Below are 51,533 nucleotides of genomic sequence, written 5' to 3' on the forward strand. Positions count from 1 at the left end.
TCCCACATCTTCTGAGAGGCCCCATATTCCAGATATACAATCAACCTAGAAACAAATATACTTTCCACAACATCAATCAGGGTACTCAAAACTATCAAGTTTGAGAAATCTTTTTTGAGAACCTGGTGTGAAAATCTAATTTTGGGTAGGGAGATGGATTGTACAGAATTTTTCAAATAAATTCCTGAAAATGCCCCCCAAAAAAACTTTGCATCTTCATTTTAGACATATTTTTGAAAAAGGTGGCTTGAGCCTGATTGTTTTTAGAACCCTAGATGGACATGACTACAAGCCACAGTTGAAACATCACCCTCACCACACAATTGTAAATAAGCCCCTCACAAGTGTGTTTGCTGTGCCCTCAAAGGGGCTGATGGCGGACTTGCATTTTTTGGCGAGGGACTTGCAAGGGTTAAGTACCCTTATGTACTTTTTTCAACATCCCCTCTAAACCTCACCACAAAAATCTCCAGAATTCTCATATAGTTTTCCAAATAGTTTCACATATCTTGGAACCATGCAAAGATACCACTCTGCATGGCTAAAGAGCTGTGTAAAAATTGGCCTCAATCCTGTCTAAATGACCTTAGACTGTGTAAGCCTTATGTGTATGCCTCCAACGTGATTTGGAAGCATAGAGATACCAAGGTTACATTACAAAACCAGAGCACTTCCTTCCAATTCAAACCAACATATAAGGTACCAAAATATGTAGACAGATTTGGAGAAGAACATACATACATCATTCTTGAACTTCTTGTGGTGAAATGCAGAGGGGAAGTTGAAAAAAGGATGTAAGGATACTTAACTCTTGGAAATCCTCCGCCAAAAATGTGAGTTGACCATAAACCCCACTTCAAGGGCATAGGAAACACATGCATGAGGGGGTGGGGCTTAGTTAAGCTTGACAAATAGAATTCAAAATGTAAATCAAACCACAACACCTGGCATAAGTGGAGTTGGTATTGCTTCATCCCAAAACTATCAAAGACTTCCAGCGGTAAAGTCATATTTTCACAAGAAGACTTGTATTTGCTTGTTTGCATACCTTTCACAAAGTTTACTTTTTGGTGCTTGCCCTGTTTGTCATAGGGCTTACACCAAAGAACCAGTGCACATTCTACTAGGTACTGCTGTCACTTCAAGTACTACATGCCAGCGCCAGAGTGACCCAAAAATTTTGAGCCACCAACAATGTCAATTATGAGACACTGCATGCAGCCATTCTATACCAAATTTGGTCCATGACTGAAATTGTATCAGAAACAAGGTTATCTTTTTGAAATGCCAGAGAAGACCATCATGAGGAATGCATGAATTCAACTTCTATCATCTTTTCACTCTTAAGCCATCCAAAATTGAGAGGAGGAGACTTGCTCTGAAGAGGGAAAGGATATCATGCAGATTTTACGTTTGTCTGTTGAAGTGAAAGGAGGCAAGCTTGAAGCTTCATGATACATGCTAGGACTCAATTCCAGAGGGTGTTCCAAAGGCTCCAATACTTCACTTCCTATCCACAATTTAATGGTACAGACTAAGACCCTGGCATAGCCCTGGGTCATCTAACATCACTGATTATAGCATTTTTCATACCAGCAAAAAGACTGGATTTTGCAGTAATTTCCAGTTTCATGTGTATTTCACTCCCAGGTTTCAGGAGTATAGTCAACTCAAATTTGGGTCTCATACCTTCCACACCAACATGTTTGAGAAAATATCTTGGGTATCCTGAGCATAAGAAACTTTCCTTCATTTGAGCCAAAATATCAAAATTAACAAAGTCCCTTGCAGGTGGTAAAAACTGATCCCTGTGTAGGGACTTATGCCAAATGTGGCCTTCCTGCTGTCAGAGGTTGTGAGATTTGGAAAGGGGAGAATAGACTCAAAGAAAAACTTTTGCTAAGTAAAATATTTCTTTGGTTCCCTCTTGAGAGATTGAGGTACTGCTTCTTCCAGGTGTGACCCTTGACTCAGATCTTCCATATCTTGAGCCATTCTCAAGTTTTCATTGCCATCCAAATTGTGTCTTTTGAATTTTTACATACAATTGTGTTGTTTGTGTAACATCCCTTTGAATTTTTGAAAATCAATGATTTGCTTTTGAGGCATCAATGGAAACTCAGGAACAGATCAAGATATGGTACATCTGAGTCAAAGGTCCTACTTGAAAGAAGCAGGACTTCAAATTCCTCCAGGCATATTTTGGAAATGTCTCCTGTGCAAAAGCCTTTCTTTGGGACCATTTTCCCCCTACCAAAACCCATGACCTCTCATGCCAGGAAGACTACATTAATTGGTGTGAGTCCCTAGACAGGCTTTGGGTTTTACAGCCTGCAAGGGACTTTGTTAAGTTTGCCAAGATATGTGCAAATCAGGATTTTGAGCCAATAATTTGGCATCAAAAAGCATGATGACTTGATGCATGTACTTATAGATGATCTATGCTCTGAAATCCCAACTTCAACTCCTCATAAAAGTGTATGAGGAACATTCTTTAACAAACTCCAACAACAATTATACACTCCTGACATCTAGGTCAAATTACACGTCCTTTGGAAATCTTGAGATTCATACACTCAGACAACCACTCTTTTTTTGAAAAATTAAATTCACAAATATTTGTCCAAAAATTCATACCTCCCACTTTAATGGGCTTTGGCGGGGTTTGCCTAGGTCACAAAAACCTTAATTAACAGAAGAGCCGCTACATTTGCCAGACACGGGCGCGCACTTGTCAACATGGCTGCCCAAGGCTGCCGGCACCTGGGCAGCCCGACCCGAGGAAGCCGGTCCAGGCCAGTCAGCTCGGGGCAAACACGGCTTCAAGCTTCCGGAATCCGCAGGTGGGTTTCCAAAAATTTTCCTTCAGGCACACTTTCTTCGTATACAACATCCAATGCAGTCGGAAACTTCTCAACAACAGGACGAAGTTGAAGATCCAGCTTCAATTCGTCCTCTTAATAGGACCTCTTCAATAAACTCACTTCAATCAAGTTCCGTTGGATCTCGAACACCTTTTATACCGTTCAGCACTTCGTTCAGTCTTGATGGAATCCCTATTCCATCACCTATTCCTTCCTTAGACGAACACGGATTGGGTTGGCCGGGAAAGGGAACACTCGCCAGATTAGCTGAAAAGCGTTCCAACCAATCTCGATCTCTTGCACCCGAAGCTCTGGTTCAATCTCATCAAGTTCCCAGCGACATCCTCGAGACTTCGGAACAGGCGCGGTCGTCAGATCGCGTCACATCATTGACCAACCCATCTGGGTTAGGATCTTCCTCTGAAGCGCAATCTGCCGGTGATGCAACTGAGTTGAGCCGTGTCACTCGGTTAGCCTCAGCTGTCAGGGAGATTCTGGATTGTATTGGAGAAGATCCTGAGCGTGAAGGCCTTCTCAAGACACCCGAACGATATGCAAAAGCTTTGTTATGGATGACGAAGGGATATGAAGACAAACTTCCAGACGTGATTGGTTCAGCTGTGTTTAATGAAGATCACGAAGAGATGGTCATAGTAAAGGATATCGAAGTTTTTAGTTTATGTGAACATCACCTAGTACCTTTCACCGGAAAAGTTTCAATCGGATACATTCCTAATCAGAAAGTTTTAGGATTAAGCAAATTGGCTCGAATCGCGGAAACTTTCAGTCGACGGTTACAAGTTCAAGAACGACTTACTAAACAGATTGCTGTCACTGTTCAAGAAGCTATACAACCTTTAGGAGTTGCTGTCGTAATGGAATGTACCCATATGTGTATGACCATGAGAGGAGTACAGAAACCAGGTGCTTTGACTGTGACGAGTTCTATGCTTGGCTGCTTTCGCACAAAGGACAGGACTCGAGCCGAGTTTCTCAATCTGATCAAGGTGATTGATTTCATTTGTTTTAGGTAGGTTACATCCGTATGAAACGCTAACTCTTTAATCAATTGTTTTCGCATATAGAAGTAAATCGTTCAGTATAGTCTTGCGCCGGCTTATCACATCGCTTTCAATGCCTTCTTTTTCCTCTAAACTCAGTAAAAGAAGCTTTATCAAAGTGTGTTTTACCAGTCTCGCCTCCCTTTGTGTCAGCAAGCATCATTCTACCACCATTCAACAGTAATCTCATTCATTAAGCGTCACCCTCCGTCCTTGTAGATATTTAGCATGCTGTCAGATCATCATCACTCTTTGGAAAGCATTGTACACCTTGGCCCAGTGTGAATATCTAGTATGTCTTGATTCTACAAAAGTTTTATATTGTATTGTTTAACATTTGTTCATTATGTGTTTGGTGCAACTAACTAGAAATGTAACCTACATTTACAGACCATTGAATGTGTTTTCCTTATGTTCTTTCTTTGTTGTTCAGAAGAGCGTTTCTTCACATTCTTAACTATTTACTATTTTACACTCTTTTTTGGGAAATTTAGACATGTCAGGCTTAAGTTGTTTATGTGCGCCCGCATCAACAAAATAGTTGAGTCTTGAAATTTCAGAAGAAAATTTCGCAGTTCCAGAACGTCGGGTCCATCCTCAAAAGTCTCTTACAATCAGGAGATTCTCTTATGACTGTGTGTTCACCGTTCACAGTCCCCCTTGTTTGAGAAAGATCATGTCACGTTGGCCAAATATACACATGATCCCTGTACAGATGTTTTAGGTGAAGTGAATCACATATTGCCAGATACAATTCATCCCGAAATGAGAGTTCACATAAACAGAGAATCAAGTCCAGCTTTTAGTCGTCCAAGTCCTCAATTCTACCGGACTCTGCTGAAATTGAGCCTCAAATAGAGTTGGCTTTTATAACATTCACGTCCTTTGAAGACCTAGATGAAACACTATCCCACCATGCTCTTGGTTCAACCCAACCTTTTCCCCCAGCAGCTGCCAACTTGATGCTCTTAATCGCAAGAACATCACCTGATTCGTTCCATAGACGCATCCCAATCAAGTTTGTCTTCTTATCAAAAAGAATTGTACCTGGTTCACTATTTTGTAAGTTTAACTGAATGTGTTGGGATAGGTGAGCAAGGAAATCGGGTATCACAAAGTATAAGTTTGAATTTATTCGTATGTTGAGAGGATACTGCAAGAATAGTTCAAATCATCATCAATAGGTTTTTTGTTCAAAATGTTATCAATAAGTATTCTTGTGTTGATGTTCCAAATGTTTCTTGGATATCAAACTTTCCAAGAAAGTGTATTCTCTCACCTGGTGACCCATACCCAAATACCGAGACTTTACTTTTGACAAATCCCAGTCTGATCCAATTGCCAAATCTGTTTGTAAGATTTTACGAGCTTTTGTTGCGTTTCTTGAATCTTGTTTTTCGGAAGTTTTCTACCATCACGATGAGTGGAAAGATGAAGTGAGAGATGATTGACAAGTGCGAAATGGAGTAGAGTACTTACAATAAGGAAAGGCAAGTTTTGTAAAACTTTACACATCAAACTTCCTCCTATACGCCCTAAGAAGCTTTCCGCTAAAGCGTAAGCCGTGTTTGGTGGGAGTGGCTAGTGATTGGATTGTGATTAGATATCAGTGACCAAAAAGATCTTGAAAATCACTTACAGCAGATTGCTGAGCAAGGATATCTCCCAAGTCAAACCCATCCGGGCTCAAGTCTTGGATTGTAACGCCTACTGGGTTGATTTGATTCGCCAATTGCCACTGAATTGGAGCTGGACCACGATACAACGGAAGATGAGATGGATGTATATTCAAGCAATGTGAAGCTGGAAATTGCTTAATTAGGCTCTTGGGTATAAAGTACGGGAATGAGGCAGTGATCAAGATGCGATTGGTATGATCGGATTGTTCCGTAAATTTTTGAGGTAGCTATACTGTCGTTCGTAACATTCAGTGACATGCCACTCTGAATGATCGGCCAATTTGAAGGACGTACATCCCAATTCTGGAGAGGGTTTGAATTCTCTGGGCCGACGCGTGATAAGGCCTCAGAGCTAATGTTCAACTGCTGAGCCAAATCTAATAGGGGAGCTGGTATAACAAACTCATGTCAACGAACGGCTGAACGCCACTTGACGAGCTGATTTTGTCTACTTGCGCACCACGATAAACATTTTTTAAACCTCGTCCTTTCCGAGCGATAGGAGGGGTAACCACGTGAAGTTCATCCCACAGTTCTTTTTGACAAAGATATTCAAAAACAATACACAGGTATCTTAAGATTTAGGATGAAGTGATTATATTAGGCTTTCAGAACAGACCTCGTCGTGCGATGATTTCCTTCAGAACCACGCATGAGAATGAGTCTGAGCCGAAGAAGATGAGCTGTGGACGCGTGCTTTTGAATCGGCGTTGGGCACTGTGAGGCGGTAGTGGAGTGTGGAGATACCGCCCAGAGATAGCCTCACAGAGATGGGTTGAAGTCCTGAGAGTGAGACTTGAATAGAACATGGCAATCAACGATAATGGAATGTGAGGAATATTTTATGGATGCTGGGAGATTTGAAGCAGGAACTAAAAGTGATTACATACGTAGCAGTGCACATGTAACCATTTTGTTATGGTTTGCTCAACCCAATCGGATGTTTCATGATTCTTTCACTTTCACCATCACCATCACCACAATCTCAAGCTGAAGATGGTAAACAACCCATCTCATGAAGAACTGGCTACTATCTTAAGTCAAACACTATCAAATGATAATCAACTCAGGTCAAATGCTGAATCAAGACTCGGTGCCTTACCTCAAGAAGTCCCTAGTAAGTCTGATGAATTGTTCATCATTTGTTTCCTGTTTTCAAAGCATTTCGATCATTTAACTAACATCTTCTCATTGTTTGTGATACAAAGCATTTGGAATCATCTTAGCTGAACTCATCACCAACGAATCTTATGACATTGCGCTTCGTCAAGCGGCCAGTACAAATTTGCGAAGATATGTCCTACACCATTGGAGTCCGTTCTTTGCGTCGTTTGTTGGTTTTGCTCCGTCAGTTGAAGTCAGTTGAAGTGTCATTATTTCATCAAAGCTTGAAGCCTAAAATTGATGGTCTGCCTCATTACCAACCGATCTTGATTTTGATTAGATAAAATGTCGAATTCGCGAAATAATGTCACAAACTTTGGGATGTGCTACTAGAAAGTTACGCTCCACTTGCGTTAGTTTTACCTTTTATTCAGTCATCTTGATTACAGTTATGATGAGCTAGCCTGATTGAATACCAAATAGGCCCTTGTCATCTCCGAAATCGCGCATTGTGATTGGCCAGAAGAATGGCCAGAACTCGTTCCAATGCTCATCGCGACCATCAACAATCCCGATAAATCAGACGCCACGAGATACTTCAAGGATGGCGCTTTACGTGTCTTATGCGAGTTGGTTAGGAACGATTTAACCGAGCAACAACTCATTCCGATCGCAAAGGACCTCTTACCATGCCTGTTTTCGGTGATCTCAGCTCCACATGACGATTCAATCTCAGATGCTGCTATGAAAATCAGAAGTATATCAATTTTCCGACAATGTCTGATCACATTGACTTTGGTGAAATCGTCCTATCCAGACTTAACATCGTCTATCACTATGGAACTACTACCCAATTGGTTACACCTCTTCAAACTTCTCTTGACCACTGATGCTCAAGCGCTTCAAGCCATGGTCGATCGTAATGAACTTCATTTGGTCCAAAATCTAGTGGGAATCAAGTGCGAAGTGATGAGAACTTTGGATGTAATCCTAAATGGCTTCTATAACTCATTTCGACAAGCCGAATTACTCAGGAATGACTCTCTGAGTGTTTTTGTGGAATTAGGTTTCTCAACTCTCAACTTATTTTTTCCAATCTATCAGAAAGCTGTTCTTGCCCTTGAGGAATCACCAGCCTGGATGCTCGCTGATGGTGGTAGTACCGAACAACAAGAAGACCCAATCTTTCAATCTAATACCATTCTTCGTTTACCAGCAACAGTCATCAATTTTCTTAAAAACGTACTTTCCAAGCCGATTTCGAAAAAGCTATTTCTTAATTCAAACTCGCCTACCTCACCTGATAATTTGTCACCCACTCCTGCTCTTGAGATCCTTGTTGGATTCATCTTTCAATACGGTCAAATCACTCGAGATGAGGAGGAAGGTTGGAAGGCTGATGAGAATACATTTGTGATCGAGTATCTTGATGAGGACGAAGACAATGCTGTCCAGCTTGGTGGAACTAATAGACAGGCAGTTGTTGACTTATTGGAGGTAAGTTGAGTTTAAATCTTATTATCCCAAGCAAAGGACTAAAACTCAGTCAACTCTTTGTATATGATGAACTTGACCAGACCTTGATCGATGTTCTCGGCCAACCTACTGTTACGGCTGTCATGAAACATCTTCCTGAAATGACAAACCAAGCTTCACAAATGAAGTCACAAGGGATTTCGCATTGGTAAGTACTTCATAGCTCTGGAATGTTGGACCACGACTTGGATTAATTCGTAACCGACTTTGAACCAGGTGGAAGTTGATAGAGTCGGCTCTCACGGTCATTGGAAACCTGTCTGGGGAGTTTCAAGGCGAAGGGAGTGTTCATTATAACATCAACGAGTTTGTTGAACGAGAAGTTTTAAATCTTTTGACTGGGGGTAGTGAGTAAAGCCAAGGTTTTTTTCCAAAAGGACCGGCGATAGTGACCTTGCATATTGCTCCCTTGACTATCAGGCCAACCTTTGCTACAAGGTCGAGGCTTTGTCTTCATCAGTCAATTCACTAAACATCTTACCCAGGATAAGTTGCAACAAGTCATGTTATATTGCTCTAACCTGTTTGCCTCGGGTGATGCATCCAACAATGCCGATTCTGATTCCGGATGCACGATTACCACATTATGTTTGATCAAAGCTTTAAGAAAGTATGTGTATTGTGCACGATCAGAACTGTTCTCGGACGTGAACATACCTATAAATTAAGCTCATGCCTTGATTCATCTTTTCATTTTTGGGTGAACCTATTGGGTAGCTTTGCTCGTTACTCTCCATCCCTTCTCAAGCCCTACAGCTATGCAATCCTCGACAAACTTCTCCGAATTCTACCCGATGCTGTTGATGCAATCTCCATCACGGTCATTGAAACTATCCATCGGGTCTGTGAACCTGTGTTGGACGAGCTAGAAGCCGAAGCGCTTTATAAACTCGCAGATTGTGTCCTGCAGCATCTTTCCCGAAATGTTTCTGGTGAGTTGATTGTCCACTAAATTCATGCGGAATCTCCTGAGTCCATTGTTGATGAGTGCCTTCTTATGTGCGGATTCTATTTCAAGATCATCTTTTGGTCGATGCTGTGACGGATTTATTTACGATGTTATCCACGTCTTCCTCACCGCTTGTAATGCAAGCCTTAACACAGCGTGTTTTACCTCAACTAGGGAAAGCTCTCACCATCACTGAAGTTGAATCTCCAAAGGATCACTTTGTCATCAAAGCTTCATCTGTTGCTGTGATCGACGGGGTATTCAAAGGCAAACTGATGCCACTAAGCCCCGGGATGTTTGAAGCGGTAGCACCCGGGTTATTTGTAACACTGGCTTCCTCCGAAGATCCAGACCTGATTCAGGTTTGTCAAGGTTTTCCTCTCATGATCACATATCAAGTTTGTGTGCAGAAAGTTGCAAAAACATTATGACTCATTGAATGCGAACTTTTATAGGACTGTTTAAACATTCTCACCTCGGTCGTTCGAAAAGGAACTGATCAACTGATTAACTGGTGGGCCTAACACTTACTTCCAATGCGACTTAACACAGCCAGGCTTACATGATCTTTCGATACCACCTTGGCTTATAGGAAGAGTCATATTGATCAAAAAAGCGGTATAGATCATCTCGTCAGTTCTTTAGCTCACGTTCTAGACCCACAACGAGCAGAATCAGCAGGGCTCTTCGTGGGCGATTTGATCTTACATCTCCTGCGAAAGTCGATGGACTCGATTGTTGGTGTACTACCTGATCTGTTGAAAACACTGGCTAGCCGACTAGCCACTGCTCGTACAGCAACTTTTAGTCAGGTGAGCGTATAACCTGAAAGTGAAAACCAACGCAAGTACTGATTTTTTTCTAGAGCATGATTTTACCCTTTGCCTATCTTTTACATCAACATGCCGATACGGTACTCGACTTGTTAGAATCATTCCATGTCACTGGTATCAACGGCCAACAGCAATTGGCACTCCAACTTGTCTTATCGACCTGGTGTGAAAATGCAGACACATTCCAGGGATACTGGAATATTCGAGTCAGGTGTGTAATCAGTTCTGTCTGACTTTGCCTTTATTGAAGACGCAGCTAAATATTCATGACACGATTTGATAAATTGCGCGTGAAAAAAGTACGGTGGCTTTATCACAACTTTACGCATGTACACGACCCAGTTTGGAACAGATTACAGTCAAAGGTGATTTAATCATAACTGATAAAAATGTCCATACCATCATGACGCGGGCAAGAGCCAAGGCTAGTGAGTACCATGTGGTATAGAAAGGAGTGGAATGCCAACACATACCCATTTGATCTCGTGATAACAACTCAATCACCTGTTATGAATGAAATTTCTTGACGAGAGATGGCTCTTTAATATCATGTAGATCCCGATCAATTTCAAGCCATCCCACTTCGAGCCAAAATCTTGAAGATTCTTGTTGGTGAACTCCAAAGTCAGTTGAGCGAGCAAGCTAAGATTGGAATAGGAAACGACGAACTAGAAGGATTAGATGATGATGATGAAGTGAGTGTTCACGTTTCTTGTCGATCTATGACGATGAATCATATTGAGTTATTCTGCTGCAGGACGAGGATTGGGAAGACGATGTCGTTGATCTCTCGTCTAAAAGCAAACGAGAAATCTTACAACTCTCTGGTACGATTTTTTCTCTGAGATTTATTAAGTTTGAATATATAAAGCTGACCTCTATAACCTTATGTTCAATTCAGATATGCTGGGACCGTCCGCTAGTTATATCTTAACAGATGATGATGATAATGATAAGGATGTTGAAGACGAAGCTGACTTGAAAGAAGATCCATTTTATAATCTAGACTTACTCAAGCATCTTCAAGACTTCATTCAACATATTTGTCAACAAGATGTTGAAGGTTTTAAACAACTCTCAAGTCAATGGCTCAGTGCTCAAGAACTCTTGGTTGTTCAGACAATCTTATGATGAGAAGTGTGATGCAGCTTATTGTTTATATGAATCGGGATTGTCCCACTTATCTTTACTTGTCACTCACGATCAGCATTCTTTCGGAGCAATTCCCTTCTTAGTTCCTTTCAACTCTCCATTGTTGACCACTCGCATCTTTAATTCTTCTCAAAATTAGGGTACTTGCGTGCAGTCTAAACAGCACTCTGTGCAGGCTTTAGATTCTTCAAGATACTTGTTTTCTTCTTGTATCTATCTGAGTCTCACCCATCTCTTCAAGCATGGTAATAATGATAGAATTTATAAATTTCTTTCAAACTGGATAAACGTTTGATTTATCCTTCTCACATAGTCTTTACTATGTAAAAGAAAATAGAGCAAAGATTTACTTTGAAAGCTAGATAAAAGGGGACCCATTCTTACAGATTCTGGGTATGAATGGTATTCCTGATTTCACGCATCGATGTAGAGGTCCACGAACTTCTAGTACATGTGTTTATAAGAGCCTGGTAGTCCGTATCTACCTTGGGTAAAGAAATTAATGAGACAGGCTACGTGCAGGTCGTGGAAGCTCCGTGTGCGGGCTTCAGGACTGTTAGTCGAATGTCACAAACGAGATCTTCGAGAATCTGTCAACAGCGTTCTCGGAGTGGAAGCGTTTTAATAGAAATGTAATGAATATTATTGATGCTGATTGAGAGAGAAGGAAAAACAACAATCATTTGGATTATATACAAATGGAACGGTCTGAACATTGGATGAGTAAGAATACAAGAAGTGTTCGTAGAAAGGAAATGAGAACATGCTTAGAGTCTTCAGAGTGAAGCTCAGCATGATGGTCTGAATACTTATGGCCACTAAGTGTCGAGTACGATTCGAGATACAAGTGTTGTATCAACATCCCCCCTTGCTCGATACTTTCGTGGGTTTCGGAAGTAGATGTGTGGTAATGTTGTGAGTCTCGTTTGAGCTTATGTTTCCGATTAAAAACCGACACCTGTTCAACATATCTTTTGGAGCATTCTTTGTGAGAAAGTCGGCAGGCATCGTTTTGGTATCAATCATGTGCGTAGAAATTTGATGTGAGTTTATAAGATCTCGGATGAAATGATGCCTTATGTCGATGTGTTTTGAGCGTGAGTTAGTTGCAGATTCTTGTGAGAGGAAAACAGCTCCGTTATTGTCATTGAAAATACTGAGTGGAGGTAAAGAGATGGGAGATGTTGGTATAGGTGTCTGAGTGAGATGGGAAATCATTCGTCGGAACCATAGGCAGTGCTTTGCACAGTCACCGAGGGCCATATATTCGGCTTCAGTGGTGGATAAAGCTACTGTTGGTTGTCGCCGACTTTTCCATGATACAAGGGATCCTCCTAGGGTGAAAACATATCCGGTTGTGGATCTTCGAGTTTCTGTACATGCAGCATAGTCTGCATCAGCGTATGCACGTAACTCGGTGGAAGGAACTTCGTGGTTTTTGAAAAGTATCCCTCTGTCGAGGGTTCCTTGTACGTATCGTAGGAGGTGTTTGAGTACTTTCCAATGGCGGAGAGTGTATTTTGAAGAGTATCTTGCAAGAGTTGATACTGCATATTGAATGTCGGGACGAGTATGCACAGCTGCCCAGTTCAGACATCCGATGGCTTGTTGGTAGGGTAGGTGGGCAGCGTCAGTGATTTCTTCATCGGTTCCTGGAGTTAGTTCGACGGAGGTGGGAAAAGGTGTGGGAGCGGTGTTGCAGTGCGTCATGTCAAAGCGGTCGAGAACGTTCTTTAAGTAGTGTTCTTGTGATAAGTGGATTGTTCTGTTTTTGCAATCTCGAGTGATTTTGATTCCTAAATGTAGGGTGAATTCATCTGTCCATACAAGGTCGTATAATTGGTGCAGTTTTTCTTTTACCTCTTTCAGTAGGGGTTTGGAGTTTGAGAAGGTGAGTCCATCATCTACATGCATCGGGATGTGAACAAGTTCTTTTTCTCGTCGAAGAGTGAATAGGGAATTGTCATCCTTTGACGGTGTAAATCCTATGCTGCGTAGTTTTGATTCCAGGTCTGTGTTGAATTCCCTGTGGGCTTGTCGAGTTCCATAGATCGATTGTCGGAGTAGCCATACTTTCTTAGGGTCCTTGGGGTTGTAGAAACCTTGAACTTGTCGAGTGTATACTGGCATATGCATCTTTCCTTTTAGGAAAGCGGTGGCGATATCAAATTGTTCCATTTCCCAATCTTCAGATGCACATAGGGAGAAGAGCATATTCATAGTGTCGGATTGCACAACTGATGCGTAAGTTTTGTCGAAATCTACTCCCCAAATCTGATGGTTTCCTAAGGCGACCCATCTAGCTTTGTACTTGATGATATTTCCGTGTTCGTCTCGCTTTCTTTTGAAACGCCACATACCGCCGATGATATTGGCTTCTGGTGGTGCGTCGACTAGTTCACCTACGTTATGTGAAGTCAAAGAGTTAAATTCTTTTTCCATTGCTTGGAGCCAGTGTCTCGCTCTTTTCCGCGCATGGCTTCGGTGTAAGTGGGACAGTCGTCACTTTTCTTTGCAGCGTATAATGTGAGATTACCGTATCTTACAGGTGGTTTACGATCTCGAATTGGTCGTTGGGATATAGTGGTTGAGTTCTGTATTGGGATTGGTTGTCGATTCGGGATTGGAGGTTCAGGATGAGGTAAGGGTTCGTTTTTGTCTTTTGGATATTCGCTGTTGTTTTCCTTGGTGATTGAATCTGATGTGTTCTTTTGATGGTTGTCTTCTTCTCTCGATTTTTCTGTTGCTTTCAGACTTTCTAAGTCAGTTTTCATTTGTTTGGTGATTTTAATTTTAATTTTGAGATTATTTTCCTTTTCTTTTGTATTGTTTTCGTGATTTTCTTTCATTTGTTTTGATTCTTTATCTTTTAATTCTTTTAATTCTTTCTCTTGAAGTTGTTTTTCTTTTAGTTCTTTTTCTTTCAGGTCTTTCAGTTCTTTTAATTCCTTTTCTTTTAATTCTTTTTCTTTCAGTTCTTTTAGTTGTTTTTCTTTTGATTCTTTCCGTTGATTTTCTTTCAATTCTTTCAGTTCTTTTTCTTTTATCTCTTTTAATTCTTTTTCTTTTAGTTGTTTCAGTTCTTGTTCTTTCAATTCTTTTTCTTTCAGTTCTTTCAGTTGTTTTTCTTTTGATTCTTTTAGTTGATTTTCTTTCAATTCTTTCAATTCTTTTTCTTTTATCTCTTTTAATTCTTTTTCTTTTAGTTGTTTCAGTTCTTGTTCTTTCAATTCTTTTAGTTCTTTTTCTTTTAATTCTTTCATTTCTTTCTCTTTTAATTCTTTTTCTTGTGATTCTTTCTTTTTGTTAATGTTGTGTGGTGCGTGTATTGAATGATGGAGGGGTATAATTTCTTTGGGTGTAAATTCTATTGGAGATATGTTGTGTGAGATTAAATCTGAAGCTTTGTCAGAAAGCGAGAATTCAGAGAAATTAGGGGATATTGGCGATAGTTGTTGTGGAGTTAAAAATGGTGATGAAGACTGAGATAGGGATTCTTGTTGGCCACGTGGTTGTGATTGAAAATGGGAGAAGGGTCTTTGAGCTGATTGTGGGTTTGAAGTTGCCAAGTGTGTGGTGTTTTCTTGAGTTGTTGAGTTATTTGATGTAGTGTTAAATGGTATCTGAGCTGTTTCACTGTTAATTTTGTTTGCTTCAAGCATGGTTTCATTGAATGGGAAGAATTCATCATCAGTAATAAAAGATTGTTCATCGTTGTTTTTGTTTTTAAAAGGAAACAGTCTTTCGTTGAAAAACACATTACGAGAGATGATAATCTTTTTGGTTGTTAAGTCCCACAGACGATACGCCCTTGCACCTTTTTCATATCCTACATGAACACACAGACGTGATTTTGCAGAAAGTTTGTTGAGTTCGGTTGACTTCAGGAGTGGATATGCGGCACAGCCTAGAACACGAAGAAATTTTGTATTTGGTGGATGAGCTCCTGCGATATCAGCATTCCATAGTACAAGTGGAGTTTCCATATCAATTGAGGCATTAGGAGATATGTTAAGCAGGTAGGAAGTTGCCATCATGATTTCTCCCCACAGGAATTTTGGGATATTTCCTTCAATCATGGTGGAACGAGTTCGCTCAAGGATGGATCGGTTAAAACGTTCAGAGACTGAGTTTTGTTCGGGTGTTTCAGCTGGAGCACGCTCAAAGGTTATACCTTTTTGTGACAAGAATTCTGTGAATTGGTTGGAGGTGTATTCACCTCCTCGATCTGATTTGAATATCGCTATTTTCTTATTTTGATAACGTTCAACTTCAGTGATGTATTGCACAAAAAATGAGAAAACTTGAGATTTTGTTCGCATGATCCTAATACAATTGTATCTTGTAGCGTCATCTATGAAAGAAACAACATATTTTCCTCCTCCCAAGGATGCAGTGGGCATTGGTCCTAAAACGTCGCTATGTATACGGAATAAAGGGACATCAGATTTGGGAAAGTGGGAAGAAAAAGGTAATCGATAGGCTTTTGACAAAGTACATGGTTCACAGTCCAATTTGCTTGTGGATGTTGGTGATACTTTAGAAAGGGATCTGTAGTTAAGGTGACCAAATCGACGGTGCCAGATGTCAGCGGGAATAGATGCAGGAGCGGCAAAAAGAGCAGACGACAGACGTGCCTGTGTTAGAAACAGTCCGTCAGATCCTTTGCCAGTGATGATATAGTCTTGAAGTTCGTTTTCTAATATGATGTTGGTTTGATTGCTGGTAAGGTTTGCACCTTCACGAAGCATAGCCGAGACGGATATTATGTTGACTCCTGCTTCGGGGATTAAAAGTACATCCTCAAGAGCAATCAATCTATTTTCGCCGGTATGAGTTTTTCCGTGAATGTACGCAGTTCCAGAGAGTTTTGCAGTGATTCTTCCATTTTGTCCCCCTATTCCAGAAATGTTAACGGGTTGTATGGTATGAATGTTAGATAAAAGTTTTGCACTGCTGGCTATGTGGGTATTTGCACCACTGTCGATAAGAAACTGATCTTTTTGAGTGATGTGAGTTGTTGCGTTGAAAGCGGAGTACGTGATGAAATCGTTGCTTGAGTCATTCTCAACTGCTACATGTACAGATGCGGAATTGGTGTTGATTGATTTGGCCATCATAGCTTGGTACCGTTTTGCCATTTCTTCAACGGACAGTGAGCTAGAGTCTTTGTTTTCATTTTTCTTTTGAGTGTGACATTGTTCATTGGTGTGCTTTGAATTCGGGTGAATATGACATAGATCCTTCGGCGATTTTCCAACTTTTCTGTTATCAATTCTCGTAGGTCGTTTTGATTTGGTGTAATAGACTTCTTTGAATTTTTCTTCGCTGTTGGTGTTTGAACTGGCTTCGAGTCGGAGTCGAGCACATACGTCGCTTGTGGAGATTGTCTTGATGTTTGACAAGAAATGTTGGATTATGAGGCCGAATTCATTTCGAGGCAAGCTGTTGACTAAAAGTATAGCATAAATCCTGTCTGATAATTGAAGGTCCTTATCTCCAGCTGTCATATCACGAATCTTGCTGTGCAGATCTTGGACTTTTGCAATGTAGTTTGTGATACCGATCGAGTGGTCATATTTTAAGCTGAAAAGTTCGGTTAGAGTATTTGCAGTTGTTATGCCGTTGTCAGAGCCGTGTTGAGAAACAAGAGTTTCGAAAGCCTTTTTAGGATCTTCGATAGATTCGATGGATGCCAAGTTTGCTGAATCAATAGAGTTGCGTATTGCGTATAAAGCTGCTGCTTGTCGCATGTCGAATCGAGATTTTTCTTGAACTTCAGACGGTCGTTTGATTTCTTCTTTGATGAAGTCGTATAGTCCGTTCATTTTAAGATAGATCTTCACTTCAGTTTTCCATGCGTAGATATTTCCCGTGGTTAGTTTAGGGATAGAGGCAACTGCAGAGGTGCTGAAATGGGTATTTCCTGAACTTGGATTGGACATATTGTATTTGATTTGGGGTTCGGATGGTTTGGTGTCGTGATCTTTCGACATGGAGGAAGAAAAACGATTATAGAGAGATAGAATTAATTGATAGTACCTTTGATGGACAAAGGGTTTGTATTATGTAAATATATAGTACGCGTCTAGAGCGCTGGGCTCATAACCTAATGAGACAGGCTACGTGCAGGTCGTGGAAGCTCCGTGTGCGGGCTTCAGGACTGTTAGTCGAATGTCACAAACGAGATCTTCGAGAATCTGTCAACAGCGTTCTCGGAGTGGAAGCGTTTTAATAGAAATGTAATGAATATTATTGATGCTGATTGAGAGAGAAGGAAAAACAACAATCATTTGGATTATATACAAATGGAACGGTCTGAACATTGGATGAGTAAGAATACAAGAAGTGTTCGTAGAAAGGAAATGAGAACATGCTTAGAGTCTTCAGAGTGAAGCTCAGCATGATGGTCTGAATACTTATGGCCACTAAGTGTCGAGTACGATTCGAGATACAAGTGTTGTATCAACAGAAATGTACACTATCTTTTGGCAAACCTCAAGAGATCAAGAGTGTAGTGGTCCCTAGCGGTGAAATGGGTTTCATCATGTGTTTTTAGACAATAAATTTCAAAGTTCTTACCGTCTAAATTGAGGTTTCTACTTCTCAAGATTCGAGTCTCAATACTACAATTTTTCAGCATGGTTTAAGTTATGAAACTGGTTTTGCTACTACCCAGCGCTGCTGTTGTTCCCCCACTAGCAATTTTCAGCAAGTACAATGCTGAATTTCGTCTGAAGATCCAGTTCCTCTTCAATCCCAAAGAGCAAGAGACTTTGTTAAGTTTGTCTCATTCCAGAATGTCATTTGAAAGTTTTATCAGGGTGGTTTGTTTTTATTTTAAAGTCATCAATTGAACCATCACATCAAATATCAATCAATAGATGTGAATGATCCGTAACCAAAATTTTACTACCACAGGCCTCAAGACTCAGATGTCACCTGCTCGCAATACCATATATTCATTTTGATGTCACTTCATCTCGGTGAAATGATGTATTGTCTACGATCTCAATCACCTGTGCCTCAACAAACTCACGGGGTAGAATAAGATTCACAACCTCTGATCTGTCAGGCTCTGTCATATGCAAATTTGATAAAAGGTAAATTCAAGCTTCCTAGGTAGTACCCCCAAGCACAATATAGATCACATCATCGCACAAATTATTTGATGTCCATTTCTCTTCTTCATGTATTAGTCAATCTATAATCCCCAATTGTCAATCAAATTTCTTTAAAGGAGTACTTCATTCGCAGAAGACCTAGTGAGAGATTTATGAGGAAGCACAATACAGTTTCGTACATGTACTTCACTCTTCACTTGTACATCTTTAGCTGGATACGAGTCAAGAAGTCAGTTGGTGTGAAATAATAGAGAGTAAGTCAAATTTCTCTTACCTAATACCGAGATGTTCTTATTACCGATATAACCATCGGCTGGGAGTGGAGATCCTTCAACTCTAGACCAAGCACCAACTCTGTTGTCTTCACCGAGAATTGAATACAATACACAACAGTTTTGCTACAAGTACAAAAGCGTCGATATATGTAAGAGATAGCTCCGAATGCAATGACGCTTGAACATAAACTATATCAAAGGAGAGGAGTGACTTACTTCAAGAACGGTGTTGTCTAAGATGATAGAATCCTTAACTCGAGCACCAAAGCCAATCTTTACACCAGCACCAATAGACACATTAGGTCCGATCTTAGCGGATGGGTGAATCTCAGCTGTCTCATCTATGTAACAAGGCTCTACAATTTCCGGCCCAGCAGCCTTGCTTTGCTCTGGTGTAGCTTTGGCAGCTATGATGGTTGGAGATCGACGACGAAGGAGTACAGGATTATTAGATTTGTAGGATTCCAATACAAGCGCATTGGCTGGTAAGGCGGATCTGCGAACAGAAAAAAAAATCTTGTCAGCAATTAATCGATTTCCCAGATGATCTGTGCACATAAATCCTTACCCAGCTGTTTTAATCTGTTTCCATTGAGTCTTGGTCTCATAAACATAGAGCTTGCCTCGGTCAGAGAGTGGTGCAATGACGTCTTGCTCGAGACGGAGTTGATCGTCCTGTGGCCTGAGGGGATCTTCGCTAAAGGGTTATAAGATATTACATCAGATCTGCAATGTCGTCTGATGAAGCTTATCAGAAAAAAACTTACGCATTCTTTTTGACCTTCAAATCCATAGCAGCCTTAATCTCATCAAAGATCGACTTATCAAAAAGATAAACACCTGTATTGATAGTAGTAGATAAGAATGATTCCGGTTTTTCTACATAATGAAGTGCTTGAGAAGTTTCTGGGTCGGTAACGATACTTCCAAACTTCGTTGACATTTCCTTAGAGACCTTAATTCCCATTAAAGTACCGACCCCTCGATGACGATCATGAAAGCTTTTCAATTCTGAAAGTGGGAATGAGGAGACAATATCGGAATGTAATACATAGATTTGATCTGGAGAACCTTTGAGGATCGCATCTCTAAAGTGATAAAGTCCTCCAGCAGTTCCTAAAGCTTCATACTCTCTCATATATCTACAGTTTTCCGGAGAATGAATGGACTTTAGTTTTCACTCTATAGAGGTCTCATCGTTTTGAGGAGTATGAAAAATCATATTCACCTAATCTGAAGCGAAGGGAAATCCCTACTTGCTTGTTTTACAAAAGGAGCCAAGACAGAATCTTCATAAAATCCAATCAAAAGAACCTCTTGTAAATTTGAAAGTTTCGAAAGGGCTTGTATACCATGCCAAATCACAGCTCTTCCTGCCAATGGAAACAATGGCTTTGGAATATCAAGTGTTAAGGGTCGCATACGAGTTCCCTGATTCAGGCAAGAAGTTAAAAGTTAGGACTATCGTAAGATGTATATGTGTGAGTCCAGATGCTTACTTTACTTGGCCCGCCAAGCAGGTAGACAGCTTTGGAAGACATTTTGAAGTTGATGAGATTTGGTATAAGGTATGGATGGCAGATGCTTGAGGTCCTTTGATGTTCGATCAGCTGGAATGTCTTGGGGAAATCAAGATCCTAGAAACCTGTAACAACAACCTAGGGTAAATATCACACTATAAGACTTATCTTACTGCTTTATAAACATACTCTCTCTCTCAGCTTGCTCACGGTCGTGCACTGGGCTCAGATAATATCGGCTGGAGGGTTCCGTCACCGTGATGTCCACATCTAGCACGCACACATAACTTTGAAGCCACTTGGAGAAGGCTCTATGTATGGATTCTTTCAAGAAAGAATTATGAAATCATGAAATCTTACAATCTGAAGCGGTATATGGTACTATGCATCCTTCATCAGATGCCGCACGGATCTAGTATATTTACTTTTCATGAACTGTCAGACCTTTTTCAACTCATCTTTCTTTTATCATCTTTCACATTTTCAGATTTTCAGTTTATTCTGTTCTATCACTAAAACTTCAAGCCACGAGAAATAATTATTACATTTTCTTCTTTTAAATTTTCTAGATATACTAAGTAAATAAATCTTAAAAACAAATATGCAATCAAGAAGAATAAAAGAAAGAAAAAAGTTGAAATGTGAAAGTGAAACGATTAAAAATCAATGTTTTTCGTAAATTAGTTCAAAACTTTACACACACATAAAGATATCTTCTCATTATTTTCATTATTTAGGTCTTCTTAAAGTTTTCATTTCATCTGCTATTCTTTCTTTTGTAGTACGAGTATCTAATTCATCTCCTTCTCTAGGTGCTGAGATTCGAGTGGGTTTCTAATGAAAGGAAAAACTCCAACAATTAATTAACCATATCAAATCCGTCAATTGGTGTTTAATTAAAAGGAAGGACTTACTTTTTGTTTGATGAACAGGTTGACTGGATTTTTCTTTGCAGGCATTGGTGCACGTGGAGGATTCATTGGTTTGTTGTGAGAAGATGAGCCTACATTAGGATGAGGATTCCGATTTACCGTAGTCTGTGGTTGACGTATCTGGTTCATCATTGGGTTTACTTGATTCGATTCTATCTTTGTTCTTGACTGATCAGGCTTTTCTACATCACTGTTCTGATTATCTGAATTATCAATCTCAATTATACGTGTCTTCTTAGAGATTTCAGGTAGACTTGAATTAAGAGATTGTTTCCGCTTGAGTTCATTTTGAATTTGATTTGAATGAGTGTTTGATTTGGATTGTTGCGAGATTTGTTGAGGTGTCATCAATGGACCATGTCCAAACCTATCAGATTTCTTCTCGATGCTTTTCTGAACGATGGACTTTGAAGGTAGATGGTTTTTGCTTGTATTTCGGATTGTAGGAGTAGAATTGAAAGTATCGATAGATACCTACGAGTTCACCAGGTGAACAAAATTAAACAGATCAGTTATAGTATATTCTAAAAATCAAAATCGAGATGTAAGATTGAAAATGAACCTCAGAAAACGTTCCTCTCTCTCTTGCATCATCAATCAATGCTTTCCAATTTTTATCCTGTACCAACGCCGATTGATTCCCAATCACAAATAAAGATGATTTCGCTCTGGTTAAAGCTACATTCATTCGACGTGTATCCTTTAAAAAACCAATCCCATTATCATCATCTTTTCCACCACGAACACAAGATAAGATAATTATATCTTTCTCTTGTCCTTGAAATCCATCAACTGTATTGATATCTAAAGTAGAAACTACATCAGCAGGAAAGGATTGACGAAATTGTCTTCGGATTTCTCCTACTTGACCTGCATAGGCCGTAATGATCCCAACTCGATATGCAAAATCGATATCAGGAAATGTCCTGGTCAACCTGGAATAAATGGCTACTGTCATGCCTGCTTCGGTTCGATTGATAAAAGAGTGATGTCGACCTCTCTCTTCACGAGCTCCAATGGGATGATAAAATGTATATGGTGGAAAAAACGTATCCTCGGTATGCCATCGTTGGGTAGTTCTACTCGCCATATCGGGTCCATCCATTAATCGCGAATCATAGAAGGCTTTACTGGGAAAAGCACTGATGGCAGGGTGCATACGATACTGTATACTGTGTTACAATTCGTCAGTGCACTTGACCAAAATGCTACTAAGCTGACCGTTCCCAACCTTAACAAATGTACCGCAGTAGGAGCAAAGCGCTGCATACGCACGAATAGACTTTGGTCGTATCCTGCTTTCGAAGCCGCTTGTGATAGTACAGTCGGTGGTAATTGAAGTGGATCTGTAACGTACATCTTTCAACAAGTAAATTCTACGTCAAGATAAAATATATGGTAAACACTCACCTCCAACCAATATACACTGAGTGGCATTGTACCGAAGTGGGATCAGAGAAGCTGGTTCAGTACACTGACAAGCTTCATCAATCACTACTGTTTCAAAATCGAATGGTAATTGTGACATATAATCATGACCTGAACCCGATAATGTTGAACAAATTACATCAGCATCTTGTAAGATTTGCATCCTCAATTTACGAGTGGCTGCGTCTAAATAACGCTTTGAGGCGGCTTGTTGATCACGAGCTTCGTCTAATTGTTGTGATAATTCGTGCATCTTACGTCTTGCTTTCGTAACTTCTTGTTGTAATCCAGCGTACAATGGAGAAGCTACTGTGACTTGCTCTGCTTCGATTTGTTTAGCATTTCGAATTTCCCGTAAATGAGTGATTTCTTGTCTCAATTCATGAATTCGATCGGAATTTCCAGAAGGCTTGTCTCCCGTTTTATTTTCCAATTTGTTTTGAGCTTCTACAAGTTCGTCAATGAAGATATCTTTTACCGCCATATTGATCTTAGAATCGGCTCCAATCCGCACTAGTTTAGGAATAATAAGTTCTCCTTGGGCTCCACGAACGCCATCTTTTAATCGTTTGGCTACTTCATCAACAGCAGCATTACTTGGTGCGCAGAGTAAAATTTTCCTAGTTATTGATCGAGTATCTTGAGCCTTTGGTCGACCGGCGATGAATGCACCGACCAAACCCACGATAGTACTCGTCTTTCCCGTACCCGGCGGACTGTAAGAAATCGATGAGATTTAGTCTTCCGATCAAGTGGTGGATTCACGAAACTGACCCTTGAATGAGAGAGAAGCCTGGTGTGGCTAGAGAGCTAATGATCGCACGACCTTGTGGTTCATTGACTTTCTGGCACTGCATTACTTTTGCGAGCTGTTGTTCTGTTATAGGTGCAGGTTGAGTGATACGGGCTTCTAGAATATCACCACCCAATGTTAGATACGGCAAAGATCTTAGGGCAGCCCATTCCCGATGTGTTGTGCTCAGACTTACGAAATATCCGCGAAACAAGGTCATAAGAAAATATTTCAAAATCTTGTGAATCATTGTAAATGTCATTTAAAAAACTTACCTGCATAGATGAATCACTTCCCATTTCGTCTTCGGTACCAAGAAACCACTAACTTCAGATCTTACACTACCAAAATGCATGCGCAAGTTAAGTTCGAAACATTCGGGTTTACGAGACAAGCCGATCACCTTGGCCATAACAGAATGAGAGGAAGGCTTATTGACGGCTCGAAGTAAAACTAAATCAGCTTCTGTGAAAAACACTCGATCTGGTAACATGCCATGTTTGATCATAGTATAAATTTCTACAAAATCGTCAACTGAAGTGCGACCAACTACTTCACAGGGAACTGCTGTCTTTTCACCTGAAGCAACCGCTTCCTTTGCTTGACAGATCTGCTGCCAACACTCGCACATCAGAAGTGGTTCGAGGGCTCGTAAGTACTGACCAAAGTCGATAAAAGAAGGTGGAAGATGGTTATAGTGAACAGGAGCCATGGGTGGACACGGGCCTGTATGATGATAGTCCCATTGCAATATATGTCGATGAAGGGCAGTGAAATCCGGTGACATCCTTAGTTGCTCCAACTTCATCTGAGCTTGCTTCAGTAATTTCGCTTTGGCCACTTGTTGGTGCCTTTCCAAGGTAGGATCTTGGAATAATTTGATAGTCCGGCGGACCTCAGCTATCCTGCGAGGCTTATCGATCTTAGGCTTCTGTGCATTTGCTAAGCCGGCCAAACCGGTCACGGCAGGTCTATCTTCGTCTGAACTCTCAGAATCTTCTTCATCCAAGCAGATCGGTGCGATGGGTAGATTGCCGCCTGGCGGCTGTTGAGTCGAATCTGCCGTGTCCCTGGACGCAAGAATGGGTCGAGAAGAAGATGCAACAGGTGAATAATCTGTTGTTGGCGAAGAAACTCGAGCACGACCAGCTGGTATACCACGCTCTGTTGACACTTTCAAAGGTTGTTTTACCACAGTGTGATTCAAGACCTTCCTGCTCGCTTTGAATTCTTTGCGCATATTGCCAATCACACTAGAAGTTGATCCGCCAGCGGTCCTTGAGTGTGATTTACTTGATGTGGATTTGTTCGTCCGGGAGGTAAAGTCATGCTTTATGGGAGGAGGTGCCGATTTTGAAGCGGGTTTCTGTGGCAGAGCTGAAGACACTGGAGGGACAACTACAGACTTCGGAATGCTAGCTTTGATCGGTTGTCCATCTAATACACGACTCCACGCTGCTTTTTGATTCGCGACTTCTCCATCGTCCCGAACGTTTGAGTCTTTGGAGCTGGTTTGAGGAACGATCTCGATTTCTTCTTCTTCATCTTCTGATACATAAGCAAACCGTTCAGCTAAATCTGGATGACTGATCAAGGCCTTTTGTATATTACCACACTGTTGTTCTGTCAGAATCACTCCGATAGGCTTTTTGCTTTGAAGTTGAGGTTGCCGATTATGTTGTAAGTATGTCTCTAATCTTTTCACAATCGTATCCTTGAGTGGTCGCCTAAACTTGGCTAGTTTTTCGAGCATCGTCACCAACAGGCTAGCTGAGCGATCGAGAAGGTCAGGTTCAGTTAACCGAAGCCAGGAAAGAATGGCTTCCGTAGGACGCATAAAGGAGTCCACCATCTGTTGTCTAACCGGGTCATCTGATGATTTCGAAGAGGGCAGACCACCCAAAGCAAGATCTTGATCAGCACAGGCTGTTTCGAAGGCGTGGAATTGTTGCACAAGTTGTTCGGCAAAGATGAGGGCATCTCTCATCCAATCAGTCATTTTAGAAGTTTCCCAAAATTTTGACCAATATGGTGTTCTCTGAAATATGTTGGCAACCGCTGAGCACATTAGATTCCAAAGCTGAAAGACTTGCTTTCCATTTATACTTTGCATGAAATCTGGATCCGAAAACAGACCTTCGGAACGTGAAAATAGTACTTCTAATACATCAGTCATACATCTGACAAATCTCCCGGCAAGGATCATTGCATCAGGTAAATACTTTGTTTGAAACTCGGTAGTAACTAGAGAAATCAATAGACCCTCGAAAGCAGCGAGCCTGCCTTTGGATAGCAATACTCGGAAGCAATCAAGTCGAGAAGTGCAATCGGACCATTGTCGAACCAAAGCTAGCGCTGAGGCATGTATACCGTCATTAGGTGATAATGCAAGGACGATCAAGGCCTGGATCACGCGTTGATCATCCATCACGGGTGCCACTAGTTGATAGCCGGTAGTCGTTTCGGATAGATCCAATAATGCATCTACAAAAGGTGTGCATATCGTCAAGCAACCGTCCTTTAGGTTCTCTGATACAGGCTTGATGGGCAGTAGTTCGTTTCGGGCTTCTGGTAACCACGATTCGTACTTGAACTGATCAATATGAGCGCATCTTGAAACCGCTCGAATTAGAAGGCGATAAACTTTGATGGATGCTTCTGACGGTAAACTCATCTTGACACTTTGATAGAGTTGCTTCCATAGAGAGGCAGTGACCTCAACACGGATTGACAGGATATCATCACTAATTGCGGTCGGATTTCGAACTTCTAGTTTTGATCGTGCATGGCTTAGCTTTTGAACTGCAGCTTGCAACATATTGGTGTCCTTGAATGCGATACGTTCTATCAACAAATGAGCGTTCATCCGAATCGCATCCCATTCTGCTGAGCTGTACTGGGGATGGTATGCTACGTCAAATAGGATCGGAAGGTATAACTGTAGCACCCCTCGTTTTTGAATCACGGTAGCTATCTTCGAATGAACGTCAGAAATCGAAGGTGCGTTCTCGGTAAGTAGAGGACTTCCAGGATTAGACAGAATTGGCTCTGTAGGTTGCGCATCCTGGAGTGGTATTGTCGGAAAAATCAAGTTATACCAAGGAGTAAACGAAATTTCGATTGCATGAATTCGGATTTGTAACTCGCGGTCTTTCTGAAGTTCACATAAAAAGATTTGATGAATTTGTGTAAAGATGGTCGCCAAACTTTCTTCCATGTGATAAGCGGAACAGATCAATGGAAGTAGCCAAAAAAGACATCTCTCAGTACTTCCTGAATTAGATAAACTATCGATGAATGAATTGTTGATCAAGATTCGTGAGAAGGCCTGATGTGGCAGAAGTTGAAATGAAGTTCCCGAGGCTTGACTATCTGATACTTGTGGATTCTGCCAATAAGATGATTCCATCTGGCAAAGCAACACTCCAAAACACTCTAATACTGTAGTAATATGATCACCGTTATCAGATAAATGTGATGTGATCAAACATCCCAACTTGAAAAGTAGTGGATGAGGTGAGCCAATGTAACGTGGAATGGCTCTGAGAATCGATAATAAACTCTGCCAACTGCTTTTCCGATTGGGTGGTGGTTCAGCTAAGAGTTGTGAACCGTCGGACGGCGAGTTTTGATTGTCTCGGTGTATGATCCTGATGACCTCACGAGCAGCTTCTTGTAACCCTGGGGTCAACTTAAGCTTGATAGGGTCCCCGTGCATGTTGCGAGCCGCGATTTGATGCAGTAAAGCACGTGCATTGTTGGCACATAAATCGTTGCTGCTCATCGCTAGTAAGGTCAACCCCGGTAAGGACGCATCCGCAGAAAGAACAGGAAGGGGTTGATGGACGGGCTGACGAGCCATTGCATTCGAGATTGGTGTCCATATTTCGGGATTCGAAAGGACCCCAGGCCGTGACAATATCAGGAGAAGTATGGATGGTGGTAAAGCGTCTAAGCAGACCGAAGGCGGCACCGGATTGGACTCGGGAATTGATGCTGAGGTGATGTCCACTGGTGATACCCAGCTCCTTTTGCATAAATTAGCCAATGCTTTGTCAAGGCTCATGATAAAGTTAGACACCATTCGATCCGATAATTTGGGACGCAACCACCTAAGCATTAATGGATAGCCAAATCAGTTTTTTTACTAGCTTGAGATCCTGATAAAGATAAGCCTCAACTTGTCTGCCATATCGACCGTACAGCCTTCATGGGCCATCACACAATCAGTACAGCTTTGAAGGCAGTCTTCGAATGCTTTCCTCCATATCGTGATGTTGCCTTTGGGTTTGTAACAAATCAATCGTAATAAGAAAGAACGAGCGTCTGACATTGAATCTGAACTAATCGTGATGACTTCTTTCTGAAGATCGTTTCCCGTTAAGCCACCAAGACGGACGCCTTTCGAACAGTAAAAGTGGCCATAGCCTGAATCAGGACCTAATGGAGCCTCGTCGATTGAAAGATGATCAACGATCCATTGAAGCCCTGCTGTGACCGCTGCTGTCCCAATTGCTTCATCTCGAGGGCTTTTTCGAGCGCTTTCAAGTTGTTGAAGAAAGCTAGATAGGTTGGGAGTGGTGTATAGACGAATAGATGCCATTTTGGATTACGATGAATGATAAAGTTGATTTCAAGTTGATGAATAGAGCATGGTTGTTGAACGAATCCTTGAAAGTTCACCAAAGTGGTCAAAGGCCAACAGGCACGCGATAAATGTATCTGCATAACTCTCAGCTCAGCCCTGGTCCGATCCCTCGACTCACAAATTCTCATCATCTCACATCTTTCCCCAGCTGTGACCCACTCTTTTTTGAGCTAAACAAGTCATACGTTGGACACACTTCCCAATGAACCCACAGCATTCTCTCACTTTAAGAGGCTCTCCCAAACCAGACCTTACAATTTGAGGATAGTGAACTGGAAAAAAATCAAGGACGTAAGCACCAAAGGCTCTCTGCAATGAATTTATATCATTATATGTATAGATTATACCCTGATCATGAACATCATATCACTTCTCATGGCTAATCAAGTAATCTGTACTTATCTCTGGTATAGACACCTACAACTTTATAAAATTTCAAAAATCAAGACTCCAATCATAAATCATAGCGTATATATACTTAAGTATTCTCCAAAGAATGGAACCAAAATGATATAAAATACAATCATACAAATAGATAATACCTTTCCCAGATATATATGTATGTAAAAAAACAAATCTCAAAAACTTTTATCTAGCCAAAACAATTCCGTCAGGTAAATGACTAAAGAGTTCTTCATATTTTTGTCTCCATCGTAAAACATCACCTTTTTGTCTTCTAAAAATTACACTCCAAATCACTTCCTGAACTTCTACTTTACTTTTATCATCAATCTCCATTGAATCAGTACCAACGTTTGTTGAAACTTCTGAATCAGTATCAATAATCGGCTCAATTCTTAATGATCCAATCATTTTTTGTTTTCGATTATCAGTAAATGCTACTTGAAACTTCACCCCTCCTTGATACTTTTGACTTTGATCTTGATTTAAATCATTCATTAATGGTTTGACAGCGTGTTGAACATTGACCACATCAAGAGCTGCGGTAAAAGCCGTTACGAGTTCTTCTATTGATGATTTAGATATAAACATTGTTGAAGTATTTCCATGAAGCATCTTTTGGGATGCTAAAGTAGGGTTTTGAGTCTGATAAAGATTTGAACAATCAGATTCAATGTGTCTAGGTAAAAGTTTCTCGACTCAGCATGAAGAGGTAAGTCGGTAAGAGTATTGACTTACAAATAATCGAACTGTGCAAGAGAAAGGTTGAGTAGGATTTGCAGCCGTGTCGTTCAAGTAACGTGCAGCAATTTGTGACTTGGCCATTTCTTGAGACATTTGAGGTAGTGATGTACTATTAGGATCGAAATTGGAATCTTTTGGGATAGCCATTTCGGTACAACTATTGAAATGGTTCTGTTAGTCATATATTGGCAAGAGGAAGTAAATAAAATCAAACTCATACAATTGATCGACCTCTTCATCGAAATGAGTACCCTCATCAGCGTTCTGACGCTGTTTGGCAAGTCGGACTGCGAGAGTTTCAGCAGATAAAGCTAGTCCCTCACGATTCATCAGACAGTTTTTCCTGGATATTGTAGTGATCGAACAGTGGATCAATATCGATCAAAGTGATCGTGAAGAGATCAACAAAGGTCTATGGTATGCTATGATTGTTGAAAAACTTGAGCGTACCTTTTAAACCATGGGTCCTTTACAAGTTGAGTCATGTTCATTCTTAACTCCGGGTCTATGTGCATCATTTGTTGCAAGAAATCTATATCAAAAAAACATAAATGAAAACATGGTCAAACAAATTCGAAAGATGTAAATATGGTCGACATTCAAAATATACGTTTTAATTCATGATTTATTCGCGTCCATGGATCCGTGTGCCATATAGACCCGTCTACGTAAGCTGCAAACTCGGGACTTTCCAGAGTTGGAGTGTCCCAAGGCGTGTCTTAAAAAAATAACAGCGCGCAAAGACATTTACGAAGGTTAGCACAGGCTAACAAGTACAAGGGATTCTGTTTAAGCATCAGGCCGAATAGACTTACTTCCGACCAGGAGGACATAGAGAATGATACCAGAAGACCACATGTCGATTGCTGGACCATGATAAGGTCGACCAAATGCTAACTGCTCGTGTAGAATAACATCAGATGCTTCACGTCCCGAATCCGTTCAATGCAGTTTTGAGAGTGATAAACTAACCTCTGGAGCTGCGTAAGGTGCGCTTCCGCAGATCTCAGATAACATTCTTTCCTTTCCGTTGTATTTATAGACAGAGCAAAGGCCAAAGTCTGAAAGTAAGAGATTTCCATTCCCATCTAGCTAAGAGATCAAAGTTTTATGAATAACTGAAATATTTGATTCTGATCTCAATGATTGTGAGACATTTGAAAACTGACAAGTATATTCTCCGGTTTCAAATCCCGATGCACTACTCCTTTACTATGGCAAAAATACTGATGAATGCGAAATGATTTCAACGTTAGTGAGAGTGTGCAAATAGGATAGGTTTTCACTCAAGGTAAAAGTTAGGGTGATTCACTCACTAGACCAGACATCAATTGACGAAAGTAAAAGTGAATCAATTCTAAATCATTGTGCAATCCGACATCTGGGACTGAATCCAAGTTCATTGATATCAATTTTGGAGTATTTCAACTCGATTCTGATGAAAGTTGTTTACTCAGTTGATCAAATAAATCGCCACTAGCAGCATACTCCAGGATGATATAAAAGGCCGGTGGTATGTTTCGAGATGGTAAACCTTCATGGTCCTCGAGGCTATCGATCAATTCAAGTATATTTGAGTGCTTGAGGGTTTTGTGAACTTTGATTTCTTTCTTAATACGTTTATATGATGCTTCATCTAAAGTTGGATTTGATTTTTTGTTAACCAACGAAATCACTTTGACTGCAGCGAAAGTTGAGATATCCTGGTTGTAAGCTCGATAAACTCTGCCAAACGAAACACGTTAAATTTTGATCTTGAGATTCGATTACAAATGACATCTTCACAAACCTCGAAAAACCACCCTAATCAAAGATACCCAGCATCAAAAACTGTCAGCTCGGAAGTAGGAACTAGTAGATAATTGAGAGTCGACGGACTTCGGCAATATCGGGTCCAATCGCATAGCCTTTGATAAGTGGATACGGTGAGTTCGCGTAGACTGATAAACCCGCCGACATGATTCGAGGGCCGAGAGGTAAAAGCTGGTTGCTGACGAAGAAACAAAAATCGAAAAGAGGGTCGAGTGAAGTGACAGATTGAGTGAAAAGTCGATCTGAATGTTCGTGAGAATAAGTTTGGTGGCATAATGAGCGTGACTATGTAGGTTTGCACGCGACCTGTATTAGATGTAGGGCTGTGACCCGGTCCCGGCCCTGCCCGGCCGAAGGTGCCCGGCGATATTTTCAACGCTGGCGGTCCCGGCCTCGGGGCTCTGAAACCTAATCAGAATAGGGTGCAAAGCCCTGCGGGCGCCCCGGGCGCCCGGCCCGGCCGACTGCCCGATCCTGTTTTCGCCAAAAATAATATAAAAATTTCCCCTTTCCAAGGGTTTTTTACTCGTAAATCTGGGCCCGGCCCTGCCTGGACACCCAAGGCCTGAGATTCGGGCAGGCCCTGGTCGGCCCTGAGAAGTTTCCAGGGGACCTCGGGTCTACCCAGGGTCGGACTTGGCCCCGGGGCCGGCCACGAACTCTCAGGGCCGGGTCACAGCCCTAATTAGATGTATGCTGCCTTTTAGTAATAAAACTGTATTGAAAAATGCACAAAACACTACAAAACAGCTTCATGGAAAAAATAAAGGGAACATAAAATGACAAAGACAATGGTTCAAGTGTTGTCCCTTCACCTTGATGAGCGCACTTGCCCTTACCTTCTATCCGAAAGTCCCTTTCACATAATTTCTCCTAAGAATCTAGACACCATCAGAAAGGGCTTCTGAACTTAGTCATCCATGAACAGCGCGTTCAATGAAGACCCAGCGTGATCAGATCATCCATGCTAAGCTGAATATTGATGGTCCTCTCCCCCCTTCCATGAAAAAAATTATCTGTCAGATATAAAGGGGATTCAAGCTTCCTACAACATACAGCCAAACCCTCGCTATTGCATGATTTGGGGAGACATTTTTTGATTTGCATGATCACGGGTTATGTATACAAATAGGCATAAACCACAAAATGTATATTTTGTTGCATTATGACGGTTTTTTGTTGAAATTGTAGAAAGCAATAGCATGTTTGTATCTTCCACAGATACAAAAGACAATGTATTTTGTTGAAGTTGAAAAACAACATTGATTGGTCTTTCCCAGCAGTTCCTGGGCTTTTACTTCATCATATAGTTTGATTAACAAAATAACTGAAGGGGAGGATTTTGGATGGGACATCAAAGTGCCATACACCACTTAACTCCTTGAACAGATCGCAATCCCACTGAAGAAAAAGAATCCTGCTAGAGTGGCATTGGAAATAATGAAATTTAACTGAAGTTTACTCAAGACAATGATGCTGTCAACCTGGAGCATGGGGTAAATCACCAATTCTACAACAAATATCTGCTTGTAGGTCTCATAATTGGATGAAAATCTATATACCTTGAATCTACTTCTGATTTGATATGTTTTTGTTTAATCTAAAAACGGAAACTAAGCCAAAGTAACCCTGGAAGGCAGCTGAAATGTCCTATATGTTGAAGGTACATGCATTGGGTCTTCTGGTGTCAAAAAGTTTGAGCATTCTTGATTACCAAGACAAATGCTACTCTATGAAAATACAAGTATTTTATCAAGAGGAATAAGTTAAAAACAACCTTAGTACTGTTATACAGCTAATCCTTGATTGCTTGCTTTTCTTGCGCTTTTGTTAACAATCTTGACAATGTTATAAAAAAGGACTTCTGTTAATAGCTGCTCTTCTGTTTTAACTACTGCCTACAGTCCTTTGATGGGCTCTTGGAGTGCTGTACTCTGCTGTACTGCATAAAATTTGGGTTTCACTTACAATTTTGATTTTTTTTCACAAAATTAGAGTCTGAATATATCTGATGTGGATATATGAACACCTTAAATATAGTATTGCAGCTTGTTCACTTTGTTGTCTAGTTTTCTGAGCATAAATTTGACACATCATCATTGTTTGTGTGAGTATGGCCTTGTGTGACCCACTACAATTCAGTTGGTCTAGTGCAGTCAGTGGGCTGCTCTGACATTGACTCCTGGCCTATGCAAGACCTTGCGTTTTTTGTGGTGTTTCTGCAACCACACAACTACAGGTCATCACTTTGAATGTAGAAAGTTGGGTGCAAGACTGCTGGTGCACATGTTATATTAGACAGATTCATGAGTTGAAGGCACATTGGCTTCACTTTTGACCCTTGTTGACATGCTATTTTGCCAATTTTATAAGTCAGTGACAAGTTGCAAAACTTCACAGTGCATATTTTGCTTGACAAAAACAGGACACAAAAAATAAAATGAGATCTGCAGAGTTTGACAAACTTGATAATTTCAACCAAAAAAAGTTTGATGGATATCTGAAACCATGTAATCACACCATCCAGCCAAACTCCATGCATCAACTCAGGCTCTGCCACTAGCCCAGGCCCGCTTTATGCAAACACCATATTACTGGGTTTTTGACACAATAATGCATTTTTAGCAACAACTGCATGATCAGGAATCCAGGAGGCTGGACACCAAAGCCAACAGCTGTGAGTTTCAGGTGTGTATACATCCACATAAAATAGATTTAGAGTCTCATTTTGAAAGACAAAAAATGAAATTGCATGCAGAACACAAATATTATGCAGTATAGCTCTCCCAGGGCCTGTCAAAGGACTGTAGGTGGCAGTTAAACTGTAAAACCAGCTAGTAACACAAGAAAAAACTTGATAAGATTTTGAAAATGTTAAGCATTCTAGAAATAGCTCTGTGCAATGTACAATATCTTTATTTGATGGTAGGTAGGAGCAAGCTTCTAAACACAGGAATAAACTCACGTTAACAGGGTATTTAGAATTGATATTTGGCTACGACATCATTTTTATGAGTAATTCTCACCATATATACTCTGGCTTATCTTATCCTGAGGTATGTTCCCTTGTCACCCTAAATGCATTTGGGATTGTTTTTCCCATACATGGTGTTCCAAATTTTGACAAGCATGCATACTTCCCTGTAAGCAGATCAAGTGAACCACAGCTGTTTTTTCCGCCATCCTTTTTGCCTTGACTGTTCAAGGAAAAAGAACTGTTGTATCACCTCTCCTTCATATTGTTTGCTTTATTATTCATTTGAATAATGGTTTTGAATTACATATAACTTTGACCAAATCCAGTACTTTGGTAATCAAAGGTCTGACAAGATGATCAATTGATGATTTAGACACAAATATGGTTCAGATATTTGGGTGATGCATTTTCCAAATTTGAAATTTGATTTAAGTGAGCAATGTTTCATGCTGTAAGTCTTTAATCAAACAACTAAAGGAATGATGCATGGTTACTCCATAGTCACAGCAAGAAGGAATGTCTCTGCCTGAAACAGTTGAAACTTACCAATGTGTGCACTCGAGACGTCGCGATGAGGAATGTGTCTACTGGAAAGAGCTGAAACCTATCAATGGCAATGCCTCTGCCCAAAACAGATTGAAACCTATCACCACCACAAGCACTATAACACATTACATCATGTTGGATTTATCATGGTCCCGTGTTTAAAAGTTATCTTGACATGTGGAACTGCCCCAGGGTCTGGATCCATTTTTGTTGCTAGACCAACCCCAGTCCAAGTAGATGATATCCCAGTACCTTTTGTATTTATCCTTGCAAAAATCACAGTCCCACAAATTCATATGACAGAACCTGTCAACTACTGAATATACACCAACTTCCAGTTTACATTGATTCCCTATGCACAGAGTGAAGATTTGATTCTTTGTGATGTTTGCAACACTCCATACCAACAGTGTACACCCATGTACAAGTGGTGCTCAATAAAGACAGATACATGTCACGGAGGTATGTAGGGCTGCATGGCAACTACTCTCAATTCGGAAATCCAGAGTAGAACTGATCATTACCACATATATTTTGCATTTTCATTAAAATTCTCAGCTTTTAAGTTGTCCTCATATATTGAATCACTTATACAATAAACACTGTCTAATGACCAAAGATCAAGACCAGGATCATTCAAATGAGTTCAACCTGCCATTGGCATCCCAGAGGTCAGACCAGAGTGAGGGTAAGGATTCAAACAACCAAGGTTGGTTGAGACATCATGAGCTGTATATTGAGCCTCACTTTGATTGCAATGAGTTTGGGTGAATTTTGTCATGATCATCCACTTCAATCACCGTCTGCTGATGAAGGTTTGCAATCATAAGTTATTGTGTCATTAGAATTATATCATTGAAATAAAATCAAGCTTGAGTAGAATTTCTGACCCCCCATCACAGTCAGCAAGACCACAAAAGCAGCCACAATGAATGAGTTTTTCAAAATGTGAATGACTTGGTTCCAGATTTATATGACACACCTTTCTGAACTGTTTGATTACCAACTACCTAAAAACTCACGATCACAGCAATTGTTAACCATTCAGTTATTTGTTTGAGCCATTAGTCAAACACCACACATTGGGTATTTAATCAAGAAGATGACTTGTGACCAGATAAAGTTTTGTAGATTATGAATGGAAAAGTGACGGAATTGTAAATGAGCTTGGAATATATGGAATTTGACTTGAAAATTGATGCTTTTCAACCACTGTTTCTTACTTTGCTTGGGTATGCAAAGAAAAGAACAAGACTCTGTATTCATCAATTAGGTTTGATTGAATTAGAGAACCAATCCCATTGATGAGTAACAGAACATTATAATATATCACCTGTTGTGGAGTCTCACACTCCTCCCCACCAAAAATGGCTCTAAATCTTTGGTTGGAAATCAAGAAGAATAATATCAGGACAAGACATTCCAAGGAATCCAAATATGGACATCAAAGGACTGATCTGAGATTTGAATGTAACTCTGAGATTGATTACAATCATAAATCATTTCTATCTCATACAGTCTCAAGCCAAGCATGCATGCTAACTTTTATGTAATAATTGGTGCCTAAGTACAATTATTTAACAATACTTTTCATGGACAATTTTTTTGGCCATGCCAACATATTTGAATGTAACTCTGGGATTGATTACAATCATAGATCAATTCTAAGACATACAGTCTCAACCTCTGCATGCTTGTTTTATTGCATGTAGCATAATCAGTGTCTACATAAGATTGTTCAACAAGATTTTTAATAAACTTAATTGAACTCAAGTTCTAATGGGCCTGGGAGGTGGCGGGCCAAGGAAATGATAAACACATTGAGACCTTGAACTCCCTACCAAACCTTCCAACCCACTCAATGCGCTTAAGATTGAGAATGCCAGCTGTCTTATTGCACAATCCAAATCTGCAACAGGGCTTATGTGATGGGACAATACTATTGATAAGACGTGTTGGTATGAATTTTTTCATGTGTCGGAGCATCAATGGTCCTCAGCAGGGTGTGAAGGTAATGATCTGCATATTGCTTGACATCATGAGGGCGATACAAAAGGGTGACAGATGTAAGGTTCCAAACTGTGTGGTGTTCAGCTACAAGTAAGGCAACAACCTCTGATTTGTGACATGAGGAAAAAATTTCCAATGGTGTCTTTGTGTATTCTGCTTTTGTAGTTGCAATTATTCAAAGACCCAGGTGTACTTTAACAATTTCAGAATGATTGACCACGTTACTGCATCTCAGGTGATAGTCAAACTGAGGAATAGCCATTTTCATAACAGGTTCTCAGATTGATATAGAATGCAAGTGGAATGGGAATTAAATGAAACAAGAATGAAGAATGGGGAAACATGGCAGTGAGATTGCATTAGCTTGCAGGCCAAGAAGGTTGGATATGTTTGTAGGGCTTTGAACAGTAATGATCAAGCAGATATTGATAGGATTTCAGCCTGTTAAATATCTTTTTACCAAGTGCAACAAAAATAATTTTGAGGCCAGAGTAGATCAGTGTTGTAAAGGTGTAATGTTATATGAGGACAAGACAAATTTATAGATCTCTCTGGGTTCAACATGTAAGTACACAGATTAAATTAAAAAAACACAACCTATGCTGATGAAATCCATTTCTGGCAGGTTGAGGACTACTGTGGCCTGTTGATGACACAAACCAGGTGTTTGGAATTGCAAAGGATTTGTAGGAAGAAGTCAAAGGAGAATAATCTACCACAATCAATGTAACATGAGGGGGGCCTTGGATTTGGTATTTGACACTGAGAAGCAATTGTGTCAGAGATTTATATGCAATAGCTGATGGAAATTAATGGAGGGTCTACCACAGTGACACTGCCTGTGGCAACGGTAAGTCTTGCATATTGTACTCACATAACAGGTAGATTTTGAACAAACAACATGGTGAATGCACCAATTCATTATAGTAGATTTTTGAGATTTTGATTTATGCCAGTGTGATGTTACCTGTGATATAATAGTGTGGTATGACAATATATGTAGCGTACAGATGCATAAATGGATAAGAGGCCATATAACAGAGGAGGATGGTACGGAAGGATTTGAAACAGAGCACCATAGGTTTAAATCTTATGGAGGTGGGGATTTTATGGGCAAACAGGGGTGCAGTAATGTAGGTCATTGATCAGAAATAAGGAATACCATGGTTTTATCACAATTTGATTGCCACAAAATAGTGGTGATGGCACATTGGAACAGTGTGGATCATCTGGAGTGGAGCTGTAGTGATATGACGCTTTGCATGGCTGAGAGAGGAATGGTGTTGGGCACTACTGTCAGTAGATGAATGATGTGGGTAGAGTAAATTAAGTCATAGCAAGGGTTGTACAACAATGAGATTTTATGATCATGGCAGAATTTTTGGCTGCACACATTGGACTGGGGTGCTGCAGGCTCAATATGCCAATTCTTCCCAATGCCTTGGTTGAGGCAGGTTGGAAATGATATAGGAAATGGTCATATCTGGGTTTACAACATGCTCTGTGACACACACTGAAGCTTGTGCTGTTATGAGCCATGTACAAGCCTACTGAGGACTTATGCCTGTACCAAGTGCACTGCTCTCTTATGCGCTGGCTCAAGGATGGCCTGTGCATCCTCACGTTACAATCTGAATACCTTACAAAAGGACCTTTAGCGCTCCTTGCATCCCTGACTGCAAGCCCAATCTTATCATGTGCCGTATCAACTGTCTGCTCTACAGGTTGTGATGAGCTACATTACAAAAAGATGATTGAAGATTCTATCAGTTTCACATCACCAAAAAAGCCAATAGAATGTTCCAAGCAAAGTTATAGAAAGATTCCTAAGGTAACACAATGTAATAATCCAAATGGTTGATAATTACATTGTCTAGGCAGGGGAAGAGCATAACAGGTGCCATTTTTTAGTGCGCGGTGGCTGGATTGCAGACAGGTTGGAGCATAGAAGATGCTGTAGTCTCAAGTTATCACCATGAAAATATGTTGACAAATGAAAATTACAGCTGTCACCACATAAAGATTTTGAAAAAACCAATGCAAGTTGGAAATATAGTTGATTTTGTTGGAAAAGTCAAGGGTTTCAATGATCCAATGGATACATGGTATATTAATGTGAGTTTTTTGACAGTTTGGTGTTGTTGTGTAACATGCTGACATTATGTCAATGATAGGCAATGGGCATGTTATCAGTAAGGAGGCAGAGATCTCTCATTTGGTATTGATGGTTGGCCAAAGTCAGACATGTACCATTTCAGACAGCTGTAAATAGTGTTTTGACTGCAGAGTGATTGGTCTGTGTCATGTGATGTGGTAGCGTGGTGTTGTAAGGGGGCACCAGATCTAGTGGGGAGAGAGTGTGGAAGTCAATGATGAAGCCCCATACATACATCATCGAAAAAAAATGTGTGTATGCTGTGTCTGTTCATGTTGCAATGGCGCTACGCAATACAACTGCAATGTATTCTGCGCAGTATACAATGCGAGACCACCGAGCCTGACCCTCCGCCCCCAATGTTCTAGTATACCCACAAAGAGATAAGTAGGCAAGTGTATAGACTTGCAAATAATCTAATTGTGCAGCAGGTAGACTGTTTGGGATTTGCAGTGGGTTGCTCCAGGCACAGACAGCAATTTGTGACTTGGCCATATAGAATAGTTTTTGAAGAAGAACAAAGTTTTTCAAAGTCCAATTGTCAAAAGTCTGACAGTGAAACCCATATACATATAGCTGTGTCTTGATTTCTTGATCAAGTTCAACATTGCATGCTTCATTTGCTTTTTCTTCACAGCTCAGCTGGCAAACTCCAAATTGTGCTTTCTTTTGCTTTTCAAAAGTTTTTCAAAGTCCAATTGTCAAAAGTCTGACAGTGAAACCCATATACATATAGCTGAGTCTTGATTTCTTGATCAAGTTCAACATTGCATGCTTCATTTGCTTTTTCTTCACAGCTCAGCTGGCAAACTCCAAATTGTGCTTTCTTTTGCTTTTCAAAAGTTTTTCAATGTGAAATTGTCAAAAATCTGACAGTGAAACTCATATACATATAGCTGTGTCTTGATTTCTTGATCAAGTTCAACATTGCATGCTTCATTTGCTTTTTCTTCACAGCTCAGCTGGCAAATTCCAAACTGTGCTTTCTCTTAATTTTTAAACCTTTTTTTCTTTGATTCAAAACATCAGGTAAAATCTCTAATCTGATTGAAAAGTTTTCTTGAAAACAAAAGCTGCATTTAGAAGGTGAACTTCTTGTGAGGGTTTTCTCAAACAGTGATATCAAAGTGTGTAAAACATGTCTTTCAAACACAAACTTTTTCAATCCCCTATCACTACTTAATTATAACATAAAGTTCATGAGCTTTCATCAGAGTTACATTGAGATTTTTGTCAATCATTATCTGGGAATGTTTTTCATCACAAGTTCAATTTGACCGATCTCAAATCCATATATATGGCGCAATTCGAAAGAGATGTATGAGTAAATAAGAATCTAAGATTGCAAACTCACTTCATGATTCTATTCCGCCTAGTAGTAGAATGATACTGCAATTAGGGATGATGTGAATTCCCTCAATGTATCACTCGCATCAAATCAAGAATTCAGTGTATAGTTTTCTTGAACCTTTTCAAACATGAATCTATAGTACCACTTTATCTGAAGCTGTCTAATGTATTGCGATAGAAATCTTAATATGTTTCAAAGAAAATCATCAACTTCGAAGGGAAGTGAGCGATAGATATTGATCATGTTCAAGTTGGGTAGTATATGGTATGGTAAGATTTGTGAAAAAGATCTTGACACAAAGAGGATTTCCTAAGACCAGAAGTAGTAAATAAACGTGATAAAATAAAAATGCAACAAAGCGAAGCCATCAATAGCTAATATTGACTTACAAAGTCATCCAGATCAGCACCTATACAAATAAGAAATCAATAAAATGTTACTTGTAAATGTTCGTTCAACAAACTCAAACCCAAAAACATCACACATAGATGAAAGAAAAACTACTCGGAAGAAAAAAATACAAAATCAATCACAAGCAATACAATAGTGAGAAGTTTAAATATCCATCATACTATTTTCTTCAAACTTCCTTTATCCTTTTTTCATACCACCTCGATCCCTTTTGAAATCCTTCCCCAAAAAACCACCTCACCAAGCCAATTAAACCCGTTTGCCTTTTACCATCCAAAGTCTCAACCAACCAAGCCAGTTTCAGCCAAGAGCCTGCATCCAAAAGTCGTTTTGAATCTTGTCCGAAAAAGTATCGCAACAAGTTCCTTCTTTGAATGAGAGTCGCCTTCCGCTGAGAGGAGACACGGTAAGGAGCCGTCGATCAAAGTTTCTTTGGAGCTGGCTTTGGAACTTTCTTCGGAGCTGGAACTGGCTTCGGAGCTGGAACTGGCTTCGGAGCTGGCTTTGGAACTGCCTTTGGAGCCGTCGATGGAGCTGGCTTCGGCGCTGGCTTTGGACTAGCCGTCGGTGGAGCTGGCTTCGTCGCTGGCTTTGGAGTAGCCTTCGTTGAAGCTGGCTTCGGTGCAGCTGGCTTTGGCGCGCTCTTCAGAGCCGGATTTGGACCAGGGATAGCCACATTCTTGGTAGGAAGAGGCACCGGAGTGACCTTCGGTGCCGGAGAGCTAGTGACTACCTTGGGTGCAGCAGGACCAGCCGGTTTGGGAACAACTTTCGCAGCAGGAGGAGTAGGTGCTTTGAGAGTCGATGGCTTCGAAGCAGGCGGCTTTGAAGGTGTTGATGGTTTTGGAGATGGATTTACAGTAGGAATAAAGGTAGGTGGTGGTAAAGGGTTTGAAATAGGTTTTGATGGATAACTATTGTGAAGAAGAAAAGGGAAATGATAAGTCTGAAATATTTAACCAAAAAAGAAATCCGAGATGTGAATCAAACTGACGGTTTATTAAAAGTCGTAATAATCTTCTCGAAAACAGGGCTTTGTTCCTAAAGTAAGCAGAGCAAAACAAGTCAATCTTCATCAGTGCATAACTCTTGGCATTGCATTAATACTTGCGCATAATCAATCAATGGAATTTTTCACATGCACAAAAAACCTATTTTGAGTCAACAGAAAACGCTTGATACTTACTTTGATAATCAACGGGTCAACTTGTGCCACTTGCTGATATCTAAAGTTTTTTTATACAACACAACGTCAGTCTTTCTGTTGATTAAAAAAACCGTATAAGAAACCCATGAATTGACTTACATGGTAGGCATTGAAACCATGGTAGGCATTGAAAACCATCCAGCCTGTTTATAATCTTGATGAGAAGATTCACCCTTATAAAACCCAATTGAAGATAAACGACCACTACCATGTCTGTATTGCTTGTGATGACGAGAAATTGAATGTGGTAAAGTATTTATAAACGGAATGAAACTGATAAAAGAGATCAAAATAACAACCAGTGTTAGGGTGAAAGAGTTAGATTTGAAGAACATTTTTTTAGAAGTTATCAAAACTTTAAAAAGCAGAAGAGTAAATGTTGAGGAAGATGTAAGATTTTGATAAGAAAAATTGGATTGAACCTATTGCTAGAATGTGATTCGAATTGAAAGAAAAGGAAGGGAAGAACAGATTCTGAGTACTAGTTATACATATTTCATAGAAAGTTCGCCTCTCTCCATCATTCTTGCCATTCGAGCCATTTCTTGGTCGATTGATAGAAGGCAAGTTGGTCTTGATATGTAGGCTGGGATTCAGAAGTTACCTCAAGTCTAAAGGCTCATAATAATTTTTCAACCTCTCGAGTCTCCGTTAACAAAATCACAGCCATCACTACTGCAACATTTTCCAATTCGCCTTCTTTTTCTTATCTTTCCAACTAATGATCCCAACTGATCTAGACCTTTGAAGGCTCCGATGAGAGAGCTTTCATTGGGATCACTGGGCCTACTCGGAAGCTTAGACCTACCTAAAGAACGTCTGTTTAAACATTCTGGCTGGCTCCGGAGTCCGAATAGGATAGTCTTCAAGTTCTAGGAAAGAGAGGGACTGTTCTAGACTCGCGGTCTGTAACAAAGCGTCGGTCAATGGTGATCCTTCGAAGCTTACACTCAACATCATGACGCGCCAACTTCCCTTCGGCCTCAAAGTACCAACATATCAATAGAAAGTCCTTCCTCAGCTTTGCAGACCATTTCAAGCAAAAAAAATAGCTCGCACGATCAATTGGACTGACAATGAGTAAGAAATCAGTAGTCTGGCTGCTCGTTCCGAATACCGACATCTGGAACGTCCACCCAGTTGGTATAGTTCTGTCTAGTCATTAGTATGAAATGAGTGGAATGAGATGCGGTGCAATACTATGTATACATAATTCAATGGGAGATTTTGAAACTGTGAGTAAGGTGATTTGAGAACGGATTGTCGTAGTTGAACCCTGCATGGAATCATCCCATAGTGGATTTGATGTGCTAGAGAACTTAGCTGTGAGTTCACGCTATGATCAAATTTTGTGATCATACTCCTATGATTCCTTGGATCAGCCGATTATACGTCTAGATTGTGAGAAGGAAAAGATTAGTTGCAATTACATCCAATCAAAACAATTTGTTGATTATTTTCTTCTTCTTGTTATTTACAATCTTTCTAAATTTCTAGGTATAACTTGATAATCGCTTGATGTTGATGTTGATTTTTGTTTTTAATTTTTAATCACTCTAATTAAAAATTCAAATTGTTCATCATCTTTCAATAAATCACTTAGATTATGATGATGACTTAAACTAAACCTAATCAAATGATCACCTAAACTTTTAATCCCATTCGATTTTCCTTTAATCCTTTCTTTTCCATCTTTTTGAATCGCATAAATTTCTTTAATCTTAATCCATTCTTTTAAATCAGATAGATCGAATCGATCATTAAGTTTTAAACTTAATTCTTCAATGATTTCTTCCGGTTTGATTGATGCATATAAACTTTCTGAATGATTAGGTCCTGTTCTTTTAAAGACGATCAAGGGTTTTAAATCATCAAATGAATTCATCAAGCTTCTTAAATTTTCTTTTAATCCTTTTGGAATCGGATTCACAATAGTTTTTAAAGACGATTTATTAAGATTCGTGATAGGTTCAATCTGATTTGAAAGTTCAGGGGAGTTTAAATTATGTTCACGGATCCAAAGTTCTCGAAGTTCTTCAGTTTGTTTGATTTCTTGTTTATTTAAATTTATCTTGATTCCTAATCGTTTGATGGATTCGATGATAGGTCTAGATAGACCAGGTGAAGGTGCAATAGGTGGTGATTTGATTGAATGAATTGGATTTAAATGATGAAATGGAATCCCATCTTTTGCACAATAAAGTGCTTGACCTGATGGATAAAGTCTTTGTCTCATATGACCTGGTTTAACTCGAATCACCTGACCTAAAGAAAACATTTTAAGATGTTTTTGAGTGATTTGGTCATTTGGTTTTCGATTTTGAAATGAATTTATCAAATTTACTTACCAGATTTACCCAATTCTGGATGATCGACTCTAAGTTTAACATCCAATTTTTTCTGTACCCATACTTGATGCTAGATCATTCAAAATAAAACAGGTAAGTTTTGAAATATGAATTGAACAAGAATTATGATTGATTTCGACTGACCAAAGATGTGGATGAAAAGTTTGAAGATTGATTTGAAGAAGATGATGATTGTATTTGAGAGTTGGATGATCTTGATGAAGGACGAAGAGGTGATAGTGATAAGTTTCTGAGCTTTGACATGATTCCTGTTGTTGTTTCTATGAATTGTTGATTCGTTCTTCTTTGGTGATGATGAAAATGGTGATATGGTATGGTATATGGTTTTAGAATGGATATGCTTATACTGAGTGATTATCCAGTTTCCCCTGTGCGCTCCGATTGATGATCGATCTCATTCTGAATTGCCCATCAGCATAGAAGTCAACTCAGCCAATCTTCAACTTCAATCAAACAAGATGATCAAAATCACTTCACCTGCTTCTCTCTTGAGGTCAATCACAAGAACCTATGCAACTCATTCTACTCTATCACCTACTTCAATCTCATCTCATCAAACTTCAAACGGTTTAAAAGTTTTATCGACTTCTGATCAATCTAAATTAACAGCTTCCATCTCAGTCTTCATCAAAGCTGGATCCCGTCATCAAACTTTACCGGGTCTTTCTCATGTACTTAAAAACTTGGTCTTCAAGGTAAGTCAAAACCCCAATTAAAATCAACCGAAACCTTGGACTAGAAATTCATCTTGATTTGATCGATATGCTTCATAGTCGACTCAAAAACGTAGTGCTTTAAGTGTCGTTCGTGAAGCTGAATTATTAGGCGGTGTTTTAACTTCTACTTTAACTCGTGAACATCTTATCTTGAATGCTGAATTCATCAAAGGAAACGAGTCAGTCAACTTTTAATTCTAATGATGATGATCTTACACTCCATTTAGAAAGAAAACCCCATCAATCGAACCAAAATCCTGATCAATTTCAATTTCTTCTTCTTCTTTGTCTTTTGGGGTTTGCTTTCACAGAGCTTTCTTTGCAGAATTACTTGGAGATGTATTAACTTGTTCAAAATTCTTACCACATGAATTTAATGAAGAAGTGATTCCAGGCGTGATTTCAGATTATCATCAAGCTCAATTAGATCCGAATGTAAAAGCGATTGATTTAGCACATCAATTAGCCTTTAGAAGAGGTTTAGGTGATTCTTTATTTGCTACTCCTCATACTGAAATCTCACATCAATCAGCTGTCGATTTCGCCATTCAATCTTTTGGTCAATCTTCTCAAAACTTGGTTGTCGGAACTGGTATCGAATCTGATTCATTAGTTAAATTAGTCGATCAATTCTTTAGACCCACTACTTCAACTTCACTTAGTTCAACTTCAGAAAAATCAAAATATTATGGTGGTGAATTAAGATTATCACACGTAGAAGGATCTCATGGAGGAAAAGATACGTTTCTGATCGGTTTTGAAGGTGGTGATCATTCAAGTCGATCTGAATTTACAATCTTACAACATTTATTAGGTTCTTCACCTAGTTTAATCAAATGGTCAAATGGTACTACACCTATGGCTTCCTTACCTCTTAAATCGTTTCATTTACCTTACTCGGATTCCGGTCTATTTGGTTTTATCATTAATGCTCCAAGTGATCAAGTCAAATCAGTCACTCATCAAGCTTTATCTGAATTAAAGAAGATTGCAGCTGGTAATGGAATTGATGAGGAAAGTGTCACTAGAGCAGTTAAGAAAGCTCAATTCTTGGTTGCAAGTGGATTAGAAAGTAATCTCATCAAGGCTGAGACTATTGGATCACAAGTTTGTTTTCAACTTTCATTCTTTTCTTCTCTTTTGAATCCTTTGATGGGAATCGATTGACTTATTGAATCGCTTTGAATCCCTTTTTCAATTTATAGATTCATGGAACTGGTCCCTCACCCCAACAAGTACAAGACATCTATTCTTCATATTCACAAGTGAAACCGGATGCTGTCATTAAAGTGATTATTTTCTATCAATCTAATCTCTTGGTTTATGATTCTATTTGATGAATACTAATCATGATCTTTTTGTAACAAAAAATTCAATCAATCCAGGCTGCTAAGAATTTACTCAACACTCGTCCTACAACAGTAGCGATTGGAAATGTACATAAGATGCCATTTCACGATGATTTAGGATTTTAAAAAGAATCAAATACAAATTAGACTTGAAGATCAAGAAACAAGAAAGAACCAAATCTAAATCAACTCATCAGATTCTCATCTTTGATTTGATTTGAAACTCTCAACTTGTTTTTTTGGTTTTTCTTTTGACGCGTTTCGAATGTTTATCAATTTGATATCTTTGAAAATTTCTTTTTTTTTCCTTTAGAGAAATCTTTTACACTATTTTTTATGTTCTTTGATTGAAAACAAAACAAAAACCATTTTTTACAAAATTCAAAGTTGGAGGTTGAAGTTGGTTTGACTTTTTTCTTTCATCATAGTGAAGAAAGCTTATTTTTGAAGAGAGAGATTTCAACTCGACCAAGTCCAAAACTTGTTCTTTGGCATTCTTTTGACAACGGGTCTATGCCAAATAACACATGAGAGATATCCACATTGATCAACAAGTCCTTGAACCACAGAGTGGGTTTGAGGTTCGAGGCATAAGTAAAATAACAATCCTGCTAAGAATCATGAATAGTTGAATCAATCAATTACAAGGCAGTAAATGAGCACACATTCGAGGGACTAAAACTATCTACATGTCCAATGTGAGATGGTTAAGGTGGCATAGTCATATGACCCTTCCGTGTCTTGCGATGTTCAAGAGGCAAGGATAACTTGGTTCTTTTCTTCCACATTTTCTTGGGTTGTCACCCATCGCTTCCCACACAAAGAACTTTACTCTCATAAATAGAAATAGAAATCTTGTTCATAGACCGCAACGGCTAGTGTTTGAAAGTTAACTTGATTTTCGGTAAATAAAGATAATATACGATACATCATTACAGGCACCTGCAATAGTTTTGCTGAGTAAATACATGATAGTTTAGTTTTTAGGTGAGATGAAATGGATTCTTTTATCAGATATATGACACAGATTTGATCAGTACTGTTTGACCTCCTGTCTCTCTCATCCAGCAGTCAAGTTTGCCGAAGTTGCATTGCCAGCGCCCAAATTGAAGATGTGGGTTTCGGGTGACATCTTGTTGGCTCTTGAAGATTCATGCCCCAAAGCACGTTGAGGGGATGATGGTGTTTTGCCGTCCGACGAAGGGGAGTCCGATTTGTCAAAAACTTGAGCTCCTACCTTTCTTAATGCGGCAAAGTAACTTCCCGGAACTAAATAGGCACAAAGAAGAGATGAAGGAATCAATAGGGAATCTAGACGGCCCAAAATCCAGGATATTTTCAAGTTTTGGACTTACAGTGGTCATGGACTGCGATGACAATCCAGAAGATATCACCAGGAAACGAATCCCAAAAAAGAATCATCAGTTAGAAGGCAATAATACAAAGATATTCTGTAAGAGTTGAGGGCTTACGCATGGGGATGGCCGTAGACATGATTTTATCCATAAAAGCAATCGGATGTGGTGGAAAAAACCCACTTTCCTCTCTTTTCGCGTCCTCGAGCTCGTGTTCCGGCTCTCTAAGAGCTTTGACCACTTTGACTTGATATCCACTCGGGACATCACCCACGGTGTAAAAGGGAGCTATACGGTTTGGCTAGAACGGGGGCCAAGAAGAAATCTCATCAGTGATAAAAATCGACCTCAAACGCAGTACTTCTGAAGAATATCTTGTACTACGCACCGTGAGGTCTATAGGTACTCCTATCGCAGCGTACGATAACAAACTTCCCTCTTTGAGATTGGCACGATTCTCCCTTCGATCAGCCAACCCAGGAGGAACGCCTGAAAAAGTTTCTCAAAAAGAAAGCTTCAGCTTCTATCGACGTGAGGGATCTAGTCAAGTTGAGGGCAAATTTTATTTACGGGTCACCACGTCCCCAATCCACCTGGAGCTGGAGCGATTCGCTACCCGCCAGAGCGTCCGGCCAAGATTCTCAGGTTTGCGTAGGTTGTATTCGACTCGCGATGCTAATTTTGCACCGCATGCCCTGGGAGTTCCGAAACAATACGCATCGCGCAAGACGATGTTCTCGCCCAAATCACCTGGGGATTCCAGCAGTCGTGCATAGAACAAGGATGCCATCCCGGCTCCCAGGCTGGAAGAATAAGATGTGGGTCAGCCTAAACTAACAAGTATTTGAGAGATGAGCCTCAATTGATCGAAAGCTTACGAATGACCCCCGACGAAGAGATTCAACTTTCTCTTGGGCCCAGTATCATTGATCTGATTGTCGTATGCGCGTTGGGCCACCATCTTCACAGTTTCTATGATCCTCACTACAATGAGCGGAAAAGAAGATTTTTCAGTATCACATCAAAACTTGATCAGATCTGAGTTCAGAATAGCATAAATGAACTTACTATAAGGCCACATTTTTGCACCGGAATTTGCGGACGGAAACAGACTACTATAAAATCCGGAATGAGCGAAGCCCATGCCTAATACGAGGAAAGCTTAGTTCAAATGCAGACGATTAGCATGGATATGGAGGCAAGTGTACTCACCCAATGCATCTATACACATTTCTTGATCAAATGTTGCGTCAGTGATCCATTCGGTTAGAGCCTCCGGACTAGTTCCTTTGAAGACGACGACCATGAACGGATTCCCTTCATTGTCGAGATTGTAAAACGCTCCAGCAAAGGGCCCACTGACATTTTGAAAGTCTTGATCAATGGCAAACATCGACCAGTGAGTGCTCATGTTTCCATCAGAATCACATTAGCGCTCGGGAGAGACTGCTTACCGGCAACGGAGATGAATTGACAGCCCCATTCAACACCCAATCGGTACATAAATTCTTCACTCTTGAGTAGATACAGACGAGCAGAATCGGGATAATCGGCAGCTTTTTGAACAAACGTCGTATTACGCTCATAGACAATAGATGACATGAGAAGAATGGTTTTCGCAACATCCACATTGAACTCTAGATGTCGTCGATAAGAGGCTGCATAGGTGGCCATGTCAGGGTGGCTTCTAACCTTGAGGGGAAGCAAGTAATCTTCGGGATTTCCTGAAAGGACCTTTCTGGCCGAGTCCACCGTCTTTCGTTGTTTGTCGTACATAGCTTGTTCAAGGTCGCATCGCTTTAGTCAATGAAATGGACAAGTTCAACAGATTCAAAGAATAGAATACAAACTTGTGTCAGCCCAAGCAATCATAGTATAACCTGAACCCCAAGTCCTCGAGAAATAGGAGATGATTTTAGGAACACCAAGAAGCTGCACTATGGGATGCAAATACGTATCAGCGTTGGTAGATCTTTAGAATGGACAACGACAAAACAGCCTTACTGGCCACGAGTCCGCAATTGACTATGAAGAGTGTGACATAGATGAGAGTGTATGCAACGACCGCATACAGCCAGTTGGTAGTGTCAGTCACTGGCGCCATGGGATTGTTGATCAGCACCATCGAGGCATGATACATCGCAGTGAACATTGATTTAAAGAGTGCGACTATTGGCAAAGCTTCAAATCGGTATCTCCATGAACTTCGATGCTTCGCCGAGCGTTGGAGATCAATCGCATGGGCCGTAAGGGCAGTCTTTTGCAAAGGATAGAGAGAATTGTAGATCTAAAGATGAGAGAAAGTGGCCGAGGATGTTCAGCGCCAGAATCAAAGATAAACGTTGCATCGGAATAGTTTGTGAAAGACGGACTTGGTCATAATAAGCCTTTTCTTCTTCCCCACTCATGCTGAGGAATTCGGCGCTGGCATGATCCTTGAAAGGAGCAGGATAACGATCCGGTTTGGCTTCCTTGCCAGATAGGCCACTGAGGTTGGTAGAGTCATTGCTCTTTAGATTCTGGTAGTCCTTCAAGATCTGGGACATTCTGCTATTTTTATACAGTTATGATGGAAAAATAGCGACAAGTCTAATGGCGGCAGAGGATGTAAGAAAGTGTTTATAAGATCAAGTGAAATGGATGATTCTTTGTATCAGATTCTAACTGACGATAGATGACTGGGATTGCAGGACGAGAGTCGCTGACGGTCAACACGCTGTTCCAGAAGTCGTACCTTTATACTCACTTCCAGCGCATACATACGTCTTCTTCAAACCCTTCAAAGTTTGCTGTTATCAGAATTCACAGGCTTCTTCCTCATGTATTACCGAGCAACGTAGAGCTCTCGAATCCTCTCTTCATTCGGTGCTAATCACGTTTGCAAAATCGCATTTGAAAGGTGGAAAACCGGCTAAGATAAGCCATTGCTGCTCAATTTCATGCTCGGTCATCTAGTCTGTAAGCCATCGTCAAAGAAGACTCTTTACATGCCATTCAAAATCTTTCATTCTTTCTATCACTCTTCATACTCACCACAGCCGCAGTCGTTCCCGAAAAAACCACTCCCTCTTTTCCCGGTTTTCAATCATTCACAGACTGACCGTCACTCTGCCTGATATGTCATTTCGTCATGGGTCTGTTTGAAAGTCGTCCCAAAGCAATGAATTCGGACCGGAACGTGCGATGGACTCTACTTTGGCTTGGAGTCCACTCCACAGCACCTGAGAGCATTGACCCAACTATACGGTGAATCTCACTCTCTGATACTTGATCAAAATCATTCACAGCATTGGCAACCCCGGCGACGCTAAGATTTTATTCGCGACAATCCCTTATTACATACTCCCGGTCACAGCTCCTGTGATTCGGGTTTTGAAAGACCGGTATACATAGAGATGCCAGCTTCCGAGATTCAGGCTCGCGTCAAATGTATGCAAAGCGTATTGCGCAAGATTTCAGTTAGGAATAGTGTTTTCATTGATGAGCAGCTTGTGCTGTGTAAGGGTTTGAGATTCTCCCCAAAGTCTTTAAGCCTGACTAAGCCCAAGCTTACAAAGTCTTATGATTGGTTTGGTACATTCAATCATCAGCTTGGGATCAGTCTCGACGTAGAGCCTCGAAAAAAAGTTTGCTCGATTACTAATACGCCGGGCCCTGAAGATTTTTGATGGCATGCAATCATGGATATCAGATTGTGGCACGCACGCATACTAGTACCACTGCTCAGTGCTACCTGCACCTAACTGACTGCGTCAATAATTGAGGATGGAGTCAAACTCTATCCGCCTACAAAGTGGAGTTCAAAACAGAGTTCACAAAGCACTACCCGAAGTTTGCCTTTGTGAGCCTTTGTGACAGACCACAGCTTATAATCAAGATCCTAAAAAAATTCAGACTATGTTCGCGACCCCTATCTCTGCCTGACCTCCTCATGGTCAGTTCTGACACAATTCTTAACCTGTAAGCTCTGACATGCAATTGTTACAAAGAAAAAGACGAGAAGAAATCATAGTGAGCAGATTTGTATGTATCATCCGACTTTCACTATTGATGGTGGGGAAAATTTTACCCACATAGATTAAAAACAAGAGGAAGAGAAAGACAGTTTTCTAAAGTTTGAGCAATTTTCAACAAATGCTGGTGTTTGTGAAACCCCGTTCCCACATCCCTCATTCAACAACTTGTATGTGCCGAAATGACTGATCTGACGTACAGACTCAAGTCCTGGGAA

General features: G+C 40.2%; 11 protein-coding genes across 11 annotated transcripts; 3 read left to right on the forward strand and 8 right to left on the reverse strand.

The window, feature by feature from the left end:
* Positions 1 to 2,893: 2,893 nt before the first annotated feature.
* MELLADRAFT_46804 (uncharacterized protein) lies at positions 2,894 to 4,440 on the forward strand (the record flags this gene model as incomplete). The annotated part of the gene is made up of 2 exons (XM_007405003.1): positions 2,894 to 3,871; positions 3,950 to 4,440. 2 exons carry the CDS (start codon positions 2,897 to 2,899, stop codon positions 3,953 to 3,955), a joined length of 981 nt encoding a protein of 326 aa, XP_007405065.1.
* A 689-nt stretch (positions 4,441 to 5,129) lies between these two features.
* MELLADRAFT_90940 (uncharacterized protein) lies at positions 5,130 to 6,413 on the reverse strand (the record flags this gene model as incomplete). Its single annotated transcript, XM_007405253.1, has 6 exons — positions 5,130 to 5,333; positions 5,405 to 5,506; positions 5,565 to 5,748; positions 5,838 to 5,927; positions 6,022 to 6,139; positions 6,224 to 6,413. 6 exons carry the CDS (start codon positions 6,411 to 6,413, stop codon positions 5,130 to 5,132), a joined length of 888 nt encoding a protein of 295 aa, XP_007405315.1.
* Positions 6,414 to 6,592: 179 nt separating this feature from the next.
* On the forward strand, positions 6,593 to 11,454 carry MELLADRAFT_76664 (uncharacterized protein; the record flags this gene model as incomplete). The annotated part of the gene is made up of 16 exons (XM_007405004.1): positions 6,593 to 6,721; positions 6,813 to 6,961; positions 7,049 to 7,120; positions 7,192 to 8,205; positions 8,286 to 8,392; positions 8,461 to 8,591; positions 8,665 to 8,854; positions 8,962 to 9,176; positions 9,263 to 9,555; positions 9,649 to 9,707; positions 9,786 to 10,005; positions 10,059 to 10,237; positions 10,369 to 10,454; positions 10,582 to 10,721; positions 10,784 to 10,853; positions 10,928 to 11,454. The coding sequence occupies 16 exons, from the start codon at positions 6,601 to 6,603 to the stop codon at positions 11,155 to 11,157; spliced, it is 3,276 nt and encodes a 1,091-aa protein (XP_007405066.1).
* A 6,958-nt stretch (positions 11,455 to 18,412) lies between these two features.
* On the reverse strand, positions 18,413 to 20,118 carry MELLADRAFT_33353 (uncharacterized protein; the record flags this gene model as incomplete). The annotated part of the gene is made up of 8 exons (XM_007405252.1): positions 18,413 to 18,513; positions 18,577 to 18,700; positions 18,794 to 18,966; positions 19,009 to 19,073; positions 19,146 to 19,274; positions 19,345 to 19,719; positions 19,806 to 20,008; positions 20,077 to 20,118. The coding sequence occupies 8 exons, from the start codon at positions 20,116 to 20,118 to the stop codon at positions 18,413 to 18,415; spliced, it is 1,212 nt and encodes a 403-aa protein (XP_007405314.1).
* Positions 20,119 to 20,618: 500 nt separating this feature from the next.
* On the reverse strand, positions 20,619 to 21,404 carry MELLADRAFT_70805 (uncharacterized protein; the record flags this gene model as incomplete). The annotated part of the gene is made up of 2 exons (XM_007405251.1): positions 20,619 to 20,931; positions 21,012 to 21,404. The coding sequence occupies 2 exons, from the start codon at positions 21,375 to 21,377 to the stop codon at positions 20,827 to 20,829; spliced, it is 471 nt and encodes a 156-aa protein (XP_007405313.1).
* A 133-nt stretch (positions 21,405 to 21,537) lies between these two features.
* Positions 21,538 to 22,710, reverse strand: MELLADRAFT_33290 (uncharacterized protein; the record flags this gene model as incomplete). The annotated part of the gene is made up of 3 exons (XM_007405250.1): positions 21,538 to 22,201; positions 22,261 to 22,375; positions 22,440 to 22,710. The coding sequence occupies 3 exons, from the start codon at positions 22,708 to 22,710 to the stop codon at positions 21,538 to 21,540; spliced, it is 1,050 nt and encodes a 349-aa protein (XP_007405312.1).
* Positions 22,711 to 23,158: 448 nt separating this feature from the next.
* MELLADRAFT_70806 (uncharacterized protein) lies at positions 23,159 to 23,918 on the reverse strand (the record flags this gene model as incomplete). Its single annotated transcript, XM_007405249.1, has 2 exons — positions 23,159 to 23,441; positions 23,526 to 23,918. 2 exons carry the CDS (start codon positions 23,879 to 23,881, stop codon positions 23,219 to 23,221), a joined length of 579 nt encoding a protein of 192 aa, XP_007405311.1.
* A 4,568-nt stretch (positions 23,919 to 28,486) lies between these two features.
* MELLADRAFT_102390 (uncharacterized protein) lies at positions 28,487 to 31,003 on the reverse strand (the record flags this gene model as incomplete). Its single annotated transcript, XM_007405248.1, has 12 exons — positions 28,487 to 28,945; positions 29,039 to 29,215; positions 29,276 to 29,387; positions 29,495 to 29,576; positions 29,655 to 29,762; positions 29,860 to 29,941; positions 30,017 to 30,136; positions 30,214 to 30,270; positions 30,361 to 30,431; positions 30,498 to 30,769; positions 30,834 to 30,847; positions 30,923 to 31,003. The coding sequence occupies 12 exons, from the start codon at positions 31,001 to 31,003 to the stop codon at positions 28,487 to 28,489; spliced, it is 1,635 nt and encodes a 544-aa protein (XP_007405310.1).
* A 12,090-nt stretch (positions 31,004 to 43,093) lies between these two features.
* On the reverse strand, positions 43,094 to 44,125 carry MELLADRAFT_90947 (uncharacterized protein; the record flags this gene model as incomplete). Its single annotated transcript, XM_007405247.1, has 4 exons — positions 43,094 to 43,097; positions 43,142 to 43,778; positions 43,862 to 43,931; positions 44,006 to 44,125. 4 exons carry the CDS (start codon positions 44,123 to 44,125, stop codon positions 43,094 to 43,096), a joined length of 831 nt encoding a protein of 276 aa, XP_007405309.1.
* Positions 44,126 to 44,313: 188 nt separating this feature from the next.
* Positions 44,314 to 46,330, forward strand: MELLADRAFT_41910 (uncharacterized protein; the record flags this gene model as incomplete). The annotated part of the gene is made up of 5 exons (XM_007405005.1): positions 44,314 to 44,577; positions 44,656 to 44,777; positions 44,910 to 45,705; positions 45,804 to 45,887; positions 45,984 to 46,330. 5 exons carry the CDS (start codon positions 44,341 to 44,343, stop codon positions 46,071 to 46,073), a joined length of 1,329 nt encoding a protein of 442 aa, XP_007405067.1.
* Positions 46,331 to 47,007: 677 nt separating this feature from the next.
* MELLADRAFT_90949 (uncharacterized protein) lies at positions 47,008 to 49,848 on the reverse strand (the record flags this gene model as incomplete). The annotated part of the gene is made up of 12 exons (XM_007405246.1): positions 47,008 to 47,216; positions 47,303 to 47,314; positions 47,420 to 47,603; positions 47,691 to 47,791; positions 47,873 to 48,105; positions 48,181 to 48,286; positions 48,371 to 48,463; positions 48,515 to 48,676; positions 48,757 to 49,080; positions 49,183 to 49,239; positions 49,307 to 49,559; positions 49,675 to 49,848. 12 exons carry the CDS (start codon positions 49,846 to 49,848, stop codon positions 47,008 to 47,010), a joined length of 1,908 nt encoding a protein of 635 aa, XP_007405308.1.
* Between the last annotated feature and the right edge of the window lie 1,685 nt (positions 49,849 to 51,533).

The sequence above is a fragment of the Melampsora larici-populina genome, assembly GCF_000204055.1.
Source record: "Melampsora larici-populina 98AG31 unplaced genomic scaffold MELLAscaffold_3, whole genome shotgun sequence".
Classification (NCBI taxonomy): Eukaryota; Fungi; Basidiomycota; class Pucciniomycetes; order Pucciniales; family Melampsoraceae; genus Melampsora; species Melampsora laricis-populina.